Source organism: Argiope bruennichi, chromosome X2 (genome assembly GCF_947563725.1).
Source record: "Argiope bruennichi chromosome X2, qqArgBrue1.1, whole genome shotgun sequence".
NCBI lineage: Eukaryota > Metazoa > Arthropoda > Arachnida > Araneae > Araneidae > Argiope > Argiope bruennichi.
The window spans coordinates 31,658,944-31,719,891 of record NC_079163.1 but is presented as its reverse complement, the minus strand read 5'-3'; the positions used below and the strand labels follow the sequence as shown (position 1 = coordinate 31,719,891).

Here is a 60,948-nt window from a genome sequence, read left to right as displayed (position 1 = left end):
CTCTTGTGAGTATGCATGCTAAGAAGAGTTATTTTGCTGTAACCAAATTATGTGAATTCATTATAAATTACTGGAGTAAGTAAATTGTATAATTGTAAATTAAATCCATTTAACAATAAAATATTTGCTTTCTTTTGCAATCTAATTTATCATGCTACAATTATTACACTAAAGAAATATTACCGACTGCAGTCGACGACAAAAAAATATTTTTGGTATGGTAGCTTTTTAGCTACACTAAAAAAGGTATCCAAGTATGTACTAATTTTTTAAAAATAAATTACTACCTAAATGCTTAAGACTCTGCATTCAATATTATGACTATGTAATCGGAGAATGTATCATTTATATATACTTTTCTTTCAATTACTATTATCGGCAAAAAGTATATAATTTGAGATGCTTCTAAATTTTTAATAGACTTTGAATAAAGATGTTTTGATAAAGAGAGGATTAAAATAGTTATTCTTAGAATATTCCTAAATAACACATTAACCTCTTGATATACGAATTTACTTAATTTCCTAATTAGATGACAGATCTTATTTGGGACAATTATCGTTATATTAATGCCCATAAAAATATAAGGGCATTTGTGGTAATGATGCGTTTTCAAGTGATTTTAGCGTTTCAAATTACTTAATACTTTCACTTAATTACAGATTTAAAATTAAAAATTAAATAATTCCATACGCGAGTTAGACTCGCCATTGTATATGAAGGGTTTAAAAAAGCCCATGCATGCAACTGAGGGGATAAAACTTACGTTTTGGTAGGAATATTAGCTTGTAATAACTTCAAATTAAGAAAGTACTTAATAGTACATAGAATAGTCAGAAATGCATAAATAAAAATGAAGATAGGTGAATTCATGTTCAAGATCTAATTTTTTTTCAAATAAAATGTATTGGTTTTCTTTAAGCTTAAATGTATATAGAAAAATAAATACAAGGGGGATCTAGTGTTGAAGCAGTCCATTATTCATAAGAATATTTTTCATATCTTATATAAAATAGTAATTTTGAACGTATATTTACAAAATATTTTCTCCTGCCTTCTTAAAAAGCAACATATTGTATCTTTTCTGCATTCTATATTGTACGTGTCCGAACTATAGTAAATTTTTGTTGAATACGTGCACTTATTTTCCTCGAATTCGAAACACATCTTAATTCTTGTTGGTTGTTGCAATCCTCACTTAACAAATATTTTAGGTAGGGGACTAAGCAGAAAAATCGGTTTTTGAAGAAAACATCGAATGTTTTTTATTTATTATTCTGTATTTCTAAAACAGTTACTTTTATAAAACTTTTTGTTTCAACATTCATTTTATATAGCTTCTAGTACAATCTGTGTTTTTATATATATACTACAATCTAGAATGGAATATGACTATATTTTTTTTTTAAATTAGATGGCAGAGAAATTAAATCTCAAGAGTCCGAGAAGAAACTGAGATCTCAAGAAACTGAGAACCTGTTTTTTTACAAATACTTTTATAAAGTTTTAACAACGAAAAAAAAAGGATCAGCATTTGAATAAAAAAGAATTAAATAACACTTGATTTTCTTTAATTAAATGTAAACTTAATTATTATGAGTTATTTGGAAGCCAAATTAAAAATATTGGGCTTGCCCCCCTGTCGGATTTGTCTTGCCCCCCCCCGTCGGCAAATCTCTACCGCCACCTCTGATTTGCAGTTTGATTTTGTTTTCGGCTTCTTGCATCTTTAAAAGCTTTAGTTTTAAATAAAAAAATTTAATCAGAATAATTTTACTTTATTGTTCACCAAATTTTAAATTGATAATATTTTTAAAAATCTCTTTTGAAAACCGCTGGTGAATATATTTGATTCACTAATCTTGATTGTGATTATTGTAGATTTCAATTCAAAATGTTCTCAAATATAATTTAGCTGATTTAATGTTAAAAAAAAAAACTAAAATGAAAGATTGCTGGAGACTATACGATTTTATGCAAAAAAGAAAGTTAATAAAGCATTATGAAAAAATGTGTTTAAATGACATTTGGATGGACACTAGGGATTCTTTATTTGCTTGAAAACTTTATTTCAAGTAGTGATATTAATTATTAAATTTGTCACTTGTTGTATAATACCATTTGTTATAATTTGAATTTTAATGCAGTTATTATTTTATTGTAAAATCAAATTAGTCTCTCCTTTATTTTTATGAACACAAATGAATATATGCATTCATTTAATGGCAATGCAGCAGAAAATTTAACCCGTAAAAAATTGTTAAAAAAGTTCAAAGCCTAAGTCCTTCTACGGTAAACTTGCAGAATAGTGTAGTAGAATAAGACTATTAACGAAAAAAAAATTGAAAAATTTTAATACAGTAAAAATCTTATTTTTCTGGAGGTTACGAGAAACGAACATAGTGTTCGCAACATTTTAATGAATGCTATGAAGTAATGTGGTATAATAATAATGCAGAGTAAATAATTAAGATTTTAGTTTATTAATGGTTATAAAATATTATAACAATACTATTTTTTCGATACCATGAAATCAAATCAGTTCTACTTATTCTTAAAAATGCACACACACACACACACAAAAAAAAAAAACAAAAAAAAAACATTTACAAATATTTTAATAGCAGAACAAGAAATAAATTCAACCCATATAAAAATTATACAAATATATACATGTTTTTGTTTGTTTCAGGAATTAAATCTTTCTCCCTAATTTCGAGAAATAATTTTACAATTCAATGTAATAAAGATGTTTTAGTAAGTTTAAACATTTTTAAAAAATCATGAGATGGGACACATTTAATTTTTAACAACTAGAACCTCATCAAAGCAAAAATTATAAATATTTGTTATTTTTTTACGTAAATTTTATGTAGTGTTATATGAAACAATTGAAAAACGATTATCAATTCCCAAACATATTTGCTGCGTTTTGAAACTACAGGGCAAGTTTAATTATTCTCAGAAATCGAAAAAAAGAAGGATCTATTCTTCTCCCAAAGCGAAAATTCGACGTGATAAGCAACACTGACACTGCTTTCGGGTGGCTGGGAATTAATTAGCATTCCTACTGGGCGGAAAATCTGCAGAAAGGGAGAGCAATACTTTGCCCAATTTGTGACACTTAAAAGTAGTAAACAATGTAGCAAATATTAAACAATGTAGGAAATGGAGAAATTCAATTTTAAAAAAATCATATTTCAGAGCAATGCATAAATATATTACGTCATCCATTATTAAAAATTAGATTTAAAACAGACATACCAACATTTAAGAAAAAAAAAGTTTATATTTTTTTCAAAATACTTTTTAAAGAATAAAAAAAGCATATAAAAGGAATATAAAATTAGTTATGCTTAGAATAATCCATTCATCTAATGATTCTTTCTAATGGTATAGAAGAAAGGAATGGTTTCATTAACAAAGATCTATGAAATTACATCCATAAAAGTATGTATTTTGTATGAGAAATATTTACACGATAACATTTTTTTCAAAATATATTTAACAAAAAAGAATATAAGACCTCTTTGTTGTATAATAGGTGTAAAATAATCAACTTTAAAAAAAAGAAATTTTCTTTTCACTTTATTAATATAAAATTAATCATTCTCAGGTTAATGTACCAAGAAACCTCATGATAAACACTAACAATGCTTCGTTATCAAAAACAGCAGAAATGAGATAGAATTATCAAAAACTGCAATTACAAATGGAAGTAAAATGAATTTCAAGTTTCCTCAGTATTGATATTTTTACCTTGAAATACTGAAAAATGTATTAAAAAATATTTTATTCATAATGCTTAAAAGATTATACACGATCGATCATTCTTAGGTGAATGTACCAAAAAGACATCGAAGGAGTCAGTCGATTTCAATTTTATGTACGATATTAATGTAAAATCTTAAAGTCGGCAATAGGCAAATATGTTGTAAGTGGAAAAGGAATAAAAAGAGTCGTGGATTCCCTTCCATCTAAAACTGCAAAGGAACAGCTCCTCGTATTGATTTGACGCCATCAAAACTTAAGCGGCCTGAGTCGATATCTCTAAAAGAAAAGAAGGGTTATCGGCTGATCCCCGACCCTCCAGGAGGAGGGGGGAGGGAGGAAATCCCAGAAACTCAAAACATTCTTCTCTTGTGTCCTGACGGTCCCATCCACTTAACGCGAATAAAGAACAAAGGAGAAATCTGTGAAAGGGTTGAAAAGTGAGTGCTTTAACGATTCATATAATTCAATTTTGTAATACTAATGGCAGAATTACTTTGTTTACTTATAAAAAATTTTTTTTGACTTCACAGAAAAACAATTTCTTTTGTTTGTTTCACCAATTTTTTGCGTTCAATTTTTTAAAAACTTTTTTCGCAGGAAATATTTTACTTTTTAAAATAATTGTAAACAAGTCGATAGCTTCTAAAGTTCAGAAAAAATAACATTATTATTTATGTACGATATGTACATAAATAATAATGGTCCCATCCACTTAACGCGAATAAAGAGAAAAGGAGAAATCTGTGAAAGGGTTGAAAAGTGATGCTTTAACGATTCATATAATTCAATTTTGTAATACTAATGGCAGAATTACTTTGTTTACTTATAAAAAAAAATTTTTGACTTCACAGAAAAACAATTTCTTTTGTTTGTTTCACCAATTTTTTGCGTTCAATTTTTTAAAAACTTTTTTCGCAGGAAATATTTTACTTTTTAAAATAATTGTAAACAAGTCGATAGCTTCTAAAGTTCAGAAAAAATAACATTATTATTTCAGATATATAAAACTCTCATTAAATATTAGAAAATTAGAGAATTATTTTATAAAAATATTGCAACTATTTGGAAATGTGAACACTGTTTAAATTTATCTTTTGATTATTTTTGCTCAATGGAATAAATAATTTGATTTCTGACGATAGGCAGCTATTTCTAGAAAAATGCATTAAATGGATAAATGAATGAAAAAAAATTACTATTTCGGGTCAAGAAAAGAAACTGGGAAAATTGATTGTGGAAACCTTTTATTCATTCGAAAATACAACCAAAACAATGATAGATATAATTATTTATCGGCTACAAATTTCTGCTAATAGCTACTACCTAACTGGCAAATATCAAACCGATCCTCTAGAAGGCAGATTTGGTCAATACAGACAGTTGTGTGGTGATAACTTAAGTGCTTCTGTTGAATAAATTTTATAAGCAGAAAAAAAATTAAGAATTAATGCCTTGTTAAAACTGCATTAAAAAAATATGGCTCTTTTCATTTGAAAGAATTTTTTTGTGGTTTTTCAGAAAAAGAAGCACCCTTCCAAATCTCAGAATTCGAAATAAAAGGTGTAGATTTTACGTATGAAGAAGTAGAGTTGATTCCTTTGTATATTTATTTTTCTAGATATGCAGTTTACAAGCTAATACCTTATTTGCAATGTAGCGACTGTATAAAATTATTATCAGTGGAATCAGAATTGATTTTTGAAATGACGAACTTTGTTGCTAAAAAATATTTAAAATAAGGTTGTTGACATATCAAAATGAAGAAATCGTTGAAATTTTTGTAGCAAGTTTCAAAATTTTTAAATTTATTTTAACAGACAATGAAAGTCTTCTCCACTCAGAAAATGTACGATCAGCATTAAAAAAATAATATTAAGTAAAATTCCAGATTTAAATATTGCAGACATATGCTGTACATGTCAACGAACAAAAGAAGAGCACAGTCGAAAATTTATATCTGTTTTTATTAATATATTTTTAATCTCAAAAATAGTAATGCAAAGTTAAGTAAAGGGAAAAAAATGGATATCATCAGTGCATTTTAATTGTATTAATGGAAACAAAGTATTAATATTAATAACAGAATTTAAATTGTTGAAGGATAAAAAAAAAAAAAAAAAAAAAATTAAGAGGCAAAATCCAACCACACTTCTTCGTGGTGCTTTTCGGGAAACTCTGAATTTTAAAGAATCAGATGGTTGACGTGCCTTTGGCAATTTCATGTTAAAGTTCAATGATTTTTATAATTTTTTTACTTTCAAATTGTGTAAAAAACTACCCATTAAAATATTTTTAAGAAAGAAAAAAAAATACTATCTTAAACAGTTTTATAATTATTCTCTGAAATTATTTTTTATACCAAATACCAGAGTTTAAAATCAATCAATATATATTTCTAACATTTTATGTGTTCATTCTATTCATGTATAATAAAATTTAATAGCTCTATATATAAAATTATCAACAACTTAAGAAAGCGTAATGATGCTGTTAATTACTTTTAAATTTAAAGCTATTTTGTTCAGTTTATTTAAAGAAGAGATGCAAAAACTGAATGAAAAAGGAAGTAAGCAATACGCTTAAGCGAAATGCAACCATCGCTTAGTCGTTTCCCCTTTTCTGGTGTTCCAGGCCCATAGAAGAGAAAGCAGTCTTCTTGAGGTCCCGATACTGCTCGCTAGACTCAGCAATTGCTGGAAACGCTTAGGTGGAAGGTCTGAAGCCACACCCCATATAGCCCCGATTTGGCTTCCAGTGACTATTTCCTTTTCCCAGCATTCAAGAAACACTTATCCGAAACAAGGTTCATATCAGACGGTGATTTTCAAAAAGGTGCCGAGAACTGGCTCAATAGCCAGAGACCAGATTATTACCAAGACAGGTTAGACAAATTGGTCCAGCGGTGTGATAAATGCCTCAACAGGTTTGGTGATTATGTAGAGAAGTGGCCACCACATATGTCTCTTAATTACATTTGTATCCTGTGTCAATTATTAATAATGCATTTTTCCTTTGCTTGGTAAACTTTTTTTTTTTGGATCATCCCTTGTAGAAGTCACGTGGACTGAAAAATCTCCGCTCTTCCCTAAACATTAGAAAATAACTATATTTTTACCTATTGGCAAAATTTTTGGTGCTGGCCCTAGAGTTTTGTTGATTCTCCTCCGTATTCACTAATCACTAATACAATCTAAGCTTATATTTCATTGCAGACGAAAGCTAAAAATTACGTACTGCTGTTCATTCTAGCCTTCATCAAATTGAAGGAATAAAGGGAAAAAAATTATTACTTTCAGAAAGAAATAGAATTCAAAATAATGTTTCCAACATTAAAAAAACTTTTTTTTTAATGTTTCAACATTAAAAAAATGTTCTGCATATTTTAGGCAAAATATGTAGCGGCGCTATTGCCTTGCCAAGTTTTCATCTTGCAAATTCTTCTATCCTTTAAACTAGAGTAATACATCTCTTATAGCTGGCAACATTATTGTTGTTGTTTGGATTTTATTGATATTGGCGGTTCATTTTAAAACAAGCATTTCAATCTACTGAATAATTGTGTTATGGATCGCAAAAATGTGGGTAAGTTTATTTTAATGAAGTATATTATATAATTGTAAGTTAATTTGGGGGGGATACATCTTTTATGAATCTTGATTTAAACACAAAAACTAATGTTCATTTCAAGTAACAATACAATAAGGTCTGTCAAATAATATTTAAATTAACTAAAATGCAATATTAGCATTTTTTATGCTTATTGGTAAAAGCAATTTTATTAATGCTTATTGATAAAACTGAAGACCACTGTACAGAATTTTCGACAAATATTAACTAAAGAATACATTTATGCTACCACATTTGACAGTTGCCTTTAAAATAAACTACAGTACAGTATTAGAGTACTATCGCCTTTAAAAACCTACAGTTTGGCGATTGCACCGTATTCTTTAATTTAGCCAAAATGGAATTGCTGAATTTTTTTTTTAAAATATAAATGTGGATATAACAAATAATCTAAATGTTAAAAATTCTTGTATATCAAATTAATTTTAAAATTTAAGCTAGAAAATATGGATTGGTAGAATTTGGATTAATTTTGCATTCCATATCTTAGAATGTACAAGCTGCTTATTAAATAAAAGCAATTTTAGTAAAATTTTGTGTTTGTTTAATTTAGTATATTTCTATTCCATTTATTACTCACCTCTCAAACTGCAATAAGTTTTCCATTGCATTTTGTTGATTTCATAAAAAGTTTTAAAATAAATAAATAATTTGAAAGTTTTAAACTTTATTATGTTGAAATCAATTTAATAAAAGTAACAAGAGTTTTATTCAAATTTAGACTAATAATTTCTTTCTGAATTTATATTTAAGAAGTTTACATAGAACTTTTATGCAGCAAATGATCTTCCAACTAAATTAAAAAGAGAAGATGTTTATTTGTTTCTTTGACAGAAATTTTTCAAACTTATTTTTCTTTCTTTTAAACATACATACCTATTTATATGTAATGCACAGTTCCATTAGACTTGACACTTTTCCATTGAAACATGGATTCCAATGTTTTTGTAATCCAATTTTATCTTTCTTGGAATTGATACAAATCTGCAATAAATTTTTTAGTAATATACTGGGGTAGTACACGCAAAAGATACGAGTAGTGTGAAAACAAAATCTGTGTGCTACATAAAGTTTTAAGACGAAAGAATTTCGACTTCATAGGATATTGTGCAAGCCTCTCAAAAGCCATTCATAGTGCAAATAATACATGGAGAGGAGAGCTGCATTTGGGAATCAAACTTCTGTATTGGGAAGAATGCATGGAGGTTATATTCTTTTTTTCTCTCTTTTCTTTTACTGATCACCTTTGTTTCATCCAGTCAGGAAGTATCTGAAAATAAAAGGAGGCAACCTATTTGAAATTTTGTAAAAAATTTTGTTGTCAGTGGAAAGGTGTTCTGCATTCTTTTCAATGATTTTATTTATTACGTTAAAAGAAGATTTGGTGCGATAGCTAACCATGTAAAAACCAAGAAGCACATAGGAAAGGTATTTACAATGAATGTGAACTATTTTTTAATGAGCAATTTTTCCCACAGCCGATCATCATCAACAGCAGCAATAGATCTTTCTCCTATGCCAATTAGTGTCCCTTTTTGTGACTGAATTTCTAATTTGGGGTGTTATTGTTTAAGATAATTTGTTATTTTAAATGGCTCTTAGCAAAATCTCCAACTGAAGATTTTTTTTTTTTAAGCTTAAATTCATCTGTTATTTAGTAGAAACTGTGCAGCCTACAAAATGGCATTTGGCATTAGAAATATTTTTACAAAGCACTTTGAAAATTTTTTAAACTGTACAAATTTTCTTTGAATTTCGATGAAGCTACAAACAATAATATTAGAAATGTTTTCAGTATTAGCAAATCTTCCCCTTTTTTGTAAATGGAGTTATGGTGGATCATCTTGTATCTTTTGAGGTTGTAACAGTAGGTTTAGAAAAGATATTTTGTGAAATTTAAATTTCCCTGAGAAAATCTTCCATCTGTTTTAATGGACTCCTGTAGAATTATAAGGGGAGCAGGGTCGTTGAAGTAAGAATTAGGGGAGAAAAAACCCTCATTTGTTGGTTATTGATAGCGATTTATGCCGTGATATTCACAATGCCAGAAAAACATTGGCTGTTGGCCTGAGAACTTAAATGAGCGATATTTTTAATAATGATATGAAATAGTCAACTGACTTTATCAAATGGCTTATTGAGAATTTCCAAATTAAATTTCTGATTCTTTTATATTCCTTAATAGCATTTGCAGAACTATTTATTTATCTGCTATGTGCTCTATATATAAGCATAGAAATGCTAATTTAGGAGAAGGTACAAATAAAGAAATACTGAAGAAGTTATCAAGAAATATGATTGATGGAAAAAGAAGAAAAAAATAGAATAATCCTGAAGTTGTTTTATTGTAGGAGAAAGACTCTCATAAATCTCTATTTTTGCATTTCAGTTTTACCTCTTTAAAGAAATATTTCTGCATTTTTAATCTAAATTTTTGCATATTCATTAGCTCTTTGAAAAACCAGGACTTATTTGTCTACTTTTTTTTTTTTTTCTTCTTTTTCTTTTATCTGGCTTAATGAAACTGAAATTATTGCAAGGTGAAAGCCCAAAAGAGTTTTTAATGTAATGAATAATGGGAATCATATGGTATGAATAAAATATTTATTTGCACAGAAACAAAGTATCATAGTATTCTAATGATTGTATAAAAGGAAAATTTCTTTAAGTTAAAAAGGCTTGTGCAATTTATACTGATTATTTTCAAAAGAAATTAGCTTTGGCCAGTCCCTAATTAAAATGCATCTCCTTAACCGATATAGAACAACCTCTATCAGAGAAAGAAAATAACGAAACAAAATTTGGGAAATGGAGGAAAACTGCAGATTGAATCATAAAAGAAATTTTGAACTTTAGTCTCGAAAAATTGAAAACAAAAGGATTTAAAATAATGTATAAATAGTTTTTGCCTGGACATATTTTTTTAGTAAAATATATGTATAATTTGTTTAGGTTTTTTTGTGTGTGTGTGTGTGTGTGTTTCTATAATTGTCTGTCAATTTTTAAAAATTAAAAAAAAAAAACTTTTTAAATTCATTTTTTATCCATTAATTTTCTTTTAAATAGTAATGCCACAATATTTTTAATATCGCAAGCATTTTCTTGTGTAAATTTATTTTATTGTTCATTTAATCAAGCTTATTTTATTTCTCAGTGTTTATGTTTCTCGCAGTTGATTATTTATGAAGGTTTGTCCCAAGCTGTTTCATTGAACCTTATCTATTTCAAATTATATGTGAACTCTATAACTGTCTAATTCATTTGTTATATATTTTAGAGATCTTCTCACCAATAAAGAATTTTGATGAGGGGAAAAATAAACGACGTACGGATAGTTTTTCAAAATTTTTGAAAGGACCTGAAGCATTTAAAAATAGTTCTACAAAAGCTGAGGTAATTTCTTACTTGTATTTTGTTACTAATGTAGTTTCATTATGTTTAAAAATAATTGTTGCTGATATTGTTTGTTGAATTGTGCTGTTAAATATTACTTTGCTATTTTATCAGATTGATGCAAGGTCTAAAAAAATTTAAATACCACTTTTCAGATTAAAGCAACAAATAAACAGTGATACAAGTTTCAATGTGGGGGGAATAAATGCCTTAGTAGTCCTTCATGTAGCTCAAAAGATTGTGAAAGAAGGTCAATAATGTGAATATCTTTAAGTTCATTTGGCAAATAATGGATATGCCAAGTGAGACTTAAACATGGCTCATTGTTTGATACTAAGAGAGCTTTCAAGTGAATGAGAATTAATAAAAGGGAATTGGTAAGAGAGGGAGGATTATAAATGTTATAAAAACCAAACTTTATTTTAAAATAGTATTTTAAAGAATTCTAAATTCATAAGTAAACAGTTGAACCTTTTTTTAAAAATCTAGGAAACATGTCTTTCTTACTAATAAAACGAAGGGGCCAGAAGAGAAAAAATGTAAATTATAGAAGGATTACAGATACAAAAGTAAGCTAGATGTTTGATGACCAATCTAAAAATTATCCTGTTTTTATAATTAATATATGCTAATTACAATTATGGTTGTTTACTTATTACTGAAACTGTAATTACTAAGTGATGTCACTGACAGAAAGTAATGTAATCTTGGGAAAGTTCCAGAACTTTCTCAAAGTTTCAAGGAAAAACTGGTCTTGGTTGATATAATGTTCAGACCATCTGGATTCTTCTAGGAGATTCCTTCTGTTGCCAAGATTGGCATGTCAGGGATATGTTTTACCACTTTGTAATAATATTTAGTTATTGAGCAGAAATTCTACAGGCAATAACTTTAGTATCTGAACTGGTGTTGCAGGAGCAAACATTTAGTAGCCTTGCTCATATAATGAATGCAAAGTGGGCTAAACTTGATTACATTGTCTGCTGCATCTAAAATAATCATTGGATAGAAAATATTAATTTGAATAAATATCCTAGATTCACTAATCAGAAAAGCAGGACTGAAATACCTTTGCTTTTAAGATGAAACAAATTTTTAAAAGTGAAAGCTATTAGCCAGTAACCAGATCAACTTAAATAATTATGCTTGAAACTTTTGCCATTTTAGCAGATTGGATTTCCAGTTAGAAAAAATTAATCCAATGGCTGTCGGATATGATTATGAATTCTATCTCTATACTAAGATAACTCCCATCAGACATTATTCAGAATTCTTCGATGCTATATATAATATAGTTTTATTATGTAGAATGAGCATCTATGATAAAACTCATTTCAAGTTAACTGGATATCAAAACTCGGGAGTCAAATGTATCCCATGATCTTTATAAGTCAACGAATATACAATAGTAAACGAGTTTTTATTTTTTAATATTAATTTTAATTGAATTAAATATAAGATGAAATACAATTCGTAGCAAACAACATTAAAAGATCTTCATCTTTGTGTGCAAGTATTGTTCTTTAAGAGCATCAAAGGCAAGCTATTTTGTATATCATAAGCATGTTAAGCTTGTGGTCTACATGTGTTCCATCATGAATATGTAACTTTACTGTAATAACAATTTGTAATTAAAAAAAACAAAAACATTCTGCCTTTGAATTGATTCTGGGATTATAGTGAATTGAAATATGTGTTTACAATTTATAGATTTTAGTCAAAATGGCATATTAAATTTCCTTCAAATACTTACCACTAGAATTTTAAAATCTAATTGAGATTTAAACAATTCAGAATTTGTGATTTTAATTTCAAGTAAACAATTTGTTGAACATGATGCCTGAATCATATAAATATATATATCTTATAATTATAGCTAATTTTGAAAAGATTTAAAAAGCAAATGAAGATTTTCTTTTAGATAGGAAATAGATATGCGAGGAAAAACTAATTTATTACTCCTCTTATTTTTTGACATACCTTAAAATGATGAAAGCTTCTGGAGAATGATTTAACTACCCATGGAAATTATGATTGGATTTTGTTTTTTTATAGTTAAGATATTTCTGCAATAATAATAATTTCTGTAATAATGATTATTTAGAAATCAACTTAACATAGTGGCATTGCTTTATTTATAAAGAATTTATGGTGTAAATAATATAAGATTTTCAGATTTATTCATTTTTCTATTCATCTGTATTTACTCATTTTTTTAGAATAAAAGCAAGAATGAAAGTTATTTCAAATTAAAATTTCCTAAAAAAATTGACTAGTTAAATTTTTTGTAAAAAAAAAAATGTGTCTTGAAATTTAATTTTTAACCATTTTAAAATATTCTACTTAATTCAGATTTTGAAAAATATTATAGTTAGAATTTGCCTGGATAAATTTATAATTTCATCAATATAATATCCTTTTATTGTTTAACTTCTTGTAAGAATACTAGGTGCTTTGATAGCTTTCTGCAAATAATAAAATTAACATTTCTTTGATTTTTTTTTTTTTTTTCCAAAATTTTAATAATATAATTTAAAAAAAACGCTGAAAAAGGAGTTGAATCATATCGCATTATATTACTTCAGATTATCTCATAAACTCTAAGAATTCTTTCAAAGTATTAAATACTTTGAAGGAATGTTTTGCTTATTGTGACACTCTTTGAAATGAAAATGCTTTCATGTTTAATATCTTTAACGTAAAAATTATTTTAATTTAAAATCAGTAAAGAATTATGTAATAAAATATAATAACTAATGTTAACTTTTAAAAAAAATTGATGCTCTGTTACTAATATTATCTTTAAAATAAATGAAGTATTAAAAAGCAATATTTGTTAGAAAATGTGTGCCTTGTCAGACTTATTAATTTGGAAATTAATACAAAGTAAACTGTTTCATTGTCACAAAACTTTTACTAAAATCTTCATTATGCTTCATGTTTCATAGTATTTGTTATTACAATTTTAAGGAAATCTATTTAGAAGTTTGAATTTAAATGCATTAGTTATATAGAATACTCAAGCTTTTTCTATCTTGAAAAAGAAGAGTAGTCTATCAGAGGATCTCCGTTTTCTCGATACTTAGTATTGGATTCTTTACCAAAAGACTCGCAGGCTGTCATTGGTAGGTGTGTCCTCTTTTCGCTCAGCACTTAATATTGATTTGCTGTCAGATTTGAATTTCTATTCCTTTTGAATTATTTTTGCATTTCATTTTTTATATAGAATATTTCATTGGATTTGTGAATGAAAGTTGAAGAAATTCTGTTCAATAGTTTGACATCTATAGCATACAAGTGATTTATGTAAATCATTTTTTTTATTCAAGTTTTTATTGTAGTAGCAGTGGAACTAGAACATTACTCATGCAAAGAGACATAATTTGTAATTAATAAAAATTTATTTCACATTACTCAAGTACCCATTGCTCAAGATGAAATTTTCTTTTTTTTTACTAATAAAAAAAATGCCACCTTAATTAATTGCCTCAAAAATTTCAGTAAAACTTTGCTTATACGTCAGTGTGAGCAAAATTTGAAGAACTTATAACATGGCAAATACTTATACCAAATGCTATAATATATGAAATCAACTATTGAAAGCAACCTTGTTTAATGTTGTATGTGAGAAGACAAAAATATATTTATGATTAGAACTCAACGGAATTCCAAATAGGGTTGTAACTTCACTGGGGAAATCGAGAAAAAACTGGGATTAAAAAATCATCTAGAAAAAGTGGGAAATGCAAGAAATTTTCCTTAAAAACTGGGAAAATACAAGGAATTTTAAATTTCATTCATTTTTATTTCACCCCCCCCCCAATCTAAAAAGTGCTAATATATTTAAGATCGTTGTCATAGCTCTAAAAACAAAACAACGCCATTTTCGACTGTTAAACCACGTTATCTCCTACTCCCCCCCCCCCTCCTTCTACATAGATCAGTTCAATTTTCAAGACTGTGTAAAAATATTGATATTAGAATAGTGAGTACAAGCTACTTGAATGCTTGTGGGGCTACTGAAATTGAAAAAATGCATTTTTTACGAAAGTTTTTTTTATATTTGCAAAGAATACTACAAAAAGAATATCTGAATCCATGTCCAAAAATTTTGCTGCTTTAAAAGCTGCATATTGTTTAAATTCAAGTTTGTTGAAAAACAATGCAATATTATGTGAAAAGCGAATGGTTGATTCGCTCCAGCTTCTTTATTCCAAAGTACAAATTTCCACTGCATGTTCAGAACATGGAGAGATCCAATTTGAAATCCTGAACAAACCAAAAAGTGAATGCAAAAAACAGCTTGATTCATTTAATGAAGAAATTCGTTTAGATGAATTCTAATATAATGTTTGGATGTCCAAAGAAATTTCTGATTTTTGAGAAGTCTTGTATTGTTACATAACAATGCAGATGTCGAAAGCGGATTTGATTTTCAACAAGGATATGCTTGTTGAAAATCTGAAATAAGACTCTTTAATTGGTCCAAAAATTGTGTATGATGGTATAAACTTTTATGCAGGTACCTTAAATGTTCCGATCTCAAGATATTTGCTTCAGTTTGCAAAATTGGCGCTTGTGAAGTATTATGAAGCTTTAAAAAGGCAGAAATAATTCAGTGGAGGGAAGTCCAATAAATGCAAAGTAGATTTGCAAATTAAATTGTTTCTAAAGAAAACAAACTGAAACTGATGACTAAAAAATCTGCAGAAGTTGCAAAAACTGATGCTAAAATATATGAATTGGCAAAATAAAAATTTTGCTATTTAATATTTTTTGTTAAGTAATCATTAAATTGTTTGTATCATGATAAATCAGTGGCGTTGCGTGGCAAGGACAGCTCGCAACGGTCGGTACTTTTGGGAGTGGCGATATTTCGCAATAAATAATATTTTGTATTCTGTATTAAAAATGTGAACTTTTTTTTTTCATAATTTTTGCACACAGATCTTTTTATTATTTAATTTGTGACGGGATGCGGAATTCCCTTTTAGTGAGTGTAGTCATCTAAACAGAATTTGGTTTTGAAGAGTTTTGGAGAAAACGATACCAGCTCTAATAGAGGAAACTTTTTAGAATTGGTGCACTTAATCGCTAGGTATGATCCTGTACTTCATGAATGTCTCAAAGGATTTAAAATAGGTAACAAAATATCAATAATTTATAAGTCGCAAGTAATTCTTAACGAATTTATTGCAATTTTGGAAGACAGATCATCATATGAAACAAGTAAAAAAAGGACAAATGTTATTCAGTTATAAACAACAGCTCTCAGGATGCTTCTGACAAAGATCAAACAATTTAGGTATTGAGATGCATAGTGATAGAAAATCAGGAAGTAGGGGAATCTTTTATCGATTTCACCAAAAAAATAAAACTGGTGAAAGAATTTTAAAATAATTTTATGCAAGCTTGAAGTTGCTGATCTCGATATAATGAACTGTAGAAGTTCTGCTTACAATCAGGCTACTTTTATGACTGGAGAGCATTCAGAAATTCAAAACAAGAATAAAAGAAATCAATCCTAAAATTGAATTCGTACCTTGCACAAACCATTCTTTAAAGCAGTTTTTTACATATTGCCTCTATCTAGGTGAATTCAGGGCCTTATATATAATATACATTAGAATATTATAATTTTTTTCCATGTCCACACATCATTGGGAAACTCTGATAGTAGCTGCAGGTAAAAGTTTAAAAAGGGTTCAGTATTTGCGATGGAACATGAGGAACAATGACATAGCATCATTACAAAGACACTTTGGTCATTTTGGAAACACTGACAGAGATAGATGAAAGCTTAAACACAACAGCAGGTGCAGGAATTTTGTTAGTTATTATGCAATAATTTTCCTTTCTTTGTTTCTTGGACCTCTGGCAACCTGTGCTACATGAAATGAATGATGCATAAAAATATTTACAAAGGGATTCGACATGAAACTGTGCGTTCAGAAAATAAATGCTTTACAGATAGTTTCGATAGAGAAAAGAGAAATCGACAGACAGCGCTATAAATTAAATAAAAAATATTTATAAAGACCTTGGCATTTCCATGGAATCTCAGAAGTGCAAAACGTAATGGCATATTGACGATGAAAGTAAAGATATCAACTCGTCTTCTGAAAACGAGTTGAAATAGATACCGTTTCCTTTCTTTAGATAGAATAATTGCAGAAATTTATGAAAGATTTCAGCAGCTATAGAATTTGGCTGAAAAGTTTATCTAAACCGACTATACTACTAGATTTGGACGACATTAAGCACAATCCAGGCTCTGCATTTGTCGAAATTAACGAACAGGACTTAAAGCTTGAACGAGTTCGATTACGGGCTTCCATAGCTGCATAAGCAATGAACATAAATTGATTAATGTGCACCGACTTGGATTATTATAATTTATTTTGAAATCCAAGCTGGAAGATAATCTGCCCTACATTATTATAATGCTACAAATATTCCTTACATTTACCATAAGCAATGCCAGTTGTAGGAGAAACTTTTTAAAATTAAAGTTGATCAAAAATTATTTAAGATCAACAATAAGTAATTTAAGGCCAACAAATCTGGCTATCCTGTCTATTGAGCAAGAACAGGATGCGTAGCGTCATGAAAATTGCTTGTATTTGAAAATTCTTTTTAATCACTTTAAAAGTGCTTGATTTTGAGAAAAGTTCCTAAAAAAAGTGCTTAATTTTCTCCTGAAGAGCGAAAAAAATTTTTCATTTTGCTTTGTTTCCCCACAAGTTGAATATGATAATTCGAAATCATGGTCATAAAGCTTGTTCACCGGATGTATCAAACAAGAAAAACCAACAAAAGGAAAGAATTCGGAGAAGGAATCTAGGGGTTCCAGGACATATTAAGATAACGCTTAGTGATTCATTTTTATTTTCTTTTAAGGTTTTTTGCTCCCATTTTCATCAATAATGTACATTACCACTTATTAAAATATTGGAATAGTTATCCGGAACGGGCAATACGAAATATGTACTGTTCGACACTTGTTGCAATTCATAAAACGTTCGAACTTCAATTTTTAATGGTTAAGATGTTAAAGAATTTATTTAAGTATATACTTAAACATTTATATGTCGGTAAAGAAGAATATGCAAATTGGTCCTATCAACGGAAAATAAGAAAATGAACGGGCAATACGAAATATGTACTGTTCGACACTTGTTGCAATTCATAAAACGTTCGAACTTCAATTTTTAATGGTTAAGATGTTAAAGAATTTATTTAAGTATATACTTAAACATTTATATGTCGGTAAAGAAGAATATGCAAATTGGTCCTATCAACGGAAAATAAGAAAATGAACGGGCAATACGAAATATGTACTGTTCGACACTTGTTGCAATTCATAAAACGTTCGAACTTCAATTTTTAATGGTTAAGATGTTAAAGAATTTATTTAAGTATATACTTAAACATTTATATGTCGGTAAAGAAGAATATGCAAATTTGTCCTATCAACGGAAAATAAGAAAACAGCAGGATGAATTTTGTGCCCCAAAAAGATATATCGAACACAGGATCAGCTGCTCTAAAAACACTTACACATTCGATCATTTTCATTCATATATCGTTTTGGAGCAATCGCTTGAACGATCTATTACAGGAATTCAACTGTACTATATTGAATTGTAATTAATTGCGGTATGCAATTACATTAGTCAATCGCGTAAAATCTAGTGTGATGAAATTTGAACTTGAAGCCTTAAATTTTCAATGATCGTGATATCTTTCGTGATACTTTTTTTTAATGTCCCCATCCATTTGAAAAAATTTTATTGGTGGGACCAAACTCGTCAAATTTTAGTTTCGACTAAAGTGTGTGTGTGTGTGGGGGGGGGGCTGCTGGATCTAGTACTAAAATTTTTTTAACGAAATAAAAAAAAGTTTTTCACAACTTTTATTTTGTATGGTTTAGATTCTATGATTTTATAACGATTTTTTTTTTTCCTTTTTATAACTCTTTTGGAGAGTTTTTCTCAATGAAATCTCTCCGAATATATAAAGGTTTGTCCTGAGCAACGGCCACCATAAGCCATTGGAGTTAGGAGCATGAAATTAGGGAAGTTATTTTTTTGGATACTAAGAATGGTTTTCTCAAATTTTTAGTTCTATATTTAATTAAAAAATAAAAACAGAATTTTAACGTGTTTTCATCATGACGTCAAAGTATATTATCGCACAAAGATTATTTTAGCACCGTTTTAAAAGTTAAAAAAATCTTATCAATGATAAAGATTTTGTTTGAATGAATGTATTTTTACTTTCTTGCATACGTAGTATAGAGAAAGTATAGTAATCATCAAAAAATTCGAACTCGAGATTTGACGAATCTCCATGTTTTAGACCTCCCTGATTTCGAGAAACACATTTTAAAAAAATGTCCGTCTGTCTGTGACAAAGATAACTCCAAAATACTTTCAGCTAGACAGTTGAAATCAGTATGCGGTTTTCACACCAAATTTGCAGATATCTATCAAATTTTGAATAAAATATGATCACAGAAAGTCCGTCTGTCCAGCCAATCGAATATAAGTTAACACGATAATTGCAAAACGAAAAGAGCTAGTTAAATAAAATTCTGTATACAGATTTTACATCTATAGTGTAGACATCTGCCAAATTTTGACCCAAATTCAACTTCGAGTTGCCTGTCCTCTGCACTTTCAAAAATAAGTAAAAGTGATAATTCAAAAACACAATAGCTTAAATGTTTGAAATTTGGTACGGGATTTTGTGACTTCAAGTGCAGTTTTGTGTCAAATTTTTGTTTCAATGGATGGTGAACACAAATTCAATTTTTGAATACAATTAAAGCATGCTAGAGCTTAATTGCCAAATAATTCGATAAGGATAATACGAAAGATTCAGTAAAAGTACTACATTTACGACAAAAATTAATATTTCGTAACTGCTATGTAAGGCGTTCTCAAAGATGACACCTTTATGAGAGAGTATGAGAAAAAATTTTGGAGAGAGCACTCCGCTGGTTTTCTATAGTTTTAAGAGTTTTTGAAAAATAAGTTTCAGACACACTTTATAATAATAATTTTTATTATAATGAAAATCAAAATAATAGCATTGCTTCTTCGAATCGTTGAATCACGTTATTTTGCAGCTGTTAAAGCCTCAATAACAGAAGTGGGGGGGGGGGAGCTTTCCTTGCTTTTATTTAAACTTTAAAAAAATTTGCACTGCGGTATATTGTCTTGCTCTGGTTTCAAAAAATTCTTCAACTGGCATTTTTCCTTTTTCGTATACAAAGTATAGAGAAAATATTGCAATCGTCGAGAAATTCAAATTCCAGATTTTGAATCGACGAATCTCCACGTTTGAAACTTACTTGAATTCGAAAGACACATTTTCCGAAAATGTCTGTCTGTCAGTCCCAAAATATTCGTGCTAGACGGGTGAAATTTTTTATAGGTCTTTACACTATATATGTAAATTTCTATCAAATTTTAAGCAACATCCGTTTAATGGAAATCTGTTTGTCTGTCATGCTGAATCTTATGCTTCAGAATATAAATTAGCATGCTAACTACAAAATAAAGAGAGCTAGATAGATAAAATTCAGTATACAGATTTAAGATCTATAGTACAGACATCTGTCAAATTTTGAGCAAACTCCAACAAGGGATTCACCATCTGTTGGTCTGTACTTTTAGAAACATGTAAACGCGATAACTCAAAAATGCAATGACTTAATATATCAAATTTGTATGGGATTTTTGTGACTACAAGTGCAGCTTTTTGTCAAATTTTTGTTTTAATCAAATGGGGAAAATGCGGCTGAAACCCAATTTCGCTTTTTGGATACTTTCAACCGCATGCCAGGGATTAATCGCCAAAAAACTTGGCAAGGATCACACGATAGAATCAGTCATATTGAATCTTATTTGTTGTTGCTTATATAAAAATCAAATACAAATTTTTTATTTGGGATGTGCTTTCTCCACTGATAAAAGCTAGCGGGTATTGTTATTCTATTATAACTAACTCATAAGTGCTGTTTGTTTTTCTTATTCTGTGAATATATACAGAAAAAAACTAGAGAAATCCCCCCACCCCCACTCCAGAATTGAGTGGCAACCCTGTACAAATATCCATTAACAAATGTTTTTTTTTTTTTTTTTCAAATTTTTGAATATTATAACGCAATTTTTCTAATGTCTGAAATTATTTTTAATTGGAGTAAAAAAAAAATCTGTTGCACCAAAGAATTTTAATATCTAATAGTTTTAGATTGGTCTAAACAATTCTTAGAAATCAGAGAGCTAATTTTTTTCAAAAGTCATTAATAATTTTTAAAGCATGGTACATATTGTAGTTAAATATGAGTGGTAACAAATATTGTCTGCAGCACAAAACACCGTGGTAACCATTTTCAAAAGAATTTAACAGCCATTGACCGTGAAAATGCAAATTTTAAATCGCTTCTTGAATAGCTAGAGAACTTGTCACAGTTTTCAAATTACAGACAAAATTTTCAGTTTCAATTAGGTAAAATAAATCTTACTTAAATCAAAAGGTATGTTATTTAGATGGGTTGTTATCCTGCTAACATTATCTCAGATCTGATTGTCACAAATGTACTGACAAAAATTATAGCAGAAAATATCATGCACATTGGCAGAGAATTTTAAGAAATATATATATATAATAATTTTTTATACACTTTAGATGTAACAATATAATAATATTAAAGTTTTATTTCCTTGCAATGACATCTCCTGTATCCATACTGTTCACAAATATTCAAATCAGAACTAATCATTGAAATCAGTTTGAAACAAATAGTGATAAACTTACAGAAAAATTGCAATGCCAATTTTTTTTTAAAAAAAATTGCTAAATTAGAATATAAGGAATAATAAAAATTTCCGACCTCAACTCACTGACCTTTGCCATTAATTCATGTTTATATTTATTCTCGCTTCAATAAGTCAGTCAATTTAAACATTAAGAAAACCTGCCTGAGTTACTAGACGCCAAAACCGAAGTTGGCATTTCGCATGCAATAATGTTATAGACAAAAAGGGTGGGAATATTTTTAATTCTGCTCAGCCTAAAAGGCGACAATGGATGATTATATATGCTGATATCTCATTTCCAATTGTCTTGGGTACCACCATGTTGTTTGTTGAAGCATTACTGTGCATATGCAAAGGAAAAACGGTTTTTAATAAATGAAAAAATAACTATTAAACTATCACAAAACATTCCTTTATGTTTCAAAGTATTTGTAAAAAGTGTTTGACAAAATTTATTCAGTAATTTTTATTTTTTATAGGATTTTTATACGATGGGAACATGTATGTATCCTATAGAATTAAAAAAAAAAAAATCTTTATAATGTTTTCACTAGGTATTCATTTTCAATTTTCTGAGCAATGAAACGGTTTGTAGCAGATCTATGAAGAGTTATATGTGTTAGATTATTATATTTTATGGATATTATTTTGATTGTCAATTTCTCAGTCAACAAAGGAACTGAGAAAAGTGAAAAAGTCAGTTTTTAAGTCATTAAAACACACTATTATATTCTTTCTATGAATTTATATTAAGTGTAAATCATGTGTATTTCATATATAATGAGGTGGTTTGTATTTTATATCTATTAAGTAGTTTGAAGCAAGCAAGTTTACAGTGTTACATCTTTTCTATGAATTATCCCATTTTTTTTAAGTATAAATCCAGACAAACTTTCACTTTGAGAATATTTTATCAATAAATTTCTTTAATTCATAAAAATTTATGGTTCATCATTCTTATTTAGGAAAATGTTAATGAGGAGATTCTTTCTATTAAAAACATTGCAAGTAAAACAGTTCAAGATAAATCTACTGAAAGTGGTAAGAAAGATTTCATTTTTTTATGTTGGCTATCCTTATTAAGGATGTATTACATTCTAGTATTTTCATAGAAAACCTAACAAATATCAAAAATAATTTTCCTTTTTATCTAAAACTTCCAATTATTTAATTATGTGTTTACTGAAGTTGAAATAATTATTTTAGCTTAGTTCATATCAAGATAATATATGTTATTTTTCTACAAAATTTTGATTGTTTTCTTCTTTAAATGCAAGGGTTATATACCTTGATTTCAGTAACAGTCTTATATATATGTACAGTGAATTTTAAGTCCTATTCTGGTAATAAAGGACAGAATGTGTTAAAATGTGTTTTTTTATTATTTATTTTGATTTTTTTTAACAGAAGTAATATCTTCATTCAGCCAAGATGACTCATTTGTTAGTTGTCCTGGATCAGACAATTCTTTGAAGAAAGTTGATAAATCGGATAATTCCCAATCTTGCTCTTCTAAAAAAAAGGATCTTTCAAACACTTTTGTAACTGCAATACATAAGGAGATAAATCAGCAGAGTGATGCTGAACGCAATACTGAAAGAAAGCATGCATCAAGTACAAATTCCTTGCAGTTGCATTCAATTGAAAATTCTGTGCAGCCTGCCGCTATTGCTGTATCTGAAACCTCTAGAACTAAAGAAATTAGAAATACCAATCCACCATCTTCATTGAACCAACATAAACAATCATCTCAGGTGAGCATTCTTAAGTATTTGTACAAGCATTATTAGTAGCTTTTCTGGTATAAATCTTTATTCTTTGAGGAATATCTGGGAAATTCTCTTTACATTTTATAAGTTTTGTTTTTATCTGCGATAAATATGCCAATTTTCCAGCAGAATAAACAAAATGGATTTTTTCAAGGTGCGTAGCCTCATAAAAAGTGCTTAATTTTCTCTTGAAAAGCGAAGAAAGCCTTTCGTTTTGTTATGTTTCCCTATAAGTTCAATACGATAATTCGAAATCATGGTCGCAAAAGTTTGTTTACCAGGTGTATCAAAAAAGAAAACCAACAAAAGGGAAGAATTCGAAGAAGGAATCCAGGGCGTTCCAGCATATTTTAAGATAACGCTTAATGATTCATTTTATTTTCTTTATTCCTTTTTCATTTTTACTCCCATTTTCTTCAAGAATGCACGTTGCTATTTATTAAAATACTGGAATAGTTATCCGGAAGGGGCAGTATGAAATACGTACTGTGCCTTATTTATTGCGAATCGAAAAACATGCGAACTTCAATTTTTAATGTTTTAGATGTTGAAAAATTTGATTTAAGTTATGAGTGGTAAGTGTATATTTGAACTTTTATGTGTTGCTAAAGAAGAATTTGCTGATTTGCCGTTTTAGAGCAATCACTTGACGACCTATTACTGGTATTCAACTGTACTACATTGAATTGTAATTAATTGCGGTATGTAATTACGTTAGTCTATCGCGTAAAATCTAGTATGAGGAAATTTTAACTTGAAGCCTTTAATTTTCAATGGTTGTGATATCTTTAACAGTATTTTTTAACGTTTCCATCCATTTGAAAATTTTTATTTGTTGGACCAGTCTCGTCAAACTTGATTTGATTAAGGGGGAAAAAACTGCTGGGTCCGGTACTTAAAATTTTCAAAGAAATAAAAGGGTCTAAAACTTTTATTTTTCAGGTTTTAATTTTTATTTTTCAGGTTTTCTGTCATATTCTAAAGATTTTTTCCCCTTTTATAACTCTTATACAATTTTTTTTTTTCCAATGAAATCTCTCTTAATATACGAAGGTTTGTCTTCAGCAATGCCCAGCATAAAGCCATTGCAAATGGGAACATGGAATTTGGGAAGTTATTGTTTAGGCTTTAGAGGACCATGAAGAATGGATTTCTCAAACTTTTAATCCAAAGTATAATTTAAAAATAAAAGCAGAATTTTAACTTTTTTTCATCTTAACATCAAATTATATTATTGCACTTTTCAATGCTTAAAATTTTGCTTGAATGAATATTTTTTTTCTTTAGTTTTAATAATTTTTGAGAAATCAATTTTGGATACAATTTATAACAATGATTTTTTATTATAATGGCATTCAAAATAATATCATTGCTTCTTCAAATCGTTGAATCACATTATTTTGCAGCTGTTAAAGTTGTAATAAAATGCTTTCTTTGCATTCATTAAAAAAAAAATTTTGAGCAGTTCCTTGAATAAAATTCTTCAATTGATGTGCTGTTAACTTTTGAAGTAATGAGTTATATTGTCTCGGGCTGGCTCCAAGAAATGCTTTTTAAAAAAATTCTTCACTTGGCAATTTTACTTTATATATAAAATTTAGAGAAAATATTGCTATCTTCACGTTTCAAACCTCCTTGAATTCGAAAAACATTTTAACTCAAGCGATTACCGATAGCTCAAAATTGCCATGACTTAAATATATCAAATGTTGTATATGAGTTTGTGACTGCAAATGTAGTTTTGAGTCGATTTTTTATTTTTATCAATTGGGAAGAATGTGTCTAAAACTCAAATTCGCTTTTCGAATACTTTCGACCGCATGCCAGGGATTAATCGTCAAAACACTTGCCAGGGATCTCACTTTAGAATCAGTAAAAATGTTTAATTCACACCTAAGGTTAATATTTTGTAACTATTGTCGGCCAATGCCACATAAGACATTTTCTGGCAGTATGCGATAAAGTTTTAAGGTAACGATCCCGCTGATTTATTTTCATTTTGCTTCTAACTACAAAGCTTATTTATTTATTTTTTGGACGTAATGAATTTGTTTCTGTTAATTATGAAAACTGGGATTTGTTAAAGCATTTTCATTTCTTCATAAAATATGTATAACATTTCTTCTGTAATTTTTTAAGTAATTTTTGCTTATAGTTAAAAAGCATTCATTAAAAAGCAGTTTTCATTAAATTTTAAGAACGTTAAACGTTCAAAAAAGACCTTTACTAAACATTAGAAGTAAGAGGCGCTAAGACAATTTTTTTTTTAATCTGATCATTTGTGAACGCTATTATTTTCTATTAAAAATGATCTTAAAAACTCATTTAGAAGAAGGCATTGTTCTATCGTCAATTTCATGGCATTTTCATGGCGAATCGTATGATGATAGACATATGAATGCTTTAGTTCTTAGCTTTATAAGATTGCAAATAAAATTACTAAATAGAATGAGTTAATGCAGGAAAAAATTTACTTTTTCTACTCCTGCCATGATGAAATTTGTTGTTGCTTGTATAAAAAATAAAATGCTAAATTTTTGGTCATACTGTGCTTCTACATAATAATCGACAATTTCAGAAATGTTGTGTCTATTTAAATGAATCGGTAACTTCTTAGTTTTAAGAAGTGTTGAAAAAAAACAGATCTTTATTGTTAATACTAGCCGCCTTTGGCGACCAGCCGGTTCGCCAATCTTAATGTTCGTTAAAATTTTCATATTTAAATATTTTATGCAATTCCTACTTTAATAGCTTCTTCATCAAAATATTTTAAAACTTCAAATTTTGATTATCATATAATTCATTCATAATATTATAAAGGCCTTCAGTCATAACGTAATATGTATCTCTCTCATTTTCTGTTGGCTCCCATAGAATTTATACTTTAAATTAAAGTGGAAAGGATTAATCTGAAATTAATATAATAATATTTTTTACTGAAACAAAGTATTTTTTTTTTTTTTTGTAATATGATTATTGAAAACAGTCACTGAGTGTTTAAACTTTATGGGCGCTAAAGAATATCTTTCTTAATTTATGTAATATTTCAAAAATTTGTCAACAAAATTTTCTCAGATTCATCATGACCAGATTGATTAATTAACAATGTTTAATTTTAAATGCATCAAACACTAAAAAAAATAATAAAACGAATCGTTTAAAATAATCGGTTGAAAACAGGTTAAAAAAACTACTTAAAAGACGATGGTCTTAAAACTATAAGCATACACAAAAAATATATAACTAACATAAATACACTTTAATTACAAAAGCATGCAACTAATCTAAAAATAATTTAAATCGTCCGTTGATATTGGTTGTCATGTCAACAATCAGAACACAGTGCGCATGCGCGAATTTACAACGCTAGTTACGGTAACGCAAATGCGTGAGTTTTTCTAAGCCAGTTGGGGTAACGCTATGCAGATTAGAAATTTTTATTTCCTTTATTCTGTTTTATTTTAATTCAAAAGTATTGCAGAATTATTCTGAAAGATTGATTAATTAACAATGTTTAATTTTAAATGCATCAAACATTACGAAAATAAACAGAATCCTTTGAAATAATCAGCCGAAAAATCTTAAGCCTAGCCTCATTAATTTCGGGGGAAAAAACTGAACTCTTACTCATTTGGTGGTAGGGAAAATGAATAATTTTTTGTCGAGAAAGTTAGCTTTTAATTAATAATTGAAATTCTAATTAAAAATTCAAAAAAAGGGACCCCAGGTGTACATTCCCGACCTCTAAGGTATACATGTACCAAATTTGGTAGCTGTAGGTCAAATGGTCTTTCTGTGGAGCGCCGACACACACACACATTGAACTTTATATATAAGTATAGATGTTTTTTTAAAGCAAGCGAAGAGGGGGAAAAAACTATTCTAAAAAATTAGGTAAAGCAGGTGTTCTTATTAAATAAGATATTTTTTAAAAAAATGAAACGAAAAAGGGGAAAAGTTATTCTATAAAATTGTGTAAAGCAGATGTTCTGTCTTAGAAACTTCTTTTCCCTTTCCAGCTGTGTTGCCATAGAAGCCTGCGCACAGCTGTTTACACGTTTGTGTTTATCTATTCAGATTTTATAACATCTAATCAGAGTAACGGTGAATATCAGTGTGTCCGTGTTCGTCAATAAATGTTAATTTTTTTAATAACATGATTAACGAAAACAGAGTCACTGAGCATTTAAACCTTATGGGAACTAAAAAATATCTTTCTTAATTTATGTAATATCTCAAGAATTTGTCGACCAGCCGGTTCGCCAATCTTAATGTTCGTTAAAATTTTCATATTTAAATATTTTATGCAATTCCTACTTTAATAGCTTCTTCATCAAAATATTTTAAAACTTCAAATTTTGATAGTCATATAATTCACTCATAATATTATAACGGCTTCAGTCATAACGTAATATGTATCTCTCTCATTTTCTGTTAGCACCCGTAGAATTTATGCTTTAAATTAAAGTGGAAAGAATTAATCTGCAATTAATATAATAATATTTTTTACTGAAACAAAGAATTTTTTTATAATCTGATTAATGAAAATAGTCACTCAGCGTTTAAACTTTATGGGCACTAAAGAATATCTTTTTTAATTTACGTATTATCTCAAGAATTTGTCAACAAAATTTTCTTAGATTCATCATGAGCAGATCGATTCATTAACAATGTTTACTTTTAAATGCATCAAACACTAAGAAAATGAAACGAATCGTTTAAAATAGACGGTTTAAAACAGGTTTTAAAAAAACTACTTAAAAAAGATGCACTTAAAACTATAAGCATATACAAAAAATATATAACTAACATAAATACATTTTAATTACAAAAGCATGCAACGAACCTAAAAAAAATTTAAATCCAGTCCGCATCCGTTGATAATAATTCGTCAACACAATGCGGAATTCAGAACACAAAGCGCATGCGTGAATTTTCAACGCCAGTTACGTAACGCAAATACGTGATTTTTTTTCTACGCCAGTTGGGGTAACGCTATGTGGATTAGAAATTTATAATTTCCTTTATTCTGTTTTATTTTAATTCAAAAGTACTTCAGAATGAATCTGAAGGATCGATTAATTAACAATGTTTAATTTTAAATGCATCAAACATTAAGAAAATAAACAGAATCGTTTGACATAATCCGCCGAAAAATACTAACCCTAGCCTCATTCAGGGGTGTTTGTGCTCCGGGGAAACCCCGGAATTCCGGGGATTTTGAACTTCGATACCCGGAAATTCCGGGGATCGTCGTTCAAAAGGAAGTAGGAATAATAATGAATTATTTATTTTGATCTGGGTAATTTTGTTTGCTTTGAAAGCAGAAAACGCAAGGTCAGTGTGTGTGGTGAAAACTTTTCCTTTCTTTCTCCAAAGGCAGTGATAATGCGTGAAAAGCGGGAAAAAACTTCTTTTTTGTTCTTTCCTTATTGCGAGTTATGACTCATTCCCCCGGTTCTCGGACATTCTCTTCTGGATTCTTTTCGGCTAGTAGGCGCGGCAGAAAAAAAAAGGGAGAGACTTCGTTCAACCAGATGTGCGATAACGTGACTCTGGGTTCAAAGGTCTTATCTCTCCTGGCGTGGCGCCAATAAGTAGAGAAGGGGAATTTTTCGCTGTATTAGCTATTTGTTATTGATCGCTTCGCAACTTTTTTTTCTCTGCTGTGTAAAATTTTCGTTTCATTTATTGATGCACGTGTAAATTTTTCGTTTCGCTTATTGAAATATTTTTTTATTTATGTACGCAAGAGAATTTCACTTTGAAATTTCAGCATATGAAACAGAAATTACCCCTTAAAAATTCATATCTAATTAGTTTTATAACATTAGATCCAGAGCTAAGAGGTAAAACCAGTACAATATTAGCTTTTGAAAAATTATCATCTTTTATGTCCCATATTTTTAGTGATAATGAAAAGTCAAAAGTAGAAGCTGAAATAAGGTTATACCAGAGTGATATTGATATCACCAAAGAAATGCTCTACACATCTGATGAAAGTGGAAATCAAGTCAAGTGTACAATTGATAAATATTGGTCTAAAGTTTTTAATTTAAAAGATGATTTCACAAATGATTATAAGTATCCTACATTGGCTAAATTGGTCAAAGCCTGCCTTAGCTGCTTCCATAGCCGATTAGTGGAAAGTGCATTCAACTTAATGGATACACTTGTCACTGACTATAGAACCTCTCTTAAGATTGATTCCCTAGATGCAGTGCAGACTATTAAATATGATTTAATGGCTTCTAAAGAAACCTCATGTGAAAAATATGGCTCAAAAAATCCAATGACTGATCCAATTCACAAAGATCTCTTACTGAATATGAACAGAAGTTGGAAAACATATCAAGAGGACTTAAAAACATGTATTTCAGATGAGTCACCTATAAAAGTCTCTGAAAAACCTTCTACATTAGCAGAAAAGCAAACTGCTTCTACCTCTGCATGTGCAGTTCTCGAGGAAATTTCTTCAACTGTAAATGAGGAAAATAAAAGTCAACCTTCCTGCAATTATGAAGTTCACCACAAAAGAAAGACAAGCCCACAAACATCAGAAAATAAAAAAAAAAGCAGCAGAAATTAGATAATTTTTTTTAAAAGAATTAATTCAGGTAATTTAAATATTTGCATAAAATGTAGTAGTTTATATGTTTGAAAATTTATGGCTATTAATTTTGCAAAAAAAAAAAAAGTAATTCATTGAACTTTTATAATTAGGTCATTTAGTACTTCATAATTGTAATTTTTCATTTCTCTCCCCCCCCCCTTCTCGAAACTCCAAAATGCCGGTAGTAAGTCCGTAAAAGTTTCCGGGGATTTTTTGGGGTCCCACAAACACCCCTGCTCATTACTGTTGGGAGAAAAAAAAACGGAAGCCTTACTCATTTGGCAGTGGCGAAAATGGAAGATGTTTTTGGCGGGAAAGTTAGTTTTTAATTAATAATTAAAATTCTAATTAAAATTTCAAAAAAAAGGGACCCCAGGTGCACATTCCCGACCTCTAAGGTATACATGTACCAAATTTGATAGCTGTATGTCAAATGACCTGGCCTGTAGAGCGCCAACACACACACACACTGAGCTTTATTATAAGTATAGATTATAAAAGTTGACTTAATTTTTGGTGTGTTTTTTCTTTTCATTTTTATAATTATTGCTATGTATTTGTGAAATCTAAAATTTTACAATAGAAGTTGTACAAATACAGAAATAAATATTAAAATTTAAATAATAAACATATACAAATTTTTTAAAAAATTTCAATAAAATCGATGCATTGTTATAAAACAGAAAAATATCTTATGCTTAGAAAATACGCAGGACTTATACAAAGGTGCTTAAAAGTACTTAATTTTTGCTGTAGTTTCTCAATATGCACCCTGTTTTTCCTCATTTTTTTTTCACGTTTAATTACATACACGTTTTAAAGTAGATTACATTAAGGCAGATTGTTTGCTACCTTGTTTTTAAAAAATGTGATTCTGCTTGCAGTTCTCAAAATAATATAATAAATTTCCCATGACAAATTTATATATTAAAATCCGGGAGAATAACTGTATTTAATCATAGCATTTTTATGCAAGTTTCAAAAGCAGATAATGTGTTGATCCTTGCAGGTACGTTCAGATAAGAATTCTGTACAGTCTGGCACTGCTGTTGTATCTGAAACTTCTGGATCTAAAGAAATCAAGAAAACTGATTACCCATCTTCATTGAGCCAGCGTAATCCATTATCTCAGGTGAGAAAGGATTTTGCAAACATTTTTAAAGTATAAAAATCTGTTTTCTAATGACCTTCTGAAAAATTCTCATCTCATTTAAAAATTCTAAATTTTTTTTGTAATTAAAGAATATAAAAAATGTTTTTCTCAATAGTTTCTTTCATCTACAAGTCTTCATGCAATTTGCATTAGGGCAAATTGATATATATATATATATATATATATATATATATATATATATATTTCAAATAAGCTATAATCAACGAGCTTGCATTTTTTTAAAGAAATATAATAGGCCTGAGAATTTCAATTTAGATATTTAAATCAGATAAATTAATTATCCATTGTACTTATATACAATTTTCAAAACCAAGCAATGTGTCATAACGTTTATATCTCTATATTCATATGCAACTAACTAAATCTATGAAATCAAATACTTGAGGTAAATAAGAAAGATTATATTTGATTTTAAACATATGAAGTGTTTCGTTTAAATTTCTACAAAAGTATTATGGAATAGCATACTGAATTTTCAAAATTATCTAAAGGATTTTTATATCTTTCATTTACAACAATAGCAAACGTACAAAGGCCTTAAGTAATCCTATTTGTTAGAATTTATAATTCAATTAGTTAAAAAGTGGAACTTAGTAGAAATATGCAGAGTTTACCTCAGTATTGGCTGCATAATTTATTTAGCAGCCAATACTGCGGACCACAGCATTATGCTGATATTGCAACTCAAACAATGAAACTAAATGAGCAAATTGTTACTTGTACATTATAGTGATGAATTCATTTTTTACTTTCGTGCATCCAAGAAACTAAATTTCCCAGGGTGACCAGCCAACTACAGATAGAAAAAATCAGGAAAATTTATTCTAAAACTTTTTTTTATTATTCTTATCGGGCTTTACAATTCGCTTGTCTTTTTTCCTAAATAAAATGAAACATTGTTGGCTTTCAGTGAAAATTAGTAATTTACTAACAATCAGGAACATGGGTCATTCGGATTTCTAGGCACACGTCAAGATGTTAACATTTATATTTCCGGGTGTTCGAAATATTGGCTATGTAGGACCGTTAGCGCCATATTTGAGAAGTTCCTCCGATTCTGAAATACAGCTGTCATTCAGCTTATTTCTACTTTACAGCTGTCATACAGTTGGATTCTACTTTAAATCGTGCTAGCGGTTTTGAATCCAATTTGTTAACAATAATTGTCTTAATTTTATATTCTATGTTATAAATGTTCCTCAATATAATGTTTTTGTTTAAAAACTAATTACTCTTTCATTGCAATTTCTTGCATAATTTATGGTACTGCAAAAATAATCTGATGATATATTGATTTAATCGTTTTTAGATTCAGTCTTGATTTGAGACTCGGTTTAGTCATGTGCTCTTAATCAAAACAATTTAGATACAATAAAGTAAGTTATAGTAGCATTCGGAATTGCAGTGAAATAGAAGAATTAATACAGAGTGAGTAGAGTCATGAAAATTGCTTAAATTTGAAAAACACATTAAGCAAGTGCTTAATTTTGAGAATGTCCTTAAAAAATATTTAATTTTCTTGAGAAGGGGGAGAAAGTTTTTTTTTGTTTTGTTTTCCCACATGTTGAATATAATAATTCAAGAGCATGGTCATAAAGGTTTGATTATCGGATGCATCAAGAAATAAAAAAAGTGACGTCATTTGTTTTACAATTGAAGACTCTGTGCAAATTCAGAAAAATTAAAATTCAAAAAATACATATTTAAAATTAAAATAATTTTTCAATAAAAACTATGCATTATTATAAAGCAGAAAATATCCTATGCTTTGAAAATATGCATGCTTGTACAAAGATGCTTAATTTTTTTGGCTAAGATACTTAAAAGTGCTGAAAAATACTTAATTTTTGCAACAATTTTTCACTACATATCCTGTATTAGAATGTATTATTCTTTCCTTTTCCAAAATAAAAACTGATATGATTAAACAAATTTTAAATAATATCATTGAAATCATAATTTTTTTATTTAAATGTATTTGCAAAATTTAATGAGTAAACTTTGCATTCTGCAGATTCAATCTAGAATTGAAAAAATGGTGTCTGATGCTCTTGAGACGCAAGTAGAAAATCTTCACCAACTAATGTGGTCTCATCACTGCAATTTGTTAAAAGCTTTATATGCAAATAAGGTATATGCTTTTATTTATTTATCTATTTATTCAAAATCCTAATGGTGAGAGTGAATTGAAAATTTTAATCGGAATTTTTCAATGCTCACATTATTGATTTGTTTATATAAGTAACAATTTCTAATCGGACAGGTGAAATGTTTTGATTTTAAAAAAAGAAAGAGAGAAGTCTTACAAGTGTTTTGCTGTAGTTTTGTCAAAAATTTAATTAGATACTTACAATATTTTCAAATTGATTTAAATAATTTTTCTAGGATTTCATTGATTTACTATATTCTGTGTAAAAAATAGCCGTTTCTATCTACAAGTATTTAGAAGGATCGTTTCGTCTTAATGGGATAGAAAAATTTCAGTTCATCATATCCTTGTTATGTAATAATTATTTAAATAATTTAATACAATTCAAATCATTAAAACTCTAAATTGAAGTTAGAATACAATGAGCTTGTTACTTTTCTCCAGGAAAAGTTTTTTAAATCTAAATATTGAGTATTATATGATTTTTTTAAAACTTTCTAGGAAACATTGGAGCATAGGCAGGCATTAGAAAGAGAAACTTTATGTAAAATAATGGAAGAACTTGCAGAAGAAAATCGTCAACTTCGTAATGCAGCATTCGATCAGTAATAATTTTTTGTGCATTTATTTTTCTTATGTATTTTGTAAAATTAATAAACCATTATATTTTAAAACATCCTCGGAGATTGTATGATTTATAAGAATTATAAAATCCAAGACTAATACAAACGGAAGTACTATGCATAATGTTGATGAGATATTAATGAATTAATTTCTTTTTTTATAACTGGATATTATAATAGGAGTGTGAAAAAAAATTCTACTTTCCAAAAGAATCATTTATTCGTGTTATGATTTTTGTAATATTACGACGCATCACAACTCTGCACAGTATAATTTATTATTGTGCAATTAATTTTTTAAGACAAAAGACATCAGCATTGCCTGAACAATTAATTGTAAAAGTAAGCAAGAAAGCTGCAAAAGAGGGGAGATAACTTTTATAAATAGTACAGTATGCATTCCAATATTCTTATCTAAATTAGAATTATTTTCAAATGAATTAACACAATAGCACAAGGTTCCAAAGAGTGGCAAAATGCAGGACAAAATTTGCTAATTTAGTGAATTGTTGATTATTATTATTATTTTTTTTCGGTAAAAAGCTTTTTTTAATGAAAACAATTCCCATTAAAATGACACATGTACAGTAAACTGCATGAATTAGATTTTAAAGCATCTTTACAAACTGTTTTTCCTCAAGAACTGCTGGTATAAAATTTTATTACGGGAACTGTTCACAGGGGGTATTGGAGAGAAATTAGTAATTTTGAATCTCAACTAAATAAGTTGATACAAGGTAGCCTACATTACACAAATAGGATGCATTTCATCAATCACAAACTGAAAAGAAAAAAGAAATCTTGCAGTTCTTTCAGATTGTGAACAAAAAAATGAGTGAGCTGATTCTTTAAATAATATATCAATAACATTAAAATTTTTCTTTTAAACATGGAAATAATCATTTTAGATATAATGTAAATGTAATATTTGCATATAGTGATATAATGACCTTTACATGAAATTTGGCTTGAAGAAGGGACATCTTCCTAAAATTACTTTTATAAGCTGTATTCTGAAGCAGATAATTGACCGAATCGTGGCTTTATAAATCCTAAATTTCCAAGCTAATTAAATTTTTTTTATCTAAGCAGATGTTCTTTACTTTATTTTCATTTCATAAGATTTTAAGGGAATTAAAGATACCTTACTGGACTTTATGCTAAGTTTGAATTTGAAAGTACAAAAAAAATGATTTTTTGCAGGAGAAAGTGAGTCGGTAATCTTTTAGGTAATATGGTTTTTTTTTTATAATTTATCACTTCTAGAGGTAAGGTTTGGCGTTAAGAGTATAAGTAATAATAATAAGTAAGTAAAAATCTTTACATCCAATTTTATGTCCATACTGTCGATTTGTTGATTGGAATTTCGTACAGGGCATTGTAGATACAACTCCACTCACGCAGAAATCTCTCACACGCATATTATGATTTATCAGACGTTAGTGAATGTGTAGATAAACTTTTTTGTTGTTGTTGAGCTTGGTTTTGTAATTATATGAATCATATAAAAGTAGGACTCAAAGTAATATTTCTAACTTCTAAAAATAATAGAACCCTGCGAAAAATCAGGAAAAACCAGAATTAAAAGAACTTTACAAAAATTACAAAAATACCAAAGATAAATTATTTTTTCTTTTTTTAAAATTTTGAATTTGCGCTTAATTTAACTAGAAACATTATTCTGTTTTAAATTATATTTAACTTTAGTTTTCATATTCCATTTGGTTGTCTTCTATTTCCTTGGTATCACCTTCATTCGGCTTGGAGTTAGATCTAGATCCATTTTCTTTGTTATGAAGTATGTTGACTGTGAGAACGGAATAAACAGATTTCGAATATTGATTTCTACTGGATTGAACTGAAGAGTAATTTATAATGGCAACTTCTTCACAACAATCATTAATGATTTTGAAGTAAAAATTTGTCAGAAATATTCAATAAATAAATATTGGAATACAAGATTCTCTTTTAGTTTTTTTGTAGTGATATCTACAGTACTCAGCAATATCACATACATAATGTTTAATTAAAAATTGAGCAATTTAATTGTTGATCTGTTCTAAAGATTCATAAAATTCTTAATCAAATTGAAAAAAACATTCTGTATTTCTATAAAATACAAACTATTTATGCATTTCATGTCTAAATGTGGCAATGGGAATAAATACCTAAAGCAACGCGATGAAATAGTATATTTTATTCCACAATAAAAGACATTAATGATTTCAGCGCTTTTGGAATCGGAATTTTTGTTTTGTTCTATTAATTTCCTTTTATGCAATGTTTTTAATATCTCAGACTTTTTATACAAATTTATTCATTTTATTGTTTAATTAATCAGACATATTGATTTTTGTTTATGTTTGGCACAATTTATTATTTTATGAAGTCAGCTTTTTTTTTTATTCCAAGCCTTTGTAATATAGAATAAATCGGTCCCTCCCCACCACCACCACCATTCTTCTTTTATTGGCTTTTTACAAATTTAAAATTTTAATTACCAAAGTATTCCAGGTGCTAATCTGTAGCATATTGAAAATAAATCCACTTTTGTGTGAAACAAATAAAAATGCAGTTTAACCTCACTTAATGAAACCCTCTCATAATGAGCAATTAGTATGGCGATCAAAACAAAATGATAAAAAAAAGATTCCCTTGACGAGTGATGTTTCGCAAAACGAGTGACAAGACATCTTAATATCACATGCAAACTTCTGACTGTACCTCAGTATCAGTGTACATTTAACACTTATGTGTTAGTTATGTTTTTTTATTTTCAAATTAACAGCCTTAGTGTTAAATAAGTAGTTGATTCAAGTGTGCGTTTATGATTATTATAAAATAATAATAATAAAAAGCCAGGCATTTCGGTAAGCGTCATGTTTTCGCATTACGATATGAAGAAGTTGATTTCAGTTACATGGGAGCTCAAATGCATGCATAGCTAGAAACTTCATTCTGTATCACAGCAAAAAGTTATGTAAGTGATAAATACCTCATTTAAAGCATCAACCTTCCAATGCAATTAGAAAACTGCTGACAGCATGAGAAAATGCTGCATCGTATATTGAAAAGATCCGCCTTAATAAGGCGGTAGCTTTTCGAGCTACAGATTTATTTAATGATACTGCTCTATCCCATTTTCACTAAATTTTGAAGCGTGGCAAAAACAAAAATCTTTAGATAATTTTCTGGTTTAAAAAATTATTATAAGTGCGTTATAAATAATAAATTGCGATATTATAAATTAGTTTTAGTATTTTTTTTAAAGAATGGAACGCATTATCCTATTTTACATTGAGCCTATGTAAAAATTTGTTTCAGATAATTTATTTGGGCTGATTGCACACCGTGTATACAAAGAATTTCCGATCCAAAAAGATTGATAACACACCATGTGTGCTATGATATTAAATTGCAATTATCAGTCAGTATGAAAAAAAAATCTGGAGATGGTCTCTAAAAATGGGATGGGTTAGCGAGTGTTTCGCATTACAAGTAAGATCTACTTCCATTTACTAAGAATGTTAGATTTATGAACGAATTATGCTTTTGAAACGAGGTTCCACTGTATTACAAAAGATTAAAAACTAATTTTTAAGAAACTAAAATCTAATATAATCTAATTTATGAAACGCGGATATACTTGTAATAAAACACTTGCTGATATGTCCTTTCATGGGTTAATTTGTTTACTGCAGAATTTGAAATCTGGTAAAAATATGGTGCAATAAATTTGTTTGATTCTTCAAGCGATGCAATATAAGATAAATGCACCTGTTTTGAACAGAATAAGGAACAAATTCTGATGAAAATTAGTCAGTGGATAGTTGGTTAAACAAATATGTCACACTTGCATTATTCTTTAATATTATTGGCTATCTGTTAACTATAAACTTTTGAACATTTCTGATTTTGACTTAAGAATTATTATAATTTATCCCAATTTATACTAATTTTATCATATTAATACATTGTTAATTAAAGTTAAACAAAAATAAACCTGGTTGGTTATTTTTGTATGGTTTATTGGTGCAAGAGCTCAAAAATAAAGCAATCATAAGCAATATGTAAAGTTGAAAACTATGCAAAAAAATGCTTTTGTAATAATTTTTTCAATGCTTATCACTGGGAAATAAATATCATTTAATTTTAATTAATATTCAAAAACCTGCACGAAGATGCACATTTTCTCTATTTACACAAGTACATTTGTGCCAAATCTGACCAATCCAAGTCAAGCGATCTGAACAATTGAGTACCAAACGCATTCTTCTTTATTGTTAGTAGAGATATATTGTTTTTCTGATGCTTTAAATGCAATTTTTTATTAAAAAAACATAAAATATATTTAGCTTTATTTTAACTGCAAGTTGAGAGCTGAAACACAATAAAGGGCCATGTGGCTAAAAGTGGAACTTGTATTTCTTTTGTACTTTCCCTATCTTATCACAGTTTTGGCCATCATCTACTAAATCTTAAAAATAGCTAATTTAAATATGAAATTAGAATAGAAAGTGCCAACCTCACAAAACCTAAAGGTAATAAGTTTTAGAAAAAGGACTTTCTTCTGTAAATCAGGTAGTGATTGATTGTAGTATCTTGATAAAAATGTGCATTTATGAACACACAATAAACGTTCAAAGTTGTTATTTTCCTACAAATCACGTTTGGGAAAGATGAATCAAAAACAATGTAAATATCAAATTAAGGCTGGTTTAGTGAGTAAGAATGCATCTTATTTGCAAAAATCAATTCACTGACTGACTCTAACTGACACTGTGGTCAGTGGCATAGAAAGTATCGGTGATAGCCAGGGCATGGCAGTATTTTTTCTCCTCCTCAAGATATTTCACTTTAAAAAGTGAACATAAATGCGACTGGCATCTGGATTATATTTACCCTCTGATCGCTCCGCATCTCAGTAATTACATTACTAGATAAGAATTCAAAAAGATTAGACTAATTTTTATTACTTTATTTAAAAAATTATTATTATTATTAAATTATTTTATTAAAAAAATTCTTAGACTGTAGATGAATAAAAATTTGGCTTGGTGTTGCATTACAAACAATTCTTCTTGATCCTTTTTAATGAGTATTAAATTAAAAGAATAACCTTAGGGAAGTATAGTGAAGATATGCTGCTATATGTTCCAAATTTCAATCTTACTGAAAAATCGTACTACTGTTTATGCATTTATCTATAATTTCCCATGAATTTTTAGGGCAGACTGTTAACCTAGAGCTACAAAATACTTTGGAGTCTGAAAATGTGTCTTGTGGAGCGATTTATCAAAATTCCCAACTATAAGTTTAATTAAATTAAAATTAAACGAAATGTTGATGTTTCCCTCTGATAACTTCCAAAAATATATTGCACAAATATAATTTTTATCTCATTTTATGAAGTTAATATATAATCCTTTTGTTGATACCAATTTCATTGTTGTGTAGTTCTTCCTCTAATTTTAATAATTTTTTAAAAATATTTTTGAATATATTTTACAAACATTTTCACTTTTGTAATGAGATTCACTTCAATTATATTGTTTCATCAAAACTTTAACTACTCAACGAAATTTTTATTTATATTTTTATCATTAATTTAAAAACAATTTTTAATTCACTCAAGATTACACAGTTCACTCATGTAACATAAAAAGTACAAAAAAAAAAAAAAAAAAAAAAAAAAAAAAAAAATGGAGTATGACAACAATGATGAATTATAAATGTGCTAATTTCTAAAAAAGAATCAAGATGAAAATGGATATGGCATATTTGCAATAATAGCTGAAAAATTTACTAGCAATTATAGTAGTTCCTTATGAGATGTCGATACTATCTAACTTTCTATGTGCTGTTGAAATTCAAAAATATTTTGTTTGTTAATGTAAAATCTTAAAACAAATTAACATTACCTCATTCGAAATTTTGCTCAAATGCCACTTTTTATTCACACCTAGTATTGCATCGATTCAAAAATAGCATTTTTAAATGGTGAAATTTTTTTCCTCAAGATTAATGTCTTTGTGTTTTTGTTAATGTTGTATGGAAATATGATAATGGATTTTTCATAATATCATAATACAGATAAAGCAATCGGATATATAATTTTAAAGGTTAATATCCATAATTGGTATTTATTTTTCAATTAACTGTATTCTTATAAAATACCTGCATTTATCTGTATTATGATATATATATATATATATATATATATATATATATATAGAGAGAGAGAGAGAGAGAGAGAGAGAGAGAGAAGGATTGAATGTATAAATTAAGATAAAAGAAAAATGAGAAGAATATGAAACTTTTACAATATTTTAAACCCCCCAAAAATTCAAAAAGAAAGCACTACATCATGCATTTTACATAAAATATTTGATTGAAATCTCAACTCTTTTTAATTATAATGAGTAATAATGGGGTTGCTGATTTTTTAAAAGCAATTTTAACTAATTAGAGAAAATTTTGATTTTTACCTTTAAAATAATAAAGAAATGAAAGGGTAAATTACAATGAAAGATAAAATTTCTTATAACATTTTTTTTCTTTCAGATCTTTATTTGGGGTTTAAGGTTTAATCTGATCCATATTTCTGCGTCAGAGTTTGAATTTTAAGATGAAATAATCTGTTTCTATGATATCTCCTTTTTGACCTGTAAATTATTATATACTTTCCTTGTTCATCATTTTTAATTCTTTCAAATTATCTCATCATCATTGAGTGGAGGCTTTCAATTATATGATACATATGTGCGTGCTTAGTTGCTCTTCCAGATATCAAGTGTTTTTTTTTTCTTTACTTTAAATCCAATTAAAAGCAGTAAGAGCTCTTTCAGTTGCATTTCAAATATACAAATTAATTTTGCTTTTATAATACTGGTTCTATGCAAAATCTGCCTCTAAAATAGTGGACTGAAACAAATTTGGCAATCCTCCCGTAATGTATTTCTAAACCCATCTTTTCCCCTATAATAAATAAGATCTGACTTAAGTTATCACCATCTAACTTTATTTGCTTCCCGATTTCATGAATAAAAGTTAAACCCTCAAATAGGACATATGGTTTCAAATCAATACTTGTTATTTAAAATTTCTGCTGCAAAGTGGATTGAATCAATACCAAATTCTTTCTTTCTCTTAAATATTTTGAGAATTAGCTTTTCTTCAGCTTTTTGCAGAGGAAACATTGGAAGCTGCTTTTAACAATATATTTTCCAAGTCACTAAATTGTCTACTAAACTGTTGAATTTGTGGATCATTTGAATAAGGGCATGTAATTAATTTAATTATTAATTCTAAACTTCAAACCATATTTTTAAGGCAACATAGACAATATTGACAGTTATTATTCCATTATAAATGACATTAACTAGAAAAAGTAAATCATTCTTCCATCCCACTTAAGTTGATTCATCCTCCTCTTAGAAAATAAGTTTCTAATACGTACGTCGAAATTTTAATTTTGAAAAATAATGACTTATTTAAAAATATAAAGATTTTATAAGTTTCAATTTCAGATAAAAACTGATCAGATATATATATATGTATTGTAAAATATCTAGTTTTGGTTTTTACCCAGTCTTTGAGAATCTAAAAAAAAAAATTACCTTTCTACTCAGAATTTATCCACTCCTCATTATTAAAATTGGTTGAAACAGCACTATAAAAGCATTTTTTGATTGTAAGCAGATGTATTTCGTTTTGTTAACCGTTACACATTATTATATTACAGTATTTATGCATACTTCAAAAACAAACCACTTCAATTTCATGAATATTTTTTACAAAATCAAAATTACTACCTTCCCTTTTGATACAACAGATGGCGATACCTCATTAACATCAAGTTATATTTCCAATTATCTTTCTAAGGGGTTATTATTACATTTTATTCGATGTGAGTGTTATGTATTTTTCATGTTCGTGTTTGTTTTGTCTTGTGAAATGCGGAACTTAGTAAAATAATTAAATGATTGTTCCTAAAACTCGTCTATTATTTTCATCTACCTCATAATGAAATCATAAAGAGTCTCATCCCTAAAAGAAATTTAATAATTATAAATTTCAACGTAATTGATTAAAAATAATTGATAATAAATTGACGTTGATAATGTAACGTAATTTATTATCAACGTAATTGATAATAAATTTTAATCATAAATTCCGTATCATAAATTTCAACGCAATGAAATTTATGATACGCAAGCGAAATAATAATTTTTCCCGCCCACCCGAATTATGAAACGAAAGCGAAACAGTGTCAGCAAGACATTTAAAATAATTTTTCCTACCCTGGAAATATTTTTATTTGTGTTGCTTTGTCTCGTTTTGAGATGATAATTTTGAAAGCCGGGGTCTTTTTCCTGTTGTGGGAATGGTTATGATTGTATTCCTGACTTCCAGTCTACAAGAGAACAAGCAGCTCCTGTCTTCAGAAAAACCATCTGGTGCAGAAATTATCGTCAAAACATCTGCCCTTTTCCGCGAATCCAGCAAAAGAATCCGGTGATCTTCTTTTACTTCGTGCTACCAAACATGATGTCTATGTTCAAATAGATGTCCTCAACGAGTCCGCTCCAGAAATCCTCTTGCCATCAACAGTGCTTTTTAATTTCAAAACGGACAGCACTTGTTGTCTAGTGTTACTCGATTCCCAACGAGTGCAATAAAAGGTGTGCGCGATTGGAAAGAATTTTCACTTTCATCTGTACAAATCGATTGTAACATCGTCTAAGGTACTGTATTTTGATTTCACTTAGAAACAGACTTGTGGAAAATTAACTGGCCCATAATTACTTATTTATTGGCAATTAATACGTAATCATCTCTCTTACTACCTGTTATTTACATCAAAAATGTAAATCAAAAGTATACAGCGGTTTCTTTTCATTCATAGAGAATATTGCACTATATTTTGAAATTTATTAAATCTTTTTACAATATTTGTAAGAAATTTCAGTGCAATAATTTCTAAGTTAATAATGTTTTCGTATCATCTTGTTCGTTGTAAATTTATGTCTTGAAATATCTGTATTGTGTGTTTTGCATGATCTCAACCATTGAAAAGTTCTGATGAGTATGTGTTTTAAATATTAAGGAATTCTATAGGGTAATTTTCAAGTTGTTGTATAAGACAATTTAGTAATAAATCACTATTCGAATTTTGGGCAGGAGTAGAGGATGATTTTAATTGCACTAAAAACAAGGACATTCTATTACCATTTTCAACATCCTGCCTTTGTGAAACTGGATTTTCTGCTGTGGCTACTTTGAAGACAAAATATATATTTCGGCAGAACTGAGCGTGGCTACTTCTAATATCAAACCTTCCTTCCAAAAACTTTGCTCTGCAAGACAGGCCACATGAAGTCATTAATAATTATTAAATTTGTTTTGATTTAGTAAGTTATTTAACTTTAATAAGTTATTAAATATGTCGAAATGTATTTTGTTTTCTATGTGTATGCGTGCTTTCCTTTCAGTCGGTTAATCAATTTTTTTAAATAATATTTTCTCTTGGATATTCTCGCGCCCCTGCTCTAGTGTGCCCGCGTCCCCCTAGGGGGGCGCGCCCTACAGGTTGAGAATCGCTGCATTAGTTTAGTTTTTATTTATTTAAAGGGGTTTTTTTTAAGAAAAAGCAATTTATTTAATTAAAAAAGTAGTTTAAGTTCATAAATCCCCAATTTTTCTTAATTTTTTTTAGAGACAATGCATATTAAAATAATTAAATTAGTATTATTATCTTACTTTAATTAATACTTAAGTTTAAAATTAAGTTGAAATTTATTTATTCAAAAATAATAATTTAAAATTATTTAATGGATTAAATTAACTATATAAAAATTGTTGACTTAAAACCTTTTCATTAATAATTTTTAAGTAAAAAAATGTTTTTATAATAAATCGAAATATTTTAATATAGTAAAGGTGACAAAATCAAAATATGTTATTTAGTAAAAAGGTGCCAAAACTTTTTATCATTTAAACACTGTTTACTTATACGATCGGATATTTTTGAAATTAAAAGCAATATTATAAAAAATCATATTTTATATCTTTTATTATTATACTATGCACAATCTCATGTTGTAACTTACCTCAATTTGTTTTATACATATTCTTTAAAACTATCTTGGAAATCAAATTTTTTCGTACGTTATATTCATTGGTCATAATAGCCAGAATTTCAGGCATTCTTGAATTATAGACAAATTATACCAGTTTTTCAGCAGCTTTAGTTTCGTGAAACTGCTTGCATTTCTGTTCTTTAAGCATTTGTAAACTTTCAACACAGCCATTACATTCGGGAAAGTTGATTGTACCATATTACCATAAAACAGTTCATAAGAATTCTTTCCAGGTACTATTTTTTCTCTGTTTAATTCCAAAAGTTGTGACAAGTAAAATTTAGAATGTACCATTTCATTGCCAAATGCAGATTCGATATTCTATGAAGACACTTAGTTTTCTCTTTCATCTACAGAGTGTGTGTGTGTCATTTGCCTTCATCTTATAACTATCAAGCATTTCTAATAATATAAATATACCGGTCCAAGTTTTGTCACTTCTCAACACATAACGAATTCTCCCATCAGAAGTAGAAAAGAAATCTGTGTTTTATTTTTTTCCTTTATATCGACCACTTTTAAAAGCTAATAAAGACTAAATCATGAAACAAAATGAAAAAATTAAAAAAAAAAAAACTGTGTGCATTTTTATAAAGATCAATGATTGCAGCAATATAGATATACTGAAATTATTACTTTAAAATTTGATTAATTTGCTTACATGGTTATGCCAAGATCTACAGCTCCAATTCAAAAGGATTAAAAATAAAATAGAATATTTAAAATTGTTTACCCTTATAGTTAATAGAGGAAAACTAGCATCAACATGTTATTTGGACTATAGATTTAATACTACTTAATTTAGAAGATATATTTATAAATAGCAAACCGCAAATATTTCGAGACGGGAAATTTTAGATAAGTTAACAAAGCTTTCACTTGCAAAATTTTAAATAATATAATTGAAAAGCATAACATTTCATGCCAATTTAAGGCTATTATTGTCTTATTAGCAATCTATTCTGCTCTGGTTACTAAACTAATTAATGATTTTTCTAAAATAATCATTTTTAAAAGACTCATTGGAATTTAATTTATTGGAAAGAGAAAGTGCGTAAAACATGATTAATGAATGAATAAATCGCTGATTTATTCCAAAACCATAGTCATTGTTTTAATGGCCCTGTGGAAAAGAGTAAAATCCTATTGCTTCTGGTAATCAAAATTGTTATGAAATATCTCGCCATAAATAGAAAACTGCTTTAAAATCCAACTCAAACTGAATTTCTATTTCTTATTGTAAATTTCACGACAATCAAATAGAATGAAGGCTCTTTTATATTTTATCATGAACATTTATTAATTGCTTATACTTGCTGAAATTTCTTATAAATAGTTAAAAAAACAATAGTTTTATAAATAAATATTTAACACAACATAATAAAATAAGAATTAATACAGTAAGAATTTTGCTCACTTCTTTTAAAGCAGTTATAGCTGTACATGTTGCAGTTTTTCAACGCTTCGCAACTACTTTGACTGAACAAAAAATCGTCTTTGTTCTTGCTCCTGTCTGGAAACGTTGGTAACAGACATAATTGGCCAATGGGAGTTGAAGGGATAGAGGTGATATAAAGATAATTGCATCTTTCTCGGACATAAATTTATGAGGGCCAGCCTACTTTAACCTCCCTTTTTCATAGATGTGGAGGCTTCATCAAATTACAAGACCCTTCCAGGTAGTAATTGTGTCCCAACGTCAGCGATTTCTTCTTTCGAAACAAAAGAAGAAATCGCTCACGTTGCCTTGTTTACTGTAAATGCTTTTACTTCGTTTACTGTAAATGCTTTCGAACATTATTAAAAATATTTTGGTCACGACTTGTGCAAATTTTATTAAGAAGGACAAACACACATGAAAATCATAACTATTTATATTTTTTAGCGTCATATAGCCTTAAATTAAAATTTAAAAGATTAATTAAAATAAAAGATTAAATTATGCATCGTTATATATATATATATATATATATATATATATATATATATATATATATATATATATATATATATATATATATATATATATATATATATATATATACAGAGTGTTGCCAAATTCGACCGTCAAACTCAGAGAGGTGATAGTAGGCATCTAGAGGATAAAGAATCACCATACAACACGGAGTCCCAAACGACGTTTAGGGGGTGAAAATCGCAAAAATATAGGGAGTCAGAGAATTGTTGGAAACTGTAAAAAATTTATAAAAAGATAACAAATGGTTTTTTATGGTCAAATATGATTTTTTTTAAGTGAAAGCACATTTTTAAAGGCTATTTTTCATGTAAGTAACATGCCGATTTGATGAACCAGGGAGTCGTTAATTACTGAAAACGAAAAAGTAGTTTAGAACCCTTATATTCAAAAATATTAAAACTTTAAGAAAAATAAAAGCTTGAAAATATAAGAATTTTTATACTCTTTAATTTGATATAAGTCTGTAGTGTGAAAACTGAGGAGGTTTTAAAATATTCAATAAAAACTAAAAAGTTTGCCGGTATACATCGCTGCAACATCGGCACCAATGTTTACAGTAGGTATTCCAAAATTCTACAGAAAAATTCTGAGGACTGATAGTATGCAAAAAGGCGATAAGAATTTCCAAAGAAATAAATATAAAGTCGCAAACGATGGTGACAATTTATGTCGTGGAATACATTTAGAGCACAGACATTTTAATATAAGAAAGGGAAACTTTTATAAAAATTACTCAATGTTGCGGCCGCGAAGTTCATTACACAAACGACACCGATGTTTAAAGAACCACCGGACGCGCTCAAACATACCTAGTGTGCTTGCGATTTCTCCAGCAGTAACAACGATCCGTGCTACGAGATCTTCCACTGTATCCAAAGGTGTCTGATAAACAAGATATTTCATGTGGCCCAGAAGAAGAAATCCTAGGGATTGAGGGTCCGGGGAACGTGGAGGACAATCGACTCTGAGATAAAATCTGAGAATAAAATTCTTGCATGAAAGAATGCATCTTCCTGTATGGCACCAAGCATTCAGAGTGCTGAATACCCAATTTAGCTGCAACTGATCGCGTGCGTGTAGATAGTGTATCGGCAAAGCGCTGCAAAACTCGGTTTTCTGTTCTAGGCGTGCGCACACTGCGTTCCTACACTGCATTTGGCCTCGTTATTTTGAAGGATCCTGTCTCCAGCAACCGTCGGTCAATATTTGTAAAGGTGCTGTGGTGTGAACAACGCCTACTTGGATATTGCTCTTGGTATATTCTTTGTGCTAGGTGTCCATTATCATCCGCTCGGCCGTAAATTAAATGCATATCCGCATATTCGTTATTAGTGGAATCTGACATATTTACGAATGAAACTTATGGACTATCAATTCTAAGCTGTTCTTTAATGAATACAAGTTGCTTTTATACTCATCGAACCATTAATTCTGCAATACTCGCTGCTTTTATATTCCTCGAAAGCATGGAAAATTTACATACAAGAAAGCTTCTTCTTCTCGACTACCTTTTTCCAAATCCTCGCATTCATAGGGCCATTCTCTTCGCCAGGCTAATTGTCTCTTCAATGTCTGTTTTTGCGAGTTTCACAGAATAAATGTCTATGCAACCTATATTTTTATGAAACGTGCGACCCTATGTTTTTATGATAATTTTTCATCTTCTTAATGCCTATTATCACTTCTCTAAATTTACCTTCCGAATTTAGCAACACCTTCTGTAAACATCGGTGCTCATGTTGCGGCGATGTTTCCCGGCAAACATTTTAGTGTTTCTTGAATATCTTAAAACCTCCTCAGTTTTCACGCTACAGACTTATATCAAATTAAAGAGTATAAAATTCTTTATATTTTCAAGCTTTTATTTTTCTTAAAGTTTTAATATTTTTGAAGAAAAGGGTTCTAAACTACTTTTTCTTTTTCAATAACTTACGACCCCCTGGTTCATCAAATCGGCATGTTACTTACATGAAAAATAGCCTTTAAAAATGTGCTTTCACTTTTAAAAAAATCATGAAATACCATTTGTTATTTTTTTTATTAATTTTTTACAGTTTCCAACAGTTCCCCGACTCCCTATATTTTTGCTATTTTTTAACCCTAAACGTTTTTGGGACACCATGTTGTATGATGATTCTTTATCCTCTTGATGCCTACTATCACCCCTCTGAGTTTGTCGGTCGAATTCGGCAAGATCCTGTATATATTAGTTCTTTAAAAGTACTTAACCTTTCTGTATAAAGATGCAATTTTTCTGAAACATTCAGTATGCTTTCAAAATATTTTATGCCAACAAAAATAAAAAGCATATTTTCAACAATAACAACAACAAAAAATCCAAGCTTTTTGTTTTGTTTTGTTTTTTGTTTTCGATGAATGAACGGTTTGCGTTAAATCATAATATTATGACAGTTCTTAAATTTCCCAAAACTATCTACAATTTCAACACTGTAAATATTAACGCCTCATAGACAACATAAACTTGTTACGCACAACATGCATTTATTATAACACGTATCTACATTTAAAGAGACTAAAATTTCTAGAATGAAGGTGTTTCATCGTTTAAATGTAATTCGCTAGATTTAAGCACTTGTCAAGTTTTTTTCCCCTGCATTTAAATACTATTTGCAGAAAAAGAAAGAGGAAGTAAAAAATTTCATAATCTAGTATGGGGGGAAACAACTAACGAATTAAAAAAAAATACAGAGAAAAGGTTAAATCATTAGCTTTAAATGTCAATTCCTTGGCTTTAATAAATGTTAACTGAGTTCACTTTAATAAAAACTCCACTCCAAAATTTAGCTGACAGTAACTCTTCCTCTATTGAATAATAAATACCATTCACATGATTTTTATTCCAAAATAATAAAATTTCCGCAACTTTTTACGTAATATATATTTTAATGAAAACTATTGCACGAAGTGTATTTTTTAATTGTTTTTTTCCCCTGTGTTGGGAATAAATCATAAAAATAATATCTCACGATTTTTTTCCCCTTATTTGTTGAGTGTGTTTTCAAAAAATTTCAGCTGGGAGAATTAAATATTTATATATCTCTTACTTAATATGGAAATTTTTTAAGAATTCATAAATGTTTTCCTTAACTTCAAAATATTAAATTAATAAGAAAAGGACAAGCCACAAACTTAAAATTATCATTTCATTTTTTTTGTTATAAATTACGTTCAAATATATTTTTTTTAAAAATTGACACATACAGAAGGCTATACAATGAATTCTCTTTGAATCATTCAAAAGCGGTAGTAATAAATATTTATGATAGCTGAGAAAAATTGCATTTTCAATTTTTAAAAACTGCATTTGTTTATCTCTACTCTTTAAAAATGTCTACAGAAACTGGCATTTTCAAAAATCCAGCGAAATGAAAATCTCTAGAGAATAAAATGATTTAATAGAAATATAGACTATAGGAAACGAAAATACACAAGAATGTCATCCCCTCGGCCTAAGGTCAAGAGTGAGGCCAATTGTCGGTGAAGGGAATGGCATTGACATTTCTTGTAAAAGGGGGCTTTTTCCCACTTTTATCTTATGTTAGATGAGAATTTTTGACTTGTGAGTCAGTTTTCCAACGAAAAGAACAAAATGGATCTCACAGATCTGCAAACAAATTTAAAAATAAATAAATTCCAAGAGAAATATTCTGATATTTGACAGAAAGTTTATTTTAATTGTAATACATTCGAGTACACTATCCTTGTAAATCAAATAAATAAAGCATAATTGCTCATTTGTTCCAGGAAAAAAAAATTTAGATCGTCCCGGTATGCCATATCTCCCTCGGTTGTAATAATATTCAAATGATATGATTTTGTTCATCATATTGCAATTTATTTGGAACAAATGGTTTTGATATTTGTGGGTATTGCGGATTTGATGTTCTTTAATTTCTACTGATCAACAAAAAAGAATCCACATACCTTTCTGCTGATCAAAGTTCGAACCAAAATGTCCGGGATAGAGCTTACCTACACTAAAAATATCCAATAACTTCTCCACATGACAAAAGCAGTGAGGACGTTTTGTTTAACATTTTTAATACAGATTAATAAATTACAAGCACTCCTTCAGGAGTTCTAACCGACAACTGTCAAATTACAAAAAAATCAATATAAATAATAATCCCTTCTGGTGCCACCAGACCGGAAATGAACAGATGCATCATAAATATATACAAAAAAAAACAAATAATAAAAAAAAGGAATTACAGGAAACTATGAAAAAAAATAAAGTTTGTTCGTTTCCCGTTGCAACACTCCCCACTTTGAGTTTATAAGCTGTTCATAAACTCAAATAAAAGTTCATAGTCTTTGGACAGGTTTCAGCAATCGTCCATAACGGGATCTCTTTGGTTCCAAATGTTCAGTTCCGTCAGGTAAGACAGGATGAGAAGTTTCATTCGGAAGGAGAGGCGAAGAATCCATCGCCTGCTCCATGTTGGTTCCACAGCCAGATTCTTTAGAAGGAAGTGGAAGACCATCAGGGGGCTCTATCAGTGAAGTCTTCCTATCTAAAGAGATGGGAAAAGTCTCTCGTCTTTTAGCACCTGAAATTAGAGGAGAATTAGTATTGTGTTCAACAGGTTTATTATTTTCGCTCACTTCAAGTGAATATAATTTCTGCACAGGACGCAGAAAAGAACCAAACTTGGTTTTAACTAGAGCTACTCTAGCTCTATTGTCTTTTCCTTGAAACAGTTTCAAAATTCTCCCCAAATTCCAGTTCAATCTTTTGTTATTATCTTCGACCAAAACGATGTCTCCAATACATAAAGCAGTTTCTCTTTTTACCTTTTGTATTTCTCGCAATTGTCCCAAGTATTCCGATCGAAAACGTTTCCTTAGATCCTTTTGGATTCTATTTCGGTAGGCCAATCTTTTATTAAACTTAGTTTCTTCAATTAGGTCTAAATCAGGCACACCGGTTTCTCTAATATTGTGCAGGAACATTGCTGGAGTAAGGGTCCCAAATCTTCGGCATCTTCCGAAAAATAAGTAAGTGGTCTTGAATTCATTACTCTTTCACAGTCACAAAGAACTGTGTTCATTTCTTCATGATTTAAAGATGTCTTTCTTAAAGTTCTTCTTAAAATCCGCTTCATAAGGCCGATAAGTCTCTCCCAAAATCCTCCCCACCAGGGGGCATTTGGAGGTATAAAAGTCCAAGAAATAGGACTTAGTTCTTCAATATTCTTCAGTTTTTCGAAATCAACTTCCTTCAGTAGACGATGAGCACCTTTCAAATTTGTACCATTGTCTGAATAGATGACAGATGGTCGACCTCTTCGTGCAATAAATCTCCTCAAACCTAGTAGGAAATTTTCAGTTGATACTGAAGTTAAAAGTTCGAGGTGGACTGCACGGTAAACCGCGCAAGTTAGGATCAAAATCCAAGCGTTTCTTCTTTAAGGATGACAGGTCCAGCTAGATCTAATCCTACGATTTCGAAAGTTTCAGCATCTCTCACACGGTCTTGAGGCAATATGCCCTCCTGAACAGAAACCGGTTTTGCATCAAATCTATTGCAAATGATGCAGGACTTTATAGCTTTTTTAATAGCTTTTCTTGACTTCAAAATCCAGTAATTTTCCCTAAGATGGTACATAAGTATTTGAACTCCAGAATGTCCATGATGTTCGTGTTTATACATTATGAGAGTCATGACAACAGGATGATCGGAAGGAAGAATTATGGGTAGACGAAAATCTCTATGGTCTTCCCTGAAAAATATTCTGGTTTTCACTCTTAGAATTACCTCAGAGTCTTTGATAACTTGTAAAGATTTTAACCTTTTGTCGTTCTCATCATAAAAGGCTTCTAACTGCACTTGTTTCAGCAAAATACGTTCAGCCTTCTTGATTTCATCATAATTCAATGGACCTACTGTTCTTCGATTTCTCCCATTCTTCAGATTCTTAAGAAACCTTAAAAGCCAAGCTGTAATTCGGACAATTTTAACATACGATGAAAATCGATGATAATACTTTTCCTCAAGTTGTAAAACAGAAGCGGTTACAATAGTCTTCTTCTTTTCTGAATTAACCACTTCCATATTTGGAAAATGAGCAGATTTTGGCCAATCTTCTTTCGACCTTTTGATCCAATCAGGTCCTTCCCACCAATGACTTTTGATGAGGGTCCTCACTGTACATCCTCTCGATGGGAGATCAGCTGGGTTAGAAATACCAGGTACATGTCTCCAATTTTCCACAGAAGATAGTTTTCTTGTCTCCTCCACTCTATTGGCAACAAAGGTAGCCCATGAGCCTTATCTTTTTATCCAATGTAAAACATCCATTGAATCAGACCAGAAAGTGCTTTCAATATCTTCCAAATGCAAATCTCTCTTTATCGTATCAGCTAACCTTGCTCCGATCATGCAAGATAAAAGTTCCAATCTTGGGATAGAAATACCTTTCAAAGGAGCAACCTTTGATCGTGCTTGGATTAATTGGCAGGTCACCTTGCCATCTTTCTCAACTCGAAGAAATGCGCACGTAGCGTAAGCCAATTTTGAAGCGTCGCAAAAGACCTCTAGTGACAAGCTGGCGTCTTTAAGATCGAGGTGTGACAGCCTCCGTGAAATTTCTAATTCTTTCAAGTCTTTAAGTTGACGCTGCCAAATTTCAAATTTTTTCTCGATGTCTTCTTGCAATGGAGAATCCCAAGACGCTTCCATCTTCCAGCACTCTTGCAGAATCAGTTTGGGAATTAGAGTGACAGGGCAGGTGACTCCAATCGGGTCAAAAATTCGATGAGTAATGGAAACTATTTTTCTTCTCGAAACGGGTCCTTCTTCAAGAACGGGCTCTTTGAAAGAGATGGACAAAGTATCTCTTTCCACATTCCACAAAAGACCAAGAACTTGTACCTCGGGCGAATAGAGAGCATGTTGATCAATGCTTTCCTCCAAAATAGGTGAATGCATGTTACTATGTCTCCAACCACGTAAGTCGAAATTTCCTAATGCCAACAATTCTCTAGAGTCTCGTTGAAAAGACAAGTATTCTTCGAATGTTTCCACACTCGTTACGCAATTGTCAACGTACATAGAGTCTAGTAGCTTTTCAGCTGCAGCTTTCACATGTTCAGGTGCCCGTTTTAGATGAAAATTTAATACTGCAGCTAGCAGGAAGGGACTGCACGATACTCCAAAGACTACTTGACAATGTCTATAAATAATAACCTTTTCATGATCGCCACCTTCCCACCACAAAAAACGTAGAAAGTTCCTATCGTTTTCGTGTAAAGCGATTTGAAAGAATGCTTTACGAATATCCGATATTACTCCTATCTTTCTTAAACGAAACCTATTCAAGATTGCAGGTATTAGTTCAATTAAATTAGGTCCTGGTTCAATGCAAGAGTTCAGAGAACAAAAGTGTCCATGACGAGCGGACCCATCAATTACAGGGCGGATTTTGGTTGTAGAGTTTTCTTTGAAGACAGGTCTGTGTGGTAGGTAATGAATTTTCTTATTTTTGTCATGATCATTTTCATTAACCCTTTCAATAATCCCCTCATTTTCCCATTCAAAAAACACTTGCCCATAATCTAATAGTCTACCATTACCTTTTAGAGATCTTACAGTATTTTTCAACCTTCTTTCGGCTAGTTGAAAATTATCACTAAGTTTATCATGTCCATCGATCCAAGGAATGTATACATAATATCTACCATCTTCATTTTGCGAGACCGTATTCTCCAAATGTTTTAAAGTAAGATCTTGCAACTCAAGTTTCGTTTTCTTTTCACTTGGGTCCTTAATTCCCAAAGAATCTAATTCCCATAGGTCCGAAATTTTTGTCTGATTTGTAAGCAAAGAATGCACCAGTAATGAATTTTTGGATTCAAAAGTGGATTTAGAGTTCGATTTTCCCATAACAGTCCATCCCAATTTTGTATTTACTGCTGTGAGACCTTTAGATATTTGTTTAATCTCACCCTTAAATAGTTTTCCTATTATGTCCGCTCCCAACAAAATATGAATTTCATCAACGTTTTTATCAAAAATGCAATGTTTGTTATTCACAGTAGAATCACTTATAAAAATATCAAGTTACTCTAATTTCTTTCAAATACGATGGTCAGTAATTCTAGATATTCCTAAACATATATTCTTCTGATCGTTAACTTCCAAAGTAAAATCAAAATTTCTATCCAGACTACATAATTTAATAGAATATCTATCATGCACTTCAGTCATTTGTTGAGAGCCAAAAAGTCCATGCGTTACCTTGTGTTTTCCTAGGCTCTTCAAACCCAAAGTTTTAGCAATGTATTGCGAAACATAACTCTTCTGACTTCCGGTATCTAAAATTGCCCTTACTAGCCTTTCACAATTCCCATTTTTGATGTAAGCAACCAAAGTTTGTAAAAAAACTTCTCCTTCACTCTGATTACCTAGATCTGTCGACCCAGTCTGAAACAGATTTTTTCTTTCTATGTGTTGCTGTCTAAAACATAAAAATTTGTGATGTAATCCTGAACAAAATTCACATTTCGTTTTATTTATGGGACAATTCCTACTAAGATGTCGATCTATTTTAAGGCAATTGAAACAGCAACCGTTTCGCAATAAAATATTCTTTCTTTCCTGTAGAGAAAGATCTGTCATCGCACGTCCACAGCTATTCGTAGTATGAGTCATCGATTCACAAAAGACACAGCTATTCTTCGTTTTGTTTCTATTTTCATTGAGTGGAGTCACTAACAGTTCATTAGCAGTAGCAGTAGCAGTAGAGATACATTTTTGATTTATTCTTTTATTTTCGCGATCTTGGGATTTAAACTCCATACGTCGATTACGCAATTCAATACACGATTTATTTGTTTTATTAATAGACTGCGTTTTTTCTCTGGCAGCTAAGGCATGAGTAATGAAGGATAACAGTTCCTCAATTTTAGAACCTGAATTTTGTTTTTCTGATTTATTGTATTCTAAAAGTAAATCAGCCTGGATAAGTTTCATGATTATTGGACACAAGATACTTCCATATTGTGAGGTTGAAATACCTAAAGTCTCCAAACTTCTCAATTGAACATTACAGTTATCAACAAATTGTCGGAAGGACCGAATATCGTTAGAATCTTTTAATGGTGGTAAAGATAATATTTTATTCATATGGGCTTGAACCAATACTTCAGTACTGGCAAATCGTTCTTTCAATAATTGAACTGCTTCATCGTACGCAGCTGCTGAAATAGGAAATCCTTCTACGGTATTTAATGCAGATCCTCAAAGATGAGCCTTTAAATAATTAAATTTGTCGACTTTATTTCATGAATCATTGTTATGTACAGCCGTTTCAAAGCTGTTCCAAAATGTCAGCCACTTAGAGGCATCATCGCCAAAAAATCTGGCTATATGATATTTGGGGATTTTAATTTTGATACTTTCAACATTCTGGGGAAGAAAGTTTTCTGGTGGAATAGTCGAAGCCATGTTTTCTACTAATGACGAATTATCCAAGTTTAACTTAGCAACATGATTAATTTTCTTTTTAGTGCGGAATAGACAAAGTAAAACTTTATCTCTATATTCTTGCGCCGTTTCAAATTCTTCCTCAAAATTATCTGTATTAAAAAGAGGCTCAAGTCGTTGATCAACTATAGACAATTGTTCGAATTTACAATTAAGAATTTCCGAAAATTCCTCTAACTTTTCAGAATTTAATTGTTCATTAGCCAATTCAGTTTCTAAATCGTTTACAGCTTTCGTTACCGCGGTGCGTAAAGACTTCCGTTTTCGTTTTAACAAATCGAATTGCTGTTGTTCCGACATTCTAAATATTCAATTTCAATAATAAATTATTCCCCACAATACTTCAATTTCTACACATTTCAATTTCAAAAACAAATATTCAAAATTTCAAATAGAAAGCACATTCAAAATTCAGTTTCTATAAATATACAAAAGTATAAATTCACAAGATTTCAAATATTCAAAACTCCTAAATTCAAATTTCATAAAAATTCAAATATTCTAAATTCAAGTTTCATAAAAATTCAAGTATTCTAAATTCAAGTTTCATAAAAATTCAGTTTCGTTTCTAAAAATATTCCTGATGCTAGTGTCAGAAATCCACCCATTCATAAATATTTCAAAAGTTCCATTTATTGCTTCAAGTTGCAAGTAATTCTAAAAGGAAATCTAATTTTCTAAACACCAAATTCAGTTGGTTAGAAAAAGTTCTAATTTTTCAAAATTGAAACCGAAATTGCTCTTGAGTTCTAAAATGTTCTAATTTTCAAATCTAAATAAAGTTCTAAACATGTTCGAAAATGTTCCAATAAATCGAAGTTTCGATTTTCAAATGCTTATTCATAAAATTCTATCAAAAACTTATCAAGCTCTAATCCCGGCAGGGATGCCATATTGCGGATTTGATGTTCTTTAATTTCTACTGATCAACAAAAAAGAATCCACATACCTTTCTGCTGATCAAAGTTCGAACCAAAATGTCCGGGATAGAGCTTGCCTACACTAAAAATATCCAATAACTTCTCCACATGACAAAAGCAGTGAGGACGTTTTTTTTAACATTTTTAATACAGATTAATAAATTACAAGCACTCCTTCAGGAGTTCTAACCGACAACTGTCAAATTACAAAAAAATCAATATAAATAATAATCCCTTCTGGTGCCACCAGACCGGAAATGAACAGATGCATCATAAATATATACAAAAAAAATAATAATAAAAAGGAATTACAGGAAACTATGAAAAAAATAAAGTTTGTTCGTTTCCCGTTGCAACAGTGGGGGTGGGGTCGATATTTTATAGTTTTTTTATATCAGAAATTTCCAGAATATCACTGCTTTTGAAATTATTTATTTATTTTTGGATTTTTGATTCATAGTTATTTACCCCTATGTTTTGTTTAACTCTTCATTTTCATTGAGGTTCTTTTTGTGTGTGTGTGAGAGAGAGAGAGAAAAGGAGGAAAAAAACTGTGTGCAAGTCCAATATTCACTGATGGTTCCAAATCAGTTGATCATGTTGGTTGTGGCATTGTTCTCCCATCTGGCGTTCTGAGCTATCGTATACATAAGTACTGTTCTGTATTCACTGCTGAGCTAGTGGCTATTTTTTATGCTCTCCAGGGAATTTCCTCCTTGACTCACCGAAATTTTATCATTTATACCAATAGCATGAGTGCATAGAAACGTTTTCTCACTACCACAATAAGATGCATCCGATTGCTAATAGAATTCTGTTTACTTTGAGACTTCTGAAAATTGGCGGTTTTAATGTCATTTTTAGCTGGGTGCCAAGTCATGTTGGTATCTCTGGGAATAAAATGGCGGATTTTTTAGCTAAATCTGCAACCTCTTTCCTAAACCAAGAACTCCCATACTGTGATGTCAAGAGATCATTGGCTTGTCGTCTTTTGTTTACTTGGCAAGAAACGTGGGATTTATTGACCCACAATAAATTGCACTCTGTCATGCCGTCCATTGCTATGTGGTCAACTCTTCCTATACGTGAGGTAGATGTCAAGCTAACACGCCTCCGTATAGGACATACGCGCTGTACTCACAAACATCTGATCTTTGGCGAAAGGGCACCAATGTGTCAGACATGTCATGTTGATTTAAGTATTAAACATATTTTAATTGAATGCCCTATTTACCATTCCCATCGAGTCGGCTTTTTCAACTCTAACCGACTTGGTGGGTGAGAAATATCATCCAAATATTTTTACATTTTTAAAAGCTATTCACTTTTTTACTTGCATCTAGCTGCTTTTCAACCTTTTAATGTCTGTTAGGGCTTCATTATGGAGTTGTTTCATTAACCTCACACTTTTATATTGTTTCAAAATTTTCTTTGTTTGATTCAGAAATTTTAAAATTTATTAGTTGATTGGTACATCGCTTATATTTAATGTCATTGATTGGGTTCATATTAATGTGCTCTTAAATTAAACCATATGACTGGCGCAGTATGGCCTCACATGGCTCTTGTGCCAATAAACCCTACATACCTACCTACCTTGGCGAGGCGGCACCAAAGTGCTCCTCATGTTATGTGGATTTTACGATAAAACACATTTTAACTGAATGTTCATCTTTTAGTTTTGCTGGTTTACAGCTTTTTAAGTCATCGTCATTAACTTTACAGGACGTGGTTGGTGAAAAATTCCACCCAAACCTTTTTACATTTTTAAAAACATTGGCTATTATACTTGTATTTAGTACCTTTTACCTTCTATTCATGTTGGACATTTTATATCGTTTCATTGCAATGCTTATTCCACATTTTTATGCTGATATCGTTTGCTTTTAAATCTTAATATGTGTTTTTACAGTTGCTATATTACCATTTGCTTGGCGCAGCATGGCCAAACATGACTCTTGCGCCATAAAACAACAACAACAACCACCATTTTGAAACATCAGAACAAAGATAAAAAGAACCCTATTCTCCGTGCATATGCGTATTACGGGAGCCATATCTTATGTGGCCAGGAGAAGGCCACGCCTATGTCGAGAAGGTCATGTGATCCACTGTCAAACAAGGAGGAGCATGTTTTCGCAAATTCTCACAGGATATTCTAGATTTGTCCACGAATCGCTTTTTCTTTGCTCTGGCGGTATTTCCGATACTGCGGACAGTCGCCAAGGAGTAAACAAAGTGATCGATAACTCATTGACGTGGTTCTCGATTGTTGCTTCTCCGTGAGTGTTGGGATTTTTGCTATACTCTGTTTCACCCTAACTTGGCAGTATTGTAAAAGGTAGAAAATGTGACGCTCCGCGTTGGGAAAGAGTTCCCCATGAATTCCGACTTTAAAATAGTTAAAATGCGCGGAAATTTATCAAATAATATCATAAATTACTGAAATCCTTTTTTGATCAGTATGTATTTAAAATGATTCTCAAGTTAGAAGTGCTTATCTGTTAAGTATTTTGTAAATAAAGCGAACGAATGAAACTAAAAGATTGACATAATGAATTCCACTTTGGCTAGAACTGGTCTTCAAGGTCAAATATTTGGCGCGCTTTTCTTTTACTTTTCCGCCAACTCAGCTTCATTCAGTTCGCAACCGTTATCATCTTTCGTACTTCTTTATTCTCGCTTTTTTACCAGCTGATATTTTGATACTATTAATCCCATTAGTAGTTATTAATTTTGATTGTTGAATATTTATTCGATTCGTCATTTTTATTCACTTCTAAAATATCTGAAAAACAGAAAGTGTTATCACCGACTAAGCTGTGCACACCTTCAAGACGAGTGAAACCAACAAAAAGTGAAGCATGCAGAAACATATTAAAATGTTTATTCTCGACTCCGAGAAAACCCTCAAGATTCCATCAATCAAATCGTCGATAAAGTTTCGCACCTTACAGTTGTTTCGCAATGAACAGTTTTCTTTTTGAAAAAAAAAATAAAGGCATCCAGTCCTTGAAGTACCCCTGGAAAGAAGCGACCTGGCTTAGTAGGTAAAAATTCAGGTCTTGTAAAATATGATGATTTTACATTATCCCATATTTGACGAAAAATCCATGCATTTTTTCGTAGAAATGAGATCCCAACATTAGATAAAGTTTTAAAAGATGTGAACGATGATACAGATATCTTTCCGAAAAACATTAGCCGAACTACGCTTTACAGAATATTGAATGATTTAGGGTTTTCTTTTTAGAAACGATGAAACGAAATGAAATAACATTAATGATTTATTAAAATAATGTATCAATAATATTGAAAAAATAATGAAAATAAGGAAACAATTAATTCTCCGAAAAAAGTGATAATATAATAAAGAAAATAAATATTTACTATTTGGTGAAAAATTTGCGAGATAAAGTTTCGCCAACGATCTGCATTTCTAGTAACTTTGTACTTTAAAGTAACCCAGTTCCCCTGACAACGACTGCGATTCGGCTAGCCTAGAATATACACTACTGCCAAGTTAGGGTGAAACAGAGTATAGATGCAATGGCGGACGGGATTGGAAAATAACGATTGTCTGATGACAAAGAGGGACCACTCACATTAACACAACTATCATTCTATTTTTATGAGGAATAAATAGAATTTTCAAAGAAAAAAATGCATACGATGAAACAAAAAGGTTTTATTATACTTTTTGTAATTATATATGAATCTAAAACGTAATTACATAAATAAAATTGAAATGAAATATTTGATGAATAGATTTTCTCAAACTTTACTCACAAATATAATGAAACATAAAGAATGTTTTCTTTTAATTGAAAATTTAAGAAAAATGAATGAAGCCTATATTTTTATAAGTTAAAAAACGATGTTTCCATACATCAATTGATTAATATATCTTTTGTCATTATCAAAACATTTTATCTATTTGCCTACGAGATATAATCATGTTAATTGAATTTTATATCATTCTTTTAAAAAAAATTATAATTTCACGAAAAATTAATTTTAAATAGTTTTTAAAATTCATTTGGCATTGTAAATATTTTTTTCATAAAGTGTTGAGATTTGAAATTTGTTGATGCAAATCATTTGTGACCATTTGTTTGTTGCATTTTATTTAAGATTCGATTAATTTGGAATCTTTTTTCGAGTGCCAGTAATTTATGAACTTTTACTTTTTTCATGAATGTTTTTTAAATACCGTTTTAATGCATTGGCTTGCGATTGGAATTTTTAACCTTGCCTAGTTTTTAATCGGAATAACCTTTTTTAATATTTTCGAAATGCTTTTTGCCATTTTATTGGAGCAGCATGGCCAGATATGGCTTTTGCGCCAGAAAACCTAAACAACCAATCATATCATTTGTGTAGTCTTATAGTTTTTTTTAATTATGTTATTATGGCGATACAAGTTATTAAAAATTGATAATGTATGTA

At 29.7% G+C, this 60,948-nt stretch overlaps 2 protein-coding genes across 2 annotated transcripts; one reads left to right on the top strand and one right to left on the bottom strand.

Moving 5' to 3' along the window:
* The first annotated feature begins 7,232 nt into the window (after positions 1-7,232).
* LOC129960579 (uncharacterized) lies at positions 7,233-34,006 on the top strand. The gene is made up of 7 exons (XM_056074072.1): positions 7,233-7,356; positions 10,679-10,794; positions 22,589-22,664; positions 23,031-23,377; positions 31,015-31,137; positions 33,194-33,310; positions 33,830-34,006. The coding sequence occupies exons 1-7, from the start codon at positions 7,338-7,340 to the stop codon at positions 33,935-33,937; spliced, it is 906 nt and encodes a 301-aa protein (XP_055930047.1). The 5' UTR covers positions 7,233-7,337; the 3' UTR covers positions 33,938-34,006.
* A 17,472-nt stretch (positions 34,007-51,478) lies between these two features.
* LOC129959699 (uncharacterized) lies at positions 51,479-53,977 on the bottom strand. Its single transcript, XM_056072589.1, has 2 exons — positions 52,461-53,977; positions 51,479-52,334 (listed from the first exon to the last, which is right to left on the bottom strand). The coding sequence occupies exons 1-2, from the start codon at positions 53,975-53,977 to the stop codon at positions 51,479-51,481; spliced, it is 2,373 nt and encodes a 790-aa protein (XP_055928564.1).
* Positions 53,978-60,948: the final 6,971 nt, after the last annotated feature.

Bases quoted from the DNA above. Each gene is read 5' to 3' on its own strand.
- LOC129960579 (XM_056074072.1), top strand. The intron at 10,795-22,588 runs GTAATTTCTTAC...ATTCTTATTTAG, and splicing joins ATAGTTCTACAAAAGCTGAG to GAAAATGTTAATGAGGAGAT. The intron at 33,311-33,829 runs GTATATGCTTTT...AAAACTTTCTAG, and splicing joins AAGCTTTATATGCAAATAAG to GAAACATTGGAGCATAGGCA.
- LOC129959699 (XM_056072589.1), bottom strand. From the start codon at position 53,977: ATGGGAAAATCGAACTCTAAATCCACTTTTGAATCCAAAAATTCATTA. The intron at 52,335-52,460 runs GTTAGCTGATAC...TGTTGCCAATAG, and splicing joins TCTTGCATGATCGGAGCAAG to AGTGGAGGAGACAAGAAAAC.